This window comes from Misgurnus anguillicaudatus, chromosome 18 (genome assembly GCF_027580225.2).
Source record: "Misgurnus anguillicaudatus chromosome 18, ASM2758022v2, whole genome shotgun sequence".
Taxonomy (NCBI): domain Eukaryota; kingdom Metazoa; phylum Chordata; class Actinopteri; order Cypriniformes; family Cobitidae; genus Misgurnus; species Misgurnus anguillicaudatus.
In genome coordinates, this window is record NC_073354.2 from 27,526,712 (window position 1) to 27,593,918 (window position 67,207).

The following is a 67,207-nucleotide window of genomic DNA, read 5'->3' on the forward strand; positions in this document are numbered from 1 at the left end:
TTTACTAATTTTAAACTCTGTGTATGTTTTGATAATCATTCTAAATCTGATCTCTAACTAAATTTCTTCATAAAAATTTAATTATTTCTGCTTTTTGCTCAATTTTATTTTTAACGAAAAATATGCATATTTAAGAGTTTATAAGCAGAGAAAAATATAGATAGGAGAAATGTTTTTTCCCCATTTTGTTTGTTTGTTTGAAAGCAGAGGGTCTGTTCTTTTATTTAATATATTTGTATATTTATATAATTTTAGCTGAAAATTTTCCTGAAAGGCATTTTGTGAAACTTTGGTGAAAATGACAAAAAAAGCTGGCGGCCAACTTTTCAAAAAATTGTTATATTTAAAAATGGTAAAAATTGTTTAAATGCTGCCAGATCTCAGGTTTTATAACTAAACATGAAAGAAATTTATCATACCTTTACAGGACATGGTTCTCACTGAATTTACTTTTACACCTGTAAAAAATTTGGTTAAACATGGACATAAATTTCATTCAAATAAACCATAAACCATTCATATATTAACGTAATACTTACGTTATTATAAAAGAAGAAACTGCACTTTTACCTGAAGTTGCACCACTGATAATGTATGCTGGCAAGCTTCTGAGGGATATTTTTGTTCTCAATGTCAAATGACCCACCCACAAAACTGAAATATATTTAAACGTAACCGAGCCATCACCTACAGTACTGGACTGTTTGTTTCTCTCAATTATTTCCTTGTTCCTTTTGGGTTAGGTTGTCATGTGAAAATCACATACCATAAGGTATTTCAAGATATAACATACTCTATACTGTACATTTACTCAAGTACTTTACACCTCTGTCAATAAGGCAAAATGTTTAACAACAAAAAAAAGGAAGCTGGTGTATAGCAGGTGTTTCGAATCTGTGGTGCTTTCTTGTGACCAAATATTTCTCATCTCCTCAGCCCAATGTATTTTGAAATACCTTATGGTGGGGCAGAATGTGATTTTTAAAAGATAACCTTACACAAAAGGAACAGGGAAATAATTGGGGGGAACAAACACTCCAGTACTGCAGGTGATGGCTAGGTTATGTTTAAATATATTTCAGTTATGTGGGTGGGTCATTTAACATTGAGAAGAAAAATCTCCCTCAGGAGCTTGCCAGCAAACATTATTAGTGGTGCCACTTCAGGTAAAAGTGCAGTTTCTTCTAAAGCACATTTACTAAACGTAAACTTTGTTACTGTACTTAAGTGTTTTTTGTGCTACTTTGTACTTGTACTGAGTATCAAAAATATAAGCAACTTTTCCTCTCTACTCAACTACATTTTTGATTGAGTATTTGTACTCTTTACTCCACTACATTTGAACTGACACTTACCGTTACTCGCTACATTGTTTATTCGTCAATGAATAAAACAAGACGAAAGTGTCAGAGGGTGATGAATAGAATCTGTGGTCGCGAGGTTAGACGCACACATACAACCTTATGGCATTTAGTTGAATAAAACTAGACTAAAACTAAATCAATTCAGATTACTAAAAAATGACTAAAACTAAATAAAATTTTTGTCAAAAGACAAAGCCCCGCCCACCACGATTTTAAATACGGGGTATATCGGTCTGGGTATTCACCTTTGAGGAGATACTATTAGAATAACAAAACAGGCCGACTAATAAATTTGTGAGGGCGGGATTTATACGATGATTGACAGATACACGACAGTAACGTAATGAACCACGTCACCAAAGAGCGCGTGTGTTGAATGGCTGCCGCTGTAGAGTTCAGATGTGTGGATTCTGACATTGAGTCTGTTCTAAAAGATATCGACAGAGCATTGATTTTAAAAGAGGAACAGAGAAACGCGAGCAGGGCATTTGTTGATGTTTTTGCCGTCCTTCCTATGGGATTCGGCAAAGGTTGGTCGCAACTGAAATGGGTAACCTTATCATGGCGATGCAACTCTGCGTGCACGACGAGATGGATATAATTAGCGGTCGTTGCCAGCTTCTTTTCGGAAGCCCGGAGTCGCGGTTGCTGAATAAGTGGAGGGACATGCTAGGCTCCAATATTTTCAAGCCAACGTAGGGTATCGTCGTGGATGAAGTTCACCTAACGTACAAATGGTAAGAGATAGTCTTACTCTATGACTTAGTAAATACTTCATGTTGTGATATAAACGAAATGTTGTAAACATAGTAGGTGTTGATGTACATTCGCTAACTCAGACTTAGTATAATCACAATGTTAGTGTCATTGTAGCGAAATAACTAGCAGTTCGGTCAGGCTGCAAAGACGTAATTTCAACATACACTCCATTGCTCTGATTGGTCGTAGGTCTATCCAATTGAGTGCAGAGGCATTTTTCGGTTGAGACACGCCTCATACTTATAGCTCAATGGAGCGGTATCAGACTCAAATTCTGACTAGAATTGAGTATGACAACGTCAGGCTAATGACAATGTTTAATCTGTGTTTGTTCTGCCATGTCAAAATTTGTTTGATTTCTTTTCTATATTAGGAAGTAAAACCTCATAAATAAACTTTCTTGTTTTTCACTGACCTATAATATCTCTTTGTGTTGAGGACTAGTGCAAAATCAGCACAAAAGAAAATGTGAAAAATCCTGTTAACAAACAAAACAAGTTATGTTTCAAACAAGTTTCCTGGTAAATCTCATCCAGCGTATCTTTGGCTGTGTGAACACTACAAAGCCTTTTGCACAGAGCTGGTTTTAGCTGGTCTGCCAGCTTGGATTTTGCTGGTTTGCTAGTGTAGCAAGCTGGTCTAGCTGTGTTTTGGTCACTTTTAAGTTGGTCTAGCTGGACTTATCTGGTCATGCCGGAAGACCAGCTGACCCACCAGCTTGACCAGCTTTGCCAGGCTTGGTTGGACCAGCTTAGACCAGCTACTGCCACCTTAAAACAACTAAAACCAGCTACCAGCTTATGCTGGTCTTTGCTGGATTTTTCAGTAGGGAACCCATGCAGAGGCTGCATGCGCGCTGCTGTCAGAATGCGGAACGTGTGTAGTGTTATTTAAGAGACTCACCAGTGTAATAAATGTAAAAAACAAAAACCTCAACCGGCCCAAAAGTGAAGCGGCCCACCTGCAATTCTCCCGGTTCTCCCAATCACCCACCCTGGCCCTGACAATGAAGCTTAGTTTACTTAACTAATCAGTTTCAAGCTGGTGACTAAGGGCCTATCAGGCATACAATTATGTCTATTTTCACATCCTCTGATTGGATGCTCAAAGGGGTATAATATCAAGTCCATTTATGTAAGCTTTAAAACATACACTACCAGCCAAAAGTATATAATGTTATTATAACACTATAAAAATGAATTGTATTTGACACAAGACACCCACAATCACGGACAGGAATCTTAAGTCATAACAAGTAAAGGGTGCACATTCCACAATATTAAATTACTCTTATACAAATGTTAGTATGTTTAACATTTCCGTTATGTATTTGCCACACTTTTTAACTTACAATTACAGTCAGTAAGTTCAGAGTAAAATGTCAAAACTCCGTTGTAATAACTTTATGGGATTTGTCCAATTATCACTAATACAGTGGAACTTTAACGGGCGGTTTCCCGAACAGGCATTAGACTAGTCCTAAACTAAAATAAATGTAAGAGCTGTCCAAACTGAAAACAACTTGCACTGACATATCTTAAAATACATCAGTGCCCTTTGTTTTGCCTCTAAATTTTAGTAAGGCATGTTTGTTAAAAGTAGTTATATTTTCTTAATTGAACTAAGGCCTAGTCCTGATTTAAGCTAATCCCAATATAAAAAACAAGGACATACAATTAAGTTTTTCAGTGGATGATAACCAGAAATGTGTAGTATGGGAAAAAATAAGGCTGCCCTCTACTGCATGGATAGAGCTACTGCAACAATATTAATGTCCATGTACAGTAGGGGAGAGCGGGGTAAGTTGTCACACGGGTAAGTTGTCACACTGTTAATAACTCCAACACTAGAGGCTCTATCTCAAAAATCAAATAGCCACTTTATGTGACTTCTTCTTCTATAGTGAACTTCCTGTTCACATGTGGTCAAGATCACTGTAATCTGAGGTTAGCACAATTTTCTTATTTTTCTGCTTAAAAAGTAAAAAAAAATCACTTTACATTTTATGCAATACAACTTTGTTAGGTGTGAATGTTTAAAATGATTATTTTGCACAAAATAGAGGAGACAGTAAAGTGTCTTTTGATACTTTAGCTAAAGTGATATGATGAGCTAAACTTGAGATTTAGACAACATTAGCACACAAGTAAGTATGGGGCAAGTTGTCTCAATGACTTTGGGGCAAGTCGTCACATCTGACAACTTGCCCCTGTACAAACAAACACATCGAACATGCTCAGAAAACATGATATAGAAAAGAATAAGCCTCAATCTAGCAAAAAGCTGTTTCAAAAGAAAGGGAAGCAGAAATCTGGACCTATGAAAAACAAGGCAGCTAAAAGAAGAAAAATCATGCAAGAGTCATCATCAGATGATGAAGAGTGCTTCTGCCTCGTCTGTGTAGAGCCATTTTCAAAGAGTCGTCCAAAGGAGACCTGGGTAAAATGTGTAAAATGCAACAATTGGGCCCATGATGCTTGCACCTCAGGCCAGGCAATTTATGTGTGTCAGAATTGTGATTCTGGAGATGAGTCCTATTAGTCATACAGGGCATCTGTTTTGTTCAGAGGTTAAACATGTTAAGTTAAGCAAGTTATCTGCAGCGTTCCATTCAGTTATCTGGTTTTATGTGAAAGCCATAGAACATTTGAACCAAAGTTCAAAGTAAAGTGGTCTTGCCACTTAATTGAAATGTGCATTATTTGGATTGAAATAATTGTTTTTCCAGATTCTCCAGGCACGGATGTTTATATTTCCAGTTTGGTTTGAGTTTAAAAATTAAAATCAATATTCACAATTAAGTATTTGTGTTCTTATTTTTAGATAATCTAGTGTGACAACTTACCCGCCCTAGTGTGACAACTTACCCTCCGATGGGGCAAATTGTCACAAGTGCACAGTCACTATTCAACAGTCTACAACTCTGTAATGAGATAAGATATAAAGATGTTATGAATACAACATATGTGCCCAAGACTTCCTTCTTTCATTTGGTATGAGATTTATACCATTTTGATGTATGGTGCTCAGTAAATGTTAGACAGTGTGAAAAGTGTGACAACATACCCCGCTCTCCCCTACTAATAATGTAAAAGCATTACTACACCTAATTTTATTATAATGTATTGTTCCTTAGATTCTCCAGTCTAAGAAATATTTTCCTAAAGTAGCAAACAACATTTTCTAAACCTTAGTTTAAAATTCACAATATTGTACACTTTTTACATTCGACATTGTTCTATTTTATTCACATTTTATCGATTTCTGTATCAATTCTTATCTCTCGCATTAAAGAAAAATAAATTCCATTACTAGTGTAGTAGTACAAATGACTTATAATATTTGTAAATAATTAGAACCAAGTAAATGGGATGATAAATTACAAAATAGCTGGCTGTTTAATGTGATGTCCCAAGCAACTTGCATGAAATAACCCATTCTGATCTTTTCTGGTCTAAAGAAATATCTGATAGTAGGGAAAAATGTATTGCAGTTACCTAAATATCATCTGATTGTTATTTTTACCAGGATATACATGTGATATAAACAAAACTAATAATAATCCTGAATCCTGTGACTGTTAGTTTTGATTCCTATCCATTTTTTTTTATCAATATCCATCATATTTAACTGTCCATGATTAACTTAATATGATGTGTTCATCTTCACCATTCCAAATGGATATGCACCATTATTGGTGAAGCAGGCATATATCTTTATTTATTTATTTTTTTCAATCCAAGCAAAATAAAATAAGAATGCAATTTGTCCAACTGAAAAGCCTCAGGGGCTGTCCACACGGAGACGCGTATCACTGCATACGTATAAATTTGTTATCTTATTGCCGTTTCATCCACACGGATCCGGCGTTTTGGGAGACTGAATCCGCTATTTTTTTAAACCGGGTCCTAAAGTGGATAAATCTGAAACCGACACCCTTGCGGTTTCATCTGTACAGCCAATCCGTATATTTTGTGAAGGGAAAACGTCATCACATCATGTGCCGGAAGCGTCACACGTAACAGCAACAACAATAACGGCGGACTACGTGATTGTGTTCGTGCTACAGAAGCTACTAAAGCCTACTAGCTTTATTACAGCAAAATCTATTGCTTCTATGCAATTGTGGTGAGCAACAAGCGATAATGGACAACACCATACGTTGGTTATGCGCATGCTCAAAGTCTTCTTCTCCGTGTATAGTGTATATCTGTGGCACCGCTTTCAGTCGGTTTCAGTGGTTTCGTGTTTACAGATTATTTTTTTAGAGCAAGGAAAAAAAATGATCGGATAGGGAATGCACCGGCTTCGTGTGGACATAGCCTCAGTCTAGCCTAAAAAATTAGCAGTGTCAATTTGAGTAAATTTTGTAACATTCATTTTAAGAAAATACACAACATTTGATTTAGAATTGGAGATTAAGTTAACAAGGTTATCACAAGGTTCAGTAATGATTTGAGAGTTGAAAGGTCAGTTACATAAATGCGTAAACTTGAAGTGTTTAGCCCATACTCTAAATGTGACCTCTGTAATTAACCAATCCCAGTAAGTAGTGAACACATGCACTGCAAGTCATGAACACACATGCACCCAGAGCAGTGGGCAGCTATCATTGGGGAGCTAAACGGAAAAATGTGCCTTGCACAAGGTTACCTCAGTCACAACCTGCCAGCTGTGAGACTCAAACCTGAGACCTTCGGTTTACAAGCCTGACTCTCTAACCATTAGATCAGAACTGCCCCCCAACATCTATTCCAAAAGCTCTTTTCTGTTCTGTTCATAAAAGTGCACTAGTGGCACTTTCTTGTGTAGCAAAGACTTTAAGTTATGTATAGAAGTTAAGTTTAACAGAAATTACTTAAAGTAGTGAACAAGTAAAGACTGTGACAAGTAGCCCCATTGTCCCCTAGATTTATCTGCTCATAGACATAATGACAACATGATTCAAAGTGCATTATATAATAAAACCAAAAACTACTTCATGTATTTATCTCAGAACATAAACAACAAAATCAATGCCTTTAAATAAAACTAAGTCAATACAGCAGTTGATTGCGCATTCATGTTGGTGTTTGATGCAGTGGCGCTGTCAGAAGATGAATATGATGAGACACTCCTTGCGTCATATATACTGCTCACATCTGTAAATAGTTATTTGTTACTTAAGAACTGTTGCATTGTTTTAAATGTCCAGTCATTTTTTATTTTTTCATACAAATAGGCTTTATGTATATTTGGAGAGAGAGAGAGAGAAAGAGAGAGAGAGAGAGAGAGAGAGAGAGAGAGAGAGAGAGAGAGACTTACTTATCCTTTGCGAGAGTTCACTTTCTGGATTATTGCTCTGTAATAAAGAGTCATGGTAAAGGTAAACCTTATAAATTACTATAAAGAGCATAAATTAAGAATTAAGAGGTCATAGAGATGCAGTCCGCTTTATGCAGTGTGATTTATATAATATAACTTACCCTGGTATGATTGGAAATGAGATTCTGTAATAACAGCTTTGTTGGCAGTGACTCTCGGACCTGCAACCAAACACCATGTGTCACCAAGACTTAAGCATCATTTAACATGAAGTGGAAGATGAAACAGGTATTTAATGTCATACAATGTTGTACTGTATTTAGTGGCATTAGGCAAAAAAAGTAAACTCCAATGTTTTGATTATAATGTTAGATTCAGTATAATGTAGAAGAATCACAGGAATTTGCCAAAACACAAAGCAACAAAATAAAGTCATACCTTTCTGTCTGAAAGTGTTCCAAACACCAAAACAAAAAATCCCTATTGAAAGAAGTGTTACAAATACATAAGATGAAAACAATATTAAACTTAGCTGCTGTATAATTGATTTGTTAAATATGAGTCTCATAATAAATTTAAGAATAGCATTATGGTGAACATGTTATTTAAGGAATAATGTACTGTACTCTGTCAGGGTGATCATAACCCTGATGTAAAACAGATGGATCTTGTATCTTGTACTCAGAAGGAGTTTATTTAGTTTCAATGACTGACTATCATTACTGCTTATTAGACAGCTACTTGTCAAATGACTCACTAAATAGACACAAAGCATTGATTTTAGATTTTAAAACATGCAGGTATCAAAAAACAGGGATAAAACATTTAACCCCTTCTCCCCCCAAAAAAATCAAATAAACAGTCCAGTATAATTTTTTTGGATATGCTGTGGTTAATGACAATTAAAAAAAAAAAAAAAATGAACATCAGAATTACGTATTCAAAAAGAGCCGTGTAATAAATATATAAAGTGCTGTTGTAACACATGTACACAAAACAGACAGCATCTACTGTAAATAAATAAATAACAAATAAAACGGTACCTGCAGTGAATTGAAGATTGCAAAGATCATATGAATGCCAAATTCACGTGACACCATGGTTCCAATACCAAATCCCCATGTTAGACCAAAGATAGGAGTCAGAATGGCCACACATTGGACAATGACCACAAGAGTGTGTTTCTCATGTGCACCAATCCTTCTCATCCGTATCACAACCACAATCAAAACCAGGAGGTTAAAGCCAACAATAGTCAGAGCTGGAATCACAAATGCCAGCAGAGCCTTAGATTCATACCAGTTCAGCCAACATGCATTTTCTTTTGTGACATAGTGTTGAGGACCAGCTGTGGATGCGACAGTAATAGCCGCTATGAGCAAAGGTGCACAATAACCAAAAGTGAAGGCAATGGCCATCATTTTAGCTCTGGACAATTGAAACAAAACTATGACAGTGCGGTTAAGCAGCAAAAGTGCTGAAATGAACATCCAGAAGAAAACAGCCAGGTAAAAAAAGTGCATGAAGAAAACTACTGGACTGCAGCGACCCACTGAGATCGGCTGCTCTTGGTCTGCAATTGCAGCTCCGATGATAAAACAGGTGTCTGCGATCAGCAGTGACACAGCGATGTTGACTATTGAGACGTGACGCATGTACGACGTGTCATTTCTTGTTGCTGATTTCCACACAATTGTTTCAATGATGAGGCACAGAAGTAAGCTGGCTAATGAAATAGCTACACCAATGTATGTTATATAGGCTAAGGCAGGGTTATCGATTGCAAACGGTGACATCAGGACTGAAAAAGAGGTTGTGTGGTTGCATTCGCATGTAACCATGTTATTCTCTGAGTGTTTGACTTTACATCCAGTGGAATCCCAATGGTCCAAATCAAAGTTCCAAAAGACACACTGAGGATTTGTCAATGATGTATTTGTAGTATTGAAAATAAATGAAATGTTGTTAATTGCTTTATTAACCCTAACAACAATCACGTCTCCATTGATGTGGTTTTCTGATGTCTTGTTGTCATTATTAGAAGTATTTCGAGTTGGTAAAACATTGTCAAGTTTTGTGAAGATAATAATGGTTATGAGGGTCGGTTTAAGAACATTTGGTATCACAATCTGAGTAGTTGAGTTTTGCAGTGAAGATGTTTCAGTGAATGAGTTAGTAATTGTTTTTCTATGTAACTGAATGGAGGTTTTATTAATCATATAATCATTGACATTAGAGACCCGATCACTTATAGTCTCAATAGCTTGAAGAAGTTCAGTGCTTTTGTTTTCTGTTTTGTTGCCATTGTTCAATTCTGTCCATGTGTTTTTAGATGCATCTGATACAATGATGTCCACTGTTTTAAGAAAATCCTGGAAAAAAAATCAACAAAACAAATAAACAAACAAATTTCCCCCAAGCCATTATTAAAAAAGTTGGCCGCCAGCATTTTTTGTGATTTTCACTTAAGTTTCACAAAATGCCTTCCAGGAATATTTCATTCTATAAATATATAAACATACAAATATATTAAATAAAAAATAGTCTTTCTGCTTTTAAACAAACAAATTAGTAAACAAACAAAATAAAAAAAAAACATTTCATCCTATCTTCTTTACTTCTCTTTTTATAACCTCTTAAATATGGGTTTGTTTCTTAAAAAATAACAAATGCATTTTTTAAATGATCCCCCAAATATTCTTTCAAAATGAAATAATAAATGATCTGTTTTTACATACACTGCAGATCCCCTTACATGGAAGTTGCCATTATGCGTTGCCATGTTTCTACACTAGCTCTAAACAGACAAATCGCTCTGCAGCGCGTGTTTCTACACTATATGGTCTCAGACGACGACATGCTTGTCCTTTGACGGCTAATGTAGCTTCCATATCATGATTGATGATGAAGACAACAAGCATTAATTTGCATAAATTTAATATAATCAACCGTACATTTCCATACAAAACTACATACACATACCTCCATCACAGGTTGACTGATGGTAATAGTTTGTGAGATACTAGCGATTGTGTTAAGTATGTCAACAATGGTTTGGACAGTGTCAGCAGATTGTGTTATCACAGTATTACTCTGCACTGCAGTGTTACTGAGATCTGTCATAAACACTGGAATATCCTCCACAACTAAAACCTACATTACAAAATAAGAAGACAATGTAAATACTAGAAATATTTATAATAGACATTTTTCCATTTGTGAATCAATGGCCCTGTCCCAAATGGGGCACTTCATGTGGACTTTCGGTCTTGTGGCCTTAAATTGCGCATGCTCGCTTACTGCAGCAGGCTTCATGCACTTTATCAACCCAGAGGTCCTTGCGAAAGAGAAATCAGACTAATTAAATGACAAAAGGGAGGAGTTCACACTGATAGGCAACTTCTCTTTCTATTTCCAGCGTGACGCTTGAGTCTGTCTCATAATACGACTCCAGTGCACCCTAATGGACTCGCGTCACTGGGTCCCTAAGGTCTGCACTACATGATGTCATCAAAGTGTGGACTCTGAGGAAGTTTATAAGTCCAGAGTGTGTCATTTGGGACAGGGCCAATCTGGTCGGTAGATTACCTCAGATCTCCTCTCAAGGTCTTTGATAGCCGGAACAACACAATCTCTCTGTACTTCTACCCAGTTATATTTGAGATCTGTTGTCTGTTTACATTGATAAGTTATGAGGCCTTCCAGGCCTTTTTCACACCATGCTGTTACATTGTCACCTATTTTTCCAACTCCAAGCGTGTCATTTATACAGTTAAAGTCTGGAAATTTGCAAATATTAATGTTCAGAAAAAACGACATTTTGTTTATTTATAACATAAACAGAATAACAAACTTGATACTGAATGTAGAGAAAGAGAGATTTAATGCTCACCACTGACTGTCTGAACTTGGACTGTCCTCCTGCTATAATCAAAAGTTTGTAATTCTGGCAAGTCCTTTAGTCGGCATGTGAAGATTTCTTTTGATCCACAACTTGAGATTTTATGTTGTAATATAATGCAGCCAGATCCTGATAATGGATAAAGCAGGCAAATAAAAGTGAATAAATAAAACATACAGTAAAATAGGGTTCATGGGATTCCACCAGTGAAATTATTTGGTATCTTTTTGGTATTCACACAATACTGAGAAAGAACAGATTTTCATATAAAATTTCATTTAAAACCTAAAACAGGTGATTAATGACTGACGATTAATTTCTTTCATTACAATCTTTTCTCTTTTCCTACAACTACAATCCATAACTTTTTTTGGTAAATCAGTTATTGAGCACATAGTAGTAACTAGTAGTAGTAGTAATAGTAGTGCCATATAAATAATTATACAACAGTTCCTTTTGGTTCTCGAATCTGATTGGCTAAGAGTCCTTCCCAGGCGTGAGATATTCTACTGATAACATCAAAGTAACCGCTTCACTGTTTGTATCATTCTGCCACCTACTGGTCATTTTAGTATTAGTGAGTGGGGCTTTTGAGTCATTTGCTCATCTTTGACTGGAAAAGCTGCACGCACACACAGACACACGCACTATTTTTAAACATTCTCCTTGTGTCTCATTAAGTTCCCTAGCTCGTGAAACAGTCTGTAAATCCCAATCAGAAGTGATTATCCCATTGAAGATCTGCGCTCTTGGATATGCAATGATGTCATATCATGTGGATGGGTAACATACAATTGGAATAAAGCTATGAAAGCAGAGCCATCTCTCTCCTCCCGTTAATAGTATGTGGAACCACCTTGGAACTCCAGGTAAGCACTGCAGCATCTCTCTGACACTTAGTCCAATAATAAAGTGAGTGCTTGTACTGCAAGATTAAATGGAAAAGCAGTAATATATACAAAAAAAAAGGTTTTCTTAACTTTTTCCTTGCCCCAAAACAACAACACAAAAGATACTTAATATGAATAAGAAAACAAGTAGTTTCATGACACCAAATACTGCTGGTTTGATCTTGTTTTTGAGCATCAAACACAGATAGGCCTACATCAGAGCCGGGGAATCCCTGTCAGAGATGTGGCCCAGATAGGGCGGTGGTCAGCGGTGTAAGTGAACACTGACGTCCACTGGTGTAAAGGGCGATTTATAGTCGTGCGTAGGTTCTACGCCGTAGCTCCCGTCAGTTAAAAAAACTGCGTCTTAGGTATTTCCATATGTGACGGTGAAAACAAAGAATGGCCAAGTTGAGGAGTGAATTAACTCAAACTGCAACAAAAGTCACTGTTTATTTACTTCCATCATTGCTGGTCTTCTCAAATCATACACAACAAGTTGCTGTTTCTTCTTTGTTTGTTGGTTACCTTGCCAAGCTTCTTCTTCTTTGACGGTCACGCTGCTACTGTGGTTACAGGCGTGGATACTGCCTACCAGCGGCCTGCGCGTGTGTTTGCACGTCGATGTGGACAACGACGCAAAAGTATCAATGAAAACCAATGCAGAACCTACGCCGTCGCGGCTACGCCGTAGGACCTACGCACAACTATAACGAGCCCTTAAATCTCTGGGTCCGAATCTTTTTAAGCAAATGTTCAAATAGGCACTATCTTTACTAATCGACTGCAGATTTGGATATTATATTCTCAACTGAACTAATCTTAAAACTACACTTTGTGAACAAGAAACGGTAATATTAAGAAATGGCTATTCCATCTATTGAGTTGTTATGAGATTCACAAAAGTAGTTCCCAAACAAAGAGACTTTTAAAATAACTCTGTTGTTGTTTTCTATTTTGACATCATTTGACTTTAACCCATGTGAAGATAAATACATTATTAACCTGCAGTTACTGTATATACAGCTTAAAGATACAAACGGCAGCTTTAAACTTTATTTTAAAATGTAAGCTCGATTTTAAATCCTAGAGTTTCAGTGTAAACTCTCGGAACCGAATGTACTTAAATTGGAACTAATAACAGCATACACATATAACAACATCTTTGTGTCTGGCCAACCTGAATTTATCACTTCATCATCATCAGGAATCCCAGACCACTCAACTGAGTAACCATTTGCACAGCATGTAAGTTCGACAGTCTGGTCTTGACACTGAAGCTGTATATAAGTTTTGTCCACTATAATATTAGGAAGTGGTTCAATAGATACTGTTTGCCACTGAATGTAAGGTAATGCGGACCTTTGTATGATACACGAGTATCTACCTGCAAGTGAACAAAGATAACAATACATGTAAGCCTATTAATTCATAAAGCAAAATCAAATCAATCAATTATTCAATGTGCACCTAGGCAGTTAAACTAATAGTATCGTCATAGTGTTATACTGATAAAAAAAAAACGTTGGTTTTATCTCCTTTTATCAAAAAAGGGGTGTTAATAAGACTTTACTGACAGACAAAGATCATTCTTGTAACTCACCATTGTCACTTTCACTTGCACTTTTTACAATCAAAGTACTACCCATGTTGTCATCTGTAATGGTGTATTTTGCAATGTTTCCTGCAAGATCTTGGTCATTCACTCTCCATTTTATTATTCCCACAACAGAATCAGGTCGTGTACACCTCAGTTCCACATTTTGCAGAGGATAAAACTTATCTTTGGTTGTCAGAATTGTTTCCACTGAAAGTAAAAGCAGTTCAGCTCATCTCACCTTTCTTATTTTTTCATGCAATACTCATAATAATATTAGTTACGTTTTAATAAATTAAAAAATGAATCTTATGCGAGGCAGAAGAATGAGCAATAAACACCAGGAGATAAAAACAAGGAGATCCAGGGAATTTAAAAATACAAATGTTTTAAGATTTTCTACCAGTTTCAGCAAAAGCATCCTTAGTTAAAGGGATTCCTTGAGCTGCTAGAATGTTTGAAACTTGTGTGTTTGCGGCTGTAACATCCAGATTGCTGCTGTTTGCATTAATTGTGTAGTCTGCTATAATGCTACCAGACCTATGGAGCAAAACACGAACCATGGCAGTAAGAAGACATTGGAACAAGAGACAACAATGGCACATTTCCGGTGACATTTGAGTATACATACTTTAGACTTACAGACCTGAAGCCAATGACATTTACTGAACCTTGAATGTAGTTAGGCAGATTCTTGTAACTGTTTTCAATCTGTAAAAAAACACTTAATGTACATTGAGGTATCTAGAGTACTAACAAAAAATAAATAGGCAGTGAAATGTATAAAGACAGCATTTGAGACAACAATTCATTTTGTGGGCTGCTTTAGTCAAATGACTGTAAACAGTATACAACTGTTAATCTGTCATTTTCATGATCTTAATGCAAACATAAAGTAGACAAAAACAGTTAATATATTTGTATATGAAATATGTAATACTCACTGCAGATGTAATGAGATCTTCATAGAATTTGAACTTATAATCATATTTGTTGGTTAGACTGGTTTCAAAAATTTGATTTATTCTCATTGACATTTGCATAACTGCAAATAAAAAAAATGGAAATACAACATGCGCATAGTACACTCTAAAAATGGCTTGGTTATTTTTGACCCATAATGGGTTAATATTGGACAGAAAACTTGCTGGGTTAAAATGACCCCATGCAAGAAACGACCGAATGTTAGGTTGTTGTTTTTTTGCAACCATGAGGTATAATAACCCAGCGATGGGTTCTGTCCAATATTTACCCATTATGGGTCAAAATTAATGGGTCAAGAGCACAAACAAAATGAATTTATAATCGTATTATATTTCTTCTAAAGTTTTTCCTGAAAAGTTTCATTTTGGAAAAGCAGTTTGTTAACATAGCCAAAGGGGACACATGCACTTCTAGTATTATAGCCTAGTTTGCTTTCCCGAGATGAATTAAGTAATTTTTAAATGTTTTGTTTGTGTTATTTCTTTGTAAATTCAACAAATATATTTGTTTTTTTAAAAAGTTAAATTAGTTGATAGAATTTAAAATTTAAATCATTAAGCTTAACATTCATTTACATTGCAGTGGTCTCAAACTCCCGGCCCGCGGGCCATTTGCAGCCCACCCTCCCCCTCTCTGCGGCCCGCGTCACCTTTCAAAAATATAACATAATCTGGCCCGCAGAAAGATTTTCATTCACTTTATTTTATATTCGTTTGATTTTTGATTTAAACGTTCAAGTGTTTGTTCACATGTCGGGTCTAACAACGCGTTAAAACGAGTCAAAGCATTACTTTCCAAAGTGCTCGGGAGCGGAAGTTGCGCCCCGTGGTGTGGGTCGCGTCACCCGTTGCTACGCAGCCATGAACCGCACGCTCCGTATGTCGAGGATAACGGAATGCGTGATCGGATTTTAATTCCTCAACTGAACCTCGCTTCTATCATATCATTGTAACCATGCGATAATTGAGGCCTAGTCCACACAGGCACGAGTATTTTTATAACCGTGAGTTTTTTCACGCGGTTCAGCCGTTCGTCCACACGAAACCGCAGTATCAGGGCACTGAAACCGAGCATATTTGAAAACCCCGGCCAGGGTGAGCTTTTTAAGAAACCCCGGTTACAGTGGTATCGTGTAGAGAGTAAAACCGGGGATTTTGCCTTGCGACGTCAGAGTGTGCACCGTTATCCACTGTGTTTGACGTCAAGATTGTGCGCCGCTGACTGCTTTGTTGATGATTCTGTGCAATGGCGGACGTATCTTGCTAATAATAACTGTGCTAACAGGGCTTCTAACATGTATACAGATAGATGCTCAGTTATCTCACTATATTGCGGAACACAATTTGGGTTATATCCCCGCCTGCTGGTGTGGCATGCTCTTGACAGCGCTTGATAGGGTGCTTTTGCTTTATCGTGTGGATGAATATTTAATTTAAACCGAGCACGTGTGGACGGGATTTTTTTGGGGGGAAAACTCCGGTTATAAATATACCCGTGTCCGTGTGGACTTGGCCTTAATCTGGTCGGGACTTTGTAGTGTTTGTCCAGAGAAGATTTGTTACTTCCGAGTGGATACTCAGCTGTTACTCAGAGAAGATCGAGCTGCGGTGGGGTTAGTTCAACTCAAGTCACAGCATCTAATGGAGACACCGCATGGAGGCAGAGCGGTAGATGTAATGCAACACATTTTAAACTACAGATAAGAAAAGAGCCATCAAAGTGCCCAGGTTAAGAGAAAATATGAGGAGAAATGTACAGAAGAAAAACGTATGTATACTGCTATATATAATGAAGTATAATAGATTATTATGTAGCTTACTAACATTATATAATTACACATAGAGCAGTATTATTTTTTTCCTGTCCAACTAGCTTATATAACATGGACTACCCATTCAAAAGTTATGGGATCACTTTCACTAATATTTTCCCCCATAGGCTATTATAGAAAATTCATTAAAACTGAAATAACAAAGAACATAATGAAGTCAAAACTATGACTGAAAACAATCCAAAAAAAGAGAAACACTTATTGGTGGTAATTTTTTATAATAGTTTATAAATGTATACAGAAATTTAATTTGCTAGTTTAGTGCAAGGTTATAATAGGTCTTAGTTAAGAAGAAAAATATTTTCTTACTTTTATAAAGTAATGTATATTAAAATGATAAAACCACTTCTCATATATTTTCAAGTATTATTATACATTAAATAATAGAAATTAAACATGACATTTACAGAAATATTGTACTTTTTTTTAACGTTAAACAGCACTGCAGCCCCCCGATGAAATGTCTGTCTTAGAAATGGCCCCAAGCAAGTTTGAGTTTGAGACCCCTGCATTAAAACAACTGTGAAATGCACTAAATGATGAATAATCAAATATTGTATCTCAGTATTTTTACAGTACATACCTGTTGATAGTGGTTGTATTGATTGAAGTGTGTAATTTGTTTTTGTTGTCGTTGTCGTTGTAGTAGTTGTTGGTTTTACTGTGATGGTAGTGCTGCATTACTTATTAGTATAACATGTAAAAAATTACTGCTTATATAGTGATGAGTTAAAATATTAAACTGTTTACTTTGTGCAAATTTAAAGCAATACTCCAGCCAAATTACAAACTTACTCTATGATTTACTCACCCTTAAGCAACCCGAGATACAGATGTCCAAACACATTTGGAGCTACTCTAGAATGTCCCCGCTCCTCCAAGCCTACAATGGCAGAAAACAGGGATCAGGGAACAACCTCCGATGTCAAACCCCAAAAACGTGCATCCATCCCTCACAGAAGTAATCCACATGGCTCCAATGGGGTTAATAAAGGTCTGTTGTGGGTAATCAATTAAATTTTGTAACAAAAATATCCATATATTAAGCTATAAACTATAATATCAGGCTTCTGTCAAGACGTCGCCTTGGACTTGATGCGATTCACGAGTCTGCGCAACCTTTGGTAACCAATGTTTATGAAGTTTGAAATATGGACATTTTTTATTACAAAATCACATTGATTACCCACATAAGAACTTTATTAACCCATTGGAGCTGTGTGGATTACTTCTGTGAAGGATGGATGCACTTTTTGTGGTTAAAAGTCAGAAGTTGATTCCTGTTTTCATAAAGCATGAAAGACCAAGAACATTTACTAAAATAACTCCAAATGTGCTTGTCTTTAAGATGATGGACATATGTTTCTCAGATTGCTTGAGGTTGATTTAATCGTTTGGTAAATTTTATATTAGGCTGGATATCCCCTTTAAGCAACACTAAAAACAAAAAATGACCACTTGCTTAATGTTACCAAAAATTTTAAAACATGTTAGAATATGTAAAGATTGAGAATATAACAGTGAATCAGACCTGCGTCTCTTTTTTTTATAGGATGCTGTAGCCAATCTGTGTAGCCAAACTGCAAACAAATTATATTTATTAAATTACTTTCATTTTTATTAAGCATTTATCAAGTGAGCTTACTCCAGTTATTATTCCTAGAGACAAAGTTAAACGTTCCTTTAATAGATAGGGGTGAGTGGGGTACAAACTAACGCAGGGCCGAGTAATCTGTGCTTCCCTTTCAATACGGTTCACTTCGCATTGCGTCAGTTAGCTGACGCTATGGGGGAAACTCCTGTTTACTCGTGACTGAAGCCTATTGGTTAACGTCTGTACAAAGTACAGACCAATGACGTTTGAACCCGCGCGCGGGAAGTACACGTCCTTATATAAGCGCGGTTCAAGCGTCAGGAGCTCATTAATTTCTCCTTCAGCGCGAACCTCTCGCTGCTCCGAAGAAGAAGAAGCCTTACCTCGCCGTCGACAAAAGCCCTGCTGCGGAGTCTAGGCCTAGCGTCTTCCCTGCCCTTTCCGGCTGAGAACCGAAGACAGCAGAATCCAGGTCTAGCGTCTTCCCCTGCCGCTTTCCGGCCGAGAACCGAAGATAGCCTTCGCTTGCCGTGGTACGAGCCCTGTGCAGCGGACACATGCCTGACGAGGTCTCCCCTGCGGCCGCCCGGTAAGATCAATATTTTTAATATAAAAAAAGAGCAGGCGCTGTTGTAATAGCGTCCAGCACAGCGGCTTGAGTGAGCCTCCCTGCTATGAATTTCCCCGAGCGCGTCACCGGTCTGGCACCTCCCACGCCGGGACCGCGCTTATATGCTTCGGTTGTCTTATCCATGTTTCGTGCTCCCCCTGCTGTTCCTCTCTCCCCGGGATGAACACACGGCGAGCCATGAGACTAGATGGATGCATAGACCTGCACACACGGACTAACCCCCCCTGTGTTCTGTCACATCGCAACCGTTCATGCTTACAGAGTCCCTTCGCTCCTCTCACATTCAGTGGCGAGATCTCTGACACATATGAATCCCCCGAGTGCATCGGGTGATACCGTTTATATGACGCATGGCTGTTCTGTCTGTGTTGCTGCTCCCCTCTGCCGTTCCTCTCTTGTTAAGATGAACAAGCGGGGGAACCGTAAAACTAGAAAGATGCATACGACAAGCAAACACGGGCGGATCTGCCCCTGTTTCCTGTCATAGCACAGCCACTCGTGCTCCACGCTCGCGGAGTCCCTCGCTCCTTTCCCCGCAGTGGTGAGGTCTCTTAACAGCGTAGTTAGCACGCAGTCTTACGGCTCGCTGCCTCTAAATGCAGCTGTCTAGTGTTCAACGATTACAGAGCTTCATGCCCCTCCCCTCCTGGAGCGGCGCGATCTCATTCGTCTGCTCGATAGGGCGGATTCGCCGCTATTGGAGCATCAAGAACACTCATTATAAGAGCTAACCGGCTCACTATTCGTCTATACAGAGCTTCATGCCCCTCCCCCCTGGAGCGGCGCAATCTCATTCGTCTGCTCGATAAGGCGGACACGCCTCTATCTGAGCGCTAAAACACTTATTATAGAGCTTAACCGGCCTGAGTCTCTCACTTCGGAAAGCTCACTACTAGTCTGCCCGGTCATTTCTCTCTGGTTTAGACGGAATCAGAGGCAGAACGAATTTGTTTAACATACTGAGGCCCGAATACCTCCCTTTATTCAGTCCCGTCCTATATCAGTGCGCTGAATATTGGTACATTCTTATATACCCGGTTTTTCTGCCCTTTTTAATAAACGGCAAAACCGCGGGCCTCACGGCAGACTTCCTCTCTGCGATGGGTTCAGTCTGACATTAAACCACCTAGACATACTGCTCTGCTCCGTTAGACGTTCGGGTCACCGTCACTACTGAGGCTCGTGCACCTGAACAGCCGAGCTCTGGTCTTCGCAGCATAGCTGCGTCGACATAGAACTGTCTGAAGAGGGGTTAAGTCGCGCCTCGGCTGGACTGCCCTGAAATGTTTTCTGTGTGCTGTTTATCCAAAAACATACTGTGTAATACTGTTGGTTATGCGACCTCACTATAGTGGCGAACGGTATTGAATTCCTCTAAAAAGAGTAATTTCCGTGCTTACTATACTGTGTATTGACACCCCACGGTTGTACGGTGTCTCTAAACACTTTCTCGCCTTACTGACAAGCAATCAGTAATACGCACACACGGCCCGCTGTCCATAATTCTATCGACGCTTGCCGAAAAAAACCCGGTTTGGCCATATACTGTGTATTGACACGCCACGGCTGTACGGTGTCTCTAACACTTTTCTGCCAAATTCGCTCGCAGCCCACCTCAGTTTCTCCGCTACGATGCTGACGGCGCAAACGAGCACGGTCTTACGGCTGTCATTCTCTCTTCCTAGAGAGACGCAGCCTCAGACCTTTGCATGGCTCCAAGCATTTGAATCGCGCCCTCTCCGGACGGCTACTCAAAGGCTTACAGCCAAGCGGTTTATGACGTTTTTCGGCCATACAGCTGATTTATATCAGCGGATCCGAAGACGCTCACACCTCCGCTCTGCTCCAATACTCGGAGATATTAAGGGTAATATCAACCTGAAGTGAGCTTGCTACCCGCCACAATAAGTTTCAAAACTCAAAGCGCGCGCACAGACAGGCGCGTGGCATCTCGTTTAAGACGGGCTCACGTACCCCTCTAACGAGCCTCAGAAAACTGAATATCGTGGCATTCTGTTCATAAGTCCACTTCAGTTTGACTAAGCAAAGGTCCCGCCCCGAGCTGACGGCCGGGAAGCTCATGCTTAAGTTAAAAACAGGTGCATGAAGTGCTACCATTACGAGATCGCCAGCATCTGCTGTGGGTTGAACACGCTTTACGACGGCAATCAGCCTTCGGCGCGTGGAACGCCCGTTTGTCTCATATCAATCACCTTGTACTGTACATACGGTCCATTAAGGGGATGATTTTAGCACTGCAGCACTCTCGACCATGTTATTGTGATAATGCGGTCGGGCAAACTACGGTGGTTTCATTATTTACCGAACCAGACTGAGATCTCGCCCCCTGTACAAGCGGGCGAGTCATCTCCTTTATAAACTCATTGCATCGCTGTATAAGCTATGTTCAATCAGAGTGATACCCATCTCATGCTTAACTACCAAGATGCAGACATATTAACCCGTTACGATGGGCGTGCAGAGATTGCATCCGTGGGACACGACCTACATTACGTGCCTTATAACACGTTGACACGAGCTGCTAGGACCCCTTTCGCGAGGCGTCCTTATGCAAAGTCTGATCTATTCTGTCTAGTGACAGCGAGAGTCTTCCCCCCGCGAATTGTAGGTGGAACAGCTTTCTCCTCACTACAGAGGCTCGTGCACGGCGGCTTTCTCCCCCTGCGTATATATATATGTGGCGGTGATAACAGCGAACCACGCTTTTATGACCGACCATCCACTTTATTCATAAGTCTGTCATTTCTCAGATGCGGACGGTGCCCGAGGCGCAGCGCTCTGGAACTGTCCAAGGTCCTGTATGACAGATACGTCTGACGTACATCAGACGATCAGCTGTTCATCGGCGTCACAGATCACTCACTAGCGCACCTGTCAATACAGGTTATTTATGGATCGTTGACGTTATCACCTCCCGTGACAATGAAGTCTACTCCATGTATGGATTAGATCCTCAGGCATGGTCTTAGAAGTTTCTCATTTGACATTTGTGACACGGCCGGCTGGTCCCCGCCGTCCACATTGTCAGTTTACAGCTTCGACATCCCTGCTTCGCGCACTAGTGAGGTTTGTTCCAATAAAGGGGCGCCGCGTAAGCTCACCTGTATGCACGATATGGGTTTTAATTATATGCGTCCACCGTGCGCTTAGAGAAGCTCACATATGCACGCTATAACATCTCGGTATACACTAAAGATGCGCTCGGAAAAGCTCATCTGTATACACGGCTGTGACACATACATACATTGTTGTTCATCTGTGTACGTTCACGGTGCGTTGAGTGCCCACCGTACTTTCATCAATCATATCTGTACACATTCACGGCGCGTTCTGTGCATTGATTTATCTATACGCATTCACGGTGCACAAAAGGGTTCACCCGTGTGCGCACAACTTATTATCAGAACACATGACGGCGCGCTTGAGAATCTTGCCGGCCTGTGCATTATAACACTCTGATTCATCTATATGCATTCACGATGTATTCAAGTGTTCACCTGTGCCCGTGCAATTTATAGTCAATACACATTTACGGCGCGCTTGGACAGCTCACCGATCTGTGCACTATAATACTACCTATATGCATCCCGATGCGCTCGAGGGCGCACCTGGGTTCACACTATTGTGGTATCTGTATAATCCCACGCTACGAACCGTTCTGCCGCATATTATAGTCAGATCGGCCGTTCGTGAGCTTCGCAGATCACTCACTATGTATGTCTGTTGCTTACAGTGGTTATTTAGATGGATCGTTGAAACCATCGCACTGGCTCACGCCCCTTTATGAGCTATGTCCTATATAGAGCCCACTCTGTGAGAGTTTGGCTTTTTCATGGACTTGGTCTACAGGGGTATCTATTTAATATCTGCTACACGGCCGGCTGGTCTTCGCCGTCTACGTTGTCAGATTGTACAGCTTAGACGTCCCTGCCCTACGAGCGCAGGTTCTCTCTGGTCAATCATGCACGCTCATGCGTTTTATGTGTACACCACGGTGCGCTCAGCGAGCTCACCAACGTGACTCTGAATTTACTTATCTCGCACACCCGCGGCGCGCTCGGTATCTCGCCGTCTTGTGCTATGTTATGTGCCCCCGGTGCGTTTAAAACCCCACCGTGTGCGCGTCAACATTTTATATGGTGCTTACACATTGCTTAAAGCTGTGAATATGCCGGGTATAGGGCCACACGCAGTGTCTCTCCGGTAAGGCACTTCTGTACGTTGTGTATGCACGGCGTGATGGGATTACGTTCCCCCATAGCGTCAGCTAACTGACGCAATGCGAAGTGAACCGTATTGAAAGGGAACGCTTAGGTTACTCACGTAACCCCGGTTCCCTGAAATAACGGGAACGAAGCATTGCGTCACTTGCCGTGCTACAAACGTCTACGCAGCGAGTTTATTCGGCTGCGCGCTTCAGTCGAATAATAATGAGCTCCTGACGCTTGAACCGCGCTTATATAAGGACGTGTACTTCCCGCGCGCGGGTTCAAACGTCATTGGTCTGTACTTTGTACAGACGTTAACCAATAGGCTTCAGTCACGGAGTAAACAGGAGTTTCCCCCATAGCGTCAGCTAACTGACGCAATGCTTCGTTCCCGTTATTTCAGGGAACCGGGGTTACGTGAGTAACCTAAGCGTTTTGGTCGTTTTCTCTTACTGTTAGAAAACTATTTTCTGCTAATTCTTAAAAAAAAGTTTTTTTTAAGGGTTTTCAGTAAGATACTAAATAAAGAGTTTTTTTTTACAAAATAATGAATCTACTTGAATATGTTTTGAATGGCCAAAACCAAAAAGCATTCGTTTGTGCGCCGCTTTCCCCATTTCAATACCATTTAGTCGTTAATAAAGGGTAAATGGGTAATCTTAGATTAAAGAAATTTCATTTTAATTTTAAAGGCTTGCTTATAAATGTTTTACCTGTGAATCGATGCATGTTTTTTGGAAATCAAATGTTTTTACCACACAAACATGCATAAGCAGAATAGCCACAGTCAATCCTATGAGGTACTTCCATGTTTGTCCTGTATCTAAAAATATTTCTCATCATTTAATAAGCAGAGGTTCTTAATCCAGCCATATCAATATATTTAACTTTTACTTGTATAACCAGATCAGATTTTTTTGTTAAGACTACAGTTACTTTAGCTTGAACAGCCACAATGGTGATTATAAATGCAAATTTGCATAGATTCACTGTGCCTGAAACTTTAACAGTGCATGTTTCATTACAGGGCCAAAACTCCAAAATTTAACAATAATTTGTTAACAGATGAATTTCAAAGTGCAAGGGATATAAACAGTGCTTGAGAAAAATCCAAAGAAAGTAGATTTTCGTTTTTTTCAACAAAATGTCATCCATAAAATATGACTTTTTCTTACTATTAAGAACAGAGCTCATGTTATGCCTGAAGTTTTGTATATTTACCCCACAATGAAACCAGATGTCTGTATTCAAACTAAATGCCATGGTGGAAGGGATGTTACAGTTCCACCTCGACCAAAAATACCTAAACCAGCTAAACAAGTTGTTTGGCTTCACTTCAGATTGAATCTGAAGTGTTGGGTAGGGTTAAAGCTAACAAGAATGTTTAAAGGTTTTTCTAATGCTACAAGATTTCTGCCCTATGAAGGCCATTAGGGGGCCTTCTACCCACCTTAAAGTAAATGTCATTTATCATACCTTGAAGGTTCATTTTAATCCCTGAAGTATTTAGGACAAAATAGCATTAATGTTTCTTCAAATGTTACTTTTACACCTGTAAAAATGTACAGTAACATCAGGACAAACACAATCAGGTTCATTCAAGATTCTAGTACTAACCTTAGTAAACACTGACAATTTTAGTGCACAAGTTAGCATGAGACTTTATTATTTTTTAATGTATTATATTATTTTATTCCATTAAACATGTCAAGATTTTATCATTATGATTACCAAAACACTACATACATTACAGTATGTGCCATGTTCCCTGTAATATCTTAATAAACTGTTATGCTAAATAGTTGTTATACTGTAATTTACTACGGTAAAAAAATACTTGGGTAAAGTAACTATCTAAGAAAAATAATAAACATCTTGTGCTTACATAACTGATACAACTTTGCCACATATCCACAGAAATTATGATAAAATAGTGACTTATAATTACCATCACAAAAGAACATTTATTATTATACTTAAAAAATGTTGAGCACTCTTACCTGAAGTGACATCATATGTCTTCTGTGGACTTTTTTGTTTCCTTGTCAAATGATCCACCCATAATACTAAAGTAGAAACAGCGTTTCGTAAAATAAACCTGTCAGGTTTGATTCCTGGCCTTCCAATACAAGCATGGCTGAACTTACCATTGGGCTTGAGCCCAGGGGCCCACCCAGTAGGGGACCTTGTGTCTGCATTCGTTTGATTTGTTCAGTAATATGAACGTTGTTTTAATTTTCTTTTACATCCTATTGGTATAGTGTGGTTAACTAGACCTAAACTTTGTAAGGAATGGTGCATTTAATTTGTCAATATAAATATGTCAGTTATCTTGGTGCTGAATATGACGCGCTGCGTTTACTGCAGTTGAAATAGATGCTATAATAGTGAATATGCGAAATAGGCGTCATGCGTTGCAGATAACGAGAAAGACCAACGCGAAAAGGATGCGCTCAGTGAAATGAAAAATATTACAGTAAGTATGGTTTAACTCTTGTAACCATGTTTTGTTTGTTTTTTCAGTGGTGTAGTCTAACGTGATATACGCCGTATACCCATTAGAAAAGGTCAAGAATTTCCGTGTACCCACGGAAGGCATTACAAGGTTAAAAGAGTGAGGATTTGGGTTTGTGACACACCTTTCATACTTTCATTCATAAATTAACATTTGAATCACTAACAATGCTCCTCTTGCTAGTTTGGCGGGTTGAACTTCATATACAGTTGGCTATATATACAGTATTTGATCTGTTTGACTTTATGCGGCACTGCGTAATCGATCATCATATGAAATTAAATTACCACGGTGCAAAAGTGATTGGAAAGCACACTGGTGTATTCAAGTTCATGTGGCACTATAACAACCGACAAACAAATTAAATTAAAGTACAGCGAGAGCGATTCGAGCAGTCATATGAAGAAGTCGCTCTCGTGTTACTTTGACATCACCAAGCACACACATGACCTTGTAAACAAACAGTCCCTGTGGGGAAGAATACGAGTGGAGCAGAGCTACAGAATATAACAAAAGCTGGAGAGTTAAAAACGCACATGTGACTAAACAACAATTATGTTCATATTAGACCTGAAAATTTATTAATTATCATCTTATCCACTTTGGTTTTTGGTGTCTACACTGTAAAAAATAAATTGTTGGCTCAATAAATTTTTTTTAGTAACTAGTTCCACAGAAATTTTACGTTCACTCAATTTCTGTCTCCAAAGTATTACCTGGATTGTTGTTTTTTAGTTGGCCCAAACTAAAGTTTGCTCCACTAGCTTTATAGTTCATTCAACTAAAATGTTTTAATCAGTTGAATCTTTAAAAACTTACAACAAAGACCCTGTCAATTAAAATGTAAGTTTTTACTCAATGTTTTATGTGTTAGTTTAATTAATATTTATTATTTGGGATTTTTTAATAACATTTTTAAATTATTTATCAATTAATTTATGCTGGTGTTGTTAACAAAATAATTAACTTCAGTCACATAAAAACAAAAGCTTTATATTCACTTATCATACAGACTGAACATACAGAATTAAGTCTTCTCTAAATAGAGGGCATAAAACAGTCCAAAAAGCACTCCAAAGTCAGTCAGAACATCTGCAGGGCCATTAAGGAGAACTTCAGCCCGTTCAAGAGGAGACAGTCTCGCCATGTATTCCCTCTGGTCCAACCAACCCCTATATCCAGGCTTAACTAAAGTAGCTCCACTTTACTTCGGACACATAACATAACACACCTTTAAATATATCTTTACAAAAATATCATTACAAAAACGTTGAGTATTTGCGTCTTTGCCGATATATTTGCCGGGTATATTTAGAAGTTTTATTTAAAATTGTTATGATATTGTGACTATTTCTCCACCCGCTCCTTCAACTCTGAAGTTCAAATTCGCAGGCAGGACGCAGTCCGGTTATAACAAATGTGAAAGATATGAGATATCATTCAGCAGCGATATCAATTAAGTGCAATCCTATGATTTAAAACATAACCCTTTTATTATTAAGTATAAGAAATTAAAATTAATTAACTCATCACATGTTTAAACGCCACAGAGATATCAGAGCCAGCAGTCGATTTCTGATGGGCTTGCCGAGGCGAGGCTGCGCTGGGCGGCGTGTGAGTGGATCTAATGTCAGACGCTCTGGCTTCCGGTATACATTCGACTATGGTGGCTGGTGCCTCTACTTTCACGCTCCTGAGAATAGAATCACTAATAACCAGGGCACTTTTAACAGACGTTTCAGCTGGAATGCTGCTGAGGGGGGAGAATCTGTTAGATAGAAACACAGGAGCAGCTGTGGGTGTCGGATATGATGCTGCCTGACAGTCACCCAGCTATATGTATACATGCAGGCTATATGCTAACACTGGGTGTTTACTGGTAATGAGTCCTTTCACTTAGTAGTTCTATTCAATAATATCAAGAAGGTATTCTAGAGATAAACTAATTAGGTATATTATATCAGTAGGAACAAGATAGTAGTAAAAAAGGATTTAGACTATAAACTCCATGGAGCTCCGAGCTTAGGTCATGCAGCAGCGTTGACGAGAGGAACTGAATTCACTCAACACACACATCTTCACCATTCCAAATGGATATGCACCATTATTGGTGAAGCGATACATTTTTGTTGATTTCAATCCAAGCAAAAAAAAAAAAAACAAAAAAAAGAATACAGGATGAATTTATACAACTGAAAAGATTCAGTCTAGCCTAAAAAAATTAGCACTGTCAATACATTTTGTAAAAATAAATACATTTTAAGAAAATACACAACATTTGATTTAGAATTGGAGATTAAGTTAACAAGGTTATCACAAGGTTCAGTAATGATTTGAGAGTTGAAAGGTCAGTTACATAAATGCATTTTGTTTGTTGGTATCAAAGTGAAAGTAAACTTGACGTGTTTAGCTCATATTCGAAATGTGACCTCTGCATTTAAGTAGTGAACTCAAGCACTGCAAGTCATGAACACACATACACCCGGAGCAGTGTGCAGCTATCATTGGGTACCTCAGTCACAACCTGCCAGCTGTGAGACTCAAACCTGAGGCCGTCGGGTTACAAGCTTGACTCTCTAACCATTAGGTCAGAACTGCCCTCCAACATCTATTCCAAAAGCTCTTTTCTGTTCTGTTCATAAAAGTGCACTAGTGGCACTTTCTTGTGTAGCAAAGACTTTAAGTTATGTGTAGAACTTAAGCTTAAAGGAATAGTCTACTCTTTTGCCATATTAAACTATGTTATTACCTCAACTTAGACAAATTAATACATATCTATTTTTTTTCAATGCGTGCACTGTACAGCGCATCGTCAATGTGTTAGCATTTAGCTTATACCCATTCATTCCTATGGTACCAAACAGGGAAGCCACCAAACACTTCCGTGTTTTCCCTATTTTAAGACTGTTACATGAGGAGTTATACCAGTAAGTATGGTGCCACAAAATAAAACTTTTTTTTGGTACCATAGGAATGAATGGGGCTAGGCTAAATGCTAACACATTCACAAAGCGCTGTACAGTGCACGCATTAAAAATAGATAGGTATGTATTAATTCGTCTAGGTTGAGGTCATAACATAGTTTAATATGGCAAAAGGGTAGACTATTCCTTTAACCGACTTAGAACTTAAAGAAACAGTATGTAGGATTGTGGCCAAAACTGGTATTGCAATCACAAAACTTATGGCCAAAACTGGTACTGCAATCACACAACTGGTGGACAATAAACAAAATGACAACATAAACATCAGTTGAGGGCTGCAACTCCACTTTTTAAATGACAATATCCTGGCCAGACCACTGTTGTCAGTGTTATAAGTATTTGGAAGGAAAATGATTTCTTAATGTCTAGTGACATATCAGTGCCATTTTATGATTAATTGATATACATTTCCTACATACTGTTCCTTTAAGCTTAACTTAGTGAACCAGTAAAGACTGTGACAACTAGCCCATATTGTCCCCTAGATTTATCTGCTCATAGACATACTGTTAATAACATGATTTAAAGTGCATTATATAATAAAACTAAAAACTACTTCATGTATTTATCTCAGAACATAAAAATGTTCTCTCACAGCAGAATCAATCAGTGTTTGATGCAGTGGAGCTGTCAGAAGATGAAGATGATGAGACACTTCTTGCGTCATATATACTGTTCACATCTGGAAATAGTTATCTGTTACTTAAGAACTGTTGTGTTGTTTTTAAATCTCCAGTATTTTTTATTTTTTGCATACAAATGTAAGCTTTATGTATATTTGGAGAGAGAGAGAGAGAGAGAGAGAGAGAGAGATTGTGTACACTTACATAAGACAAAAACTCCACTTTCTGTATTAGTGCTCTGTAATATAGAGTTAGGGTACAGATAAAGATAAACCCTATACATTACTGCAGAGCATAAATTAAGATTCACGTTATTAACTGTAGGAATAATGTTGAGCAAGAGGTCATAGAGATGCAGTCCGCTTTATGCAGTGTGATTTATATAATATAACTTACCCTGGTACTGAGATTCTGTAACAATGTTTGCAGTGACTCTTGGACCTGCAACGAAAAACCATGTGTCACCAAGACTTAAACATCATTTAACATGAAGTGGAAGATGAAACAGGTATTTAATGTAATACAATGTTGTACTGTATTTAGTGACATCAGGCAAAAAAAGTAAAATCCAATATTTTGATTATAATGTTATATTGAGTATATAATGTAGAAGAATCACAAGAATTTTGCAAAACACACAGCAACAAAATAAAGTCCTTTCTAACCTTTCTGTCTGAAAGTGTTCCAAACACCAAAACAAAAAATCCCTGTTGAAAGAAGTGTTACAAATACATAAGATGAAAACATTACACTTAGCTGCTGTAAGTCAGTTGTTAAATATGAGTTTTAATACATTGATTAATATGTTATTTAAGGAATAATGTACTGTACTCAAATAAAATCTGGCAGGGTGAGTTTAATTATTTTTAATGACTAGCAAACATTACTGCTTATTACACAGCTATGTCATATGATACCTAAATAGACACAAAGTATTAATTTTAGATTTTAGAAAGTATAGGTATCAAAAAAAAACAGGGATAACCCCCCCCCCCAAAAAAAGAAAAAATCTAATAAACAGCCCAAGGCTGGGTTTCCGGATAACGATTAAACTTAGCACTTAAGAGCGCTTTCTACGAGCTACTTAACGAACATTCGTTGTTTATGCACGTGAAACGATTGCTCGCAGCTGGGTTTTAAGTGCTACTTACGAGTCGCTATCCGTTTGTCAAGTGTTGAAATGTCACCAATAGAATGACTCGAATTTGTAGCAGAAGCTTGTTTAGGCTAATGATCTTTAGCCGATGTGCACTAATATTTTTTAGAATATTTTTTATTATTGTTCAATGACCTTTTAAATGGTTTAAAATTGTTCATAATGAAATATTCTTTTCCGTATTAGTTAGGACTCGTCCCATTGCTAAATACCTTCTGCATTTTATATTATAGTTTAGATTAATATTGTTATTTGTTGTTTATCTATGTTTATTTATTATTGGGGTGGTTTCCCGGACAGGGATTAGCTTAATCCAGGACTAGGCCTTAGTTTAATTAGGAAATATAACTCGTTTTAACAAATATGCCTTACTGAAAACATTACCTGTGTGCATTTTGAGGCAAAACAAAGGGCCCTGATGTATTTTAAGATATGTCAGTGCAAGTTGTTGTCAGTTTGGACAGCTCTTAAAAATGTTTTAGTCTAGGACTAGTCTAATCCCTGTCCGGGAAACCGCCCCATTATGGATTAATGCATTGTACCGTAAATATTTGTTTGGTTTCTTTAATCAGATGCCATACCCTTCAAAACATTTTTTTTACTTTAGCCTAGATGAATTATAGCAGCAATTGGTAGGAACCATTTTTTAATTTGCTAGTACCAACTTTTACCAAAAATTGTACCAATACATTTTCTTTCTTTATTAATTTATGTTAAGTCATTTAAATTTTATTTCACATTTTAATTTTAAATATATTATATTAAAGTAATTTAAACAAATAAACAAAGAAGAACCCCAATAAATAAATATACATTTAAAACACTACATTGTCGTTATTGCAGGAATGCAATTTGCTGGTTGTCCTGCAGGTGACCTTGTAACTCTGTTGTCTTACGATGCACTTATGAATTAACGATTACTCCAGAGCACTCATAGATCTACGATGATTTTCAAGTGCTACTTAAGCTACGAAGCTTTTGGGAAACGGCCCGTAATTCTAAGATAATTCGTACGATCGTTTTTACGATCTACTTAGCCTTACTATGCTTTTGGGAAACCTGGCCCAGTATCATTGTATTTTGGATATGCTGTGGTTAATGACAATTATCGAACCATGCATAAAGGATGAATATCAGAATTAAGTATTGCAAAGAGCCATGTAATAAATATATAAAGTGCTGTTGGAACAAATACAAACAAAACAGACAGTATCAATTGTAAATAAATATATCAAAAATAAAATGGTACCTGCAGTGAATTGAGGATTGCAAACATCATATGAATGATCAAGCCACGTGACACCATGGTTCCAATCCCTAATCCCCATGTTAGACCAAAGATAGGAGTCAGAATGGCCACACATTGTACAATGACCACAAGAGTGTGTTTCTCATGTGCACCAATCCTTCTCATCCGCATCACAACCACAATCAAAACCAGGAGGTTAAAGCCAACAATAGTCAAAGCTGGAATCACAAATGCCAGCAGGGCCTTAGATTCATACCAGTTCAGCCAACATGCATTTTCTTTTGTGATATAGTGTTGAGGTCCAGCTGTGGATGCGACAGTAATAGCCGCTATGAGCAAAGGTGCACAATAACCAAAAGTGAAGGCAATGACCATCATATTAGTCTTTGACATTTGAGAAAAGACCGTGATGGTGCGGGAAAGAAGCAAAAGTGCTGAAATGAACATCCAGAAGAAAACAGCCAGGTAAAAAAAGTGCATGAAGAAAACTACTGGACTGCAGCGACCCACTGAGATCGGCTGCTCTTGGTCTGCAATTGCAGCTCCGATGATAAAACAGGTGTCTGCGATCAGCAGTGACACAGCGATGTTGACTATTGAGACGTGACGCATGTACGACGTGTCATTTCTTGTTGCTGACTTCCATACGATCGCCTCAATGAAGAGGCACAGAAGTAAGCTGGCTAATGAAATAGCTACACCAATGTATGTTATATAGGCTAAGGCTGGGTTATCAACTGCAAACGGTGACATCAGGATTGAAAAAGACGTTGTGTGGTTGCATTCACATGTAACTGTTTTATTCTCAAAGCGCTTGACTTTACATCCAGTGGAATCCCATCGATCCAGAGAAAAGTTCCAAAAGACACACTGAGGATTTGTCAATGATGGATCTGTAGTATCGAAAGTAAATGAAATGTTGTTAATTGTTTCATTTACTCTAACAACAACCACGTCTCCATTGATGATGTTTTCTGATGTCTTGCTGTCATTATTAGAAGTATTTCGAGTTGGTAAAGCATTGTCAAGGTTTGTGAAGATTATAATGGTTATGAGGGTCGGTTCAAGAACACTTGGTATCACAATCTGAGTAGTTGAGTTTGGCAGTGAAAATGTTTTAGTAAATGAGTTTGTAATTGTTTTTCTATGTAACTGAATGGAGGTTTCCTTAATCATATAATCATCATTAGAGAGACGATCACTCATAGTCTCAATAGCTTGAAGAAGATCAGTGCTTTTGTTTTCTGTTTTGTTGTCACTGTTCAATTCTGTCCATGTGTTTTTAGATTCATCTGATAAAATGATGTCCACTGTTTTAAGAAAATCCTGGAAATTAAATAAAAACTATGATTAGTACAATGAACAAAACAAATAAACAAACATGCCAATGTGTGCAATATCTAAAAGTGCAATAAAAATGTGGCTGTCCAATTAAAACACAATCATTTGAATTAGCCACAATTTAATAGAAACTATCAGATTTTAATATCTTTCCTGGTATCACATTATTTGATGGTTCCCTGTGACATTCTGTTGACTATAAAGAATGTTTCATCGACATGTCAACTAACTTCCATTACAGTATTAGGAGACTAGATTTTGGGCCTAATTTGCACCAACAGCAATTGGTGGACCATGGCCCAATTCAAGGCTTGTGGCAAATAATTTTATAGCCAGTGAGAGCATGCAAGCTTCAACCAGACGCTTCAAATCAAACGCTAATATGCATTTAAAGGTGCAATGGGTACATTTTAGGAGGATCTATTGATAGAAATGCAATATAACATACATAACTACGTTTATATACGTTGTATAAAAACCTTACATAATGAAACGTTATGATTAATTTGCACAAAATGAGACGTTTTTATGTACATCCACCATGGGTCCCCCTACATGGAAGTCACGATTATGGATTGCCATTTTTCTACAGTAGCCCTAAACAGACACACAACTCTACAGAGCCTGTTTCTATGTGGTCTCAGACGATGCCGTTTGTATTTTGACGGCTACCGTAGCTTTCCTTTCATGATGGGTAAAGAGGACAACAGACATAAATTTGCATAAAAGAAATATATAATCCATGGTACATTTACATAAAAACTACATACACATACCTCCATCACAGGTTGACTGATGGTAATAGTTTGTGAGATACTAGCAATTGTGTTAAGTATGTCAACAATGGCTTTGACAGTGTCAGCAGATTGTGTTATCACAGTATTATTTTGCACTACAGTGTTACGGAGATCTGTCATAAACACTGGCATCTCATCCACAAACAAAACCTACATTACAAAATAAGAAGACAAGTAAATACTAGAAATATTTATAATAGACATTTTTCCATTTGTGAAGCAATATGATTAATAGATTACATCATATCTCCTTTCAAGGTCTTTGAATGCTTGAAGAACACAATCTCTCTGTAATTCTGCCCATATTTTTGCGACATTTATCTGTTTACATTCATAAGTTATGTAGCCTTCCAGGCCTTTTTCACACTGGCCCGTAACATTGTCACCTATATTTCCAACTCCAAGCATGTCATTTATACAGTCATACTCTGAAATTTGCAAATATTTAGGTTTAGAACGATATTAAGTCATTTATTTATAATATAAACAGAATAACAAACTAAATACTGAATGTAGAGAAAGAGAGATTTAATGCTCACCATTGACTGTCTGAACTTGGACTGTCCTCCTGCTATAATCAAAAGTTTGTAATTCTGGCATGTTCTTTAGTTGGCATGTAAAGATTTCTTTAGACCCACAATTTGTGCTTAAGATTTTATGTTGTAAAGTGATGCAGCCAGGTCCTAATTGCAAAAGCAAATGAATAAATAACACATACAGTAAAATAGGATTCCACAAGTGAAATTATTTTTTAATTTGTTATTCGCACAATGAGGAAACGCAGATTATCATATAATATCACATTTAACACCTAAAACAGGTGATTAATGACTGATGATTAATTTATTGCATTACAATCTTTTCTATTTTCATAAAGCTGCAATCCATAACTTTTTTGGTACATCAGTCTTAGTCCCTTTCACACATACAGTCTTTACTGGTAATTTACTGGTAATTTACCAGAATTACTGTGTGAAAGAGGCTATTGAGCACATAGTAGTAACTAGTAGTAGTAGTATTAGTATCATCATATCCATAGTAATAAGCTAGTAATAAGTTGGGCTGTTAAGTATGGTTTCACATATAAAATGTCAGTTTGACACCTTTTTTAATTGTCATTTATAAATATTTGGGTGTTTGAATGAGCAATTTCATTTTGATCCATACATAACTAAAAGACAGTAATATTTTAGTAGTGAAATGAGGTTGCACATTTGCACATTTTCTGTTAATCCCATAAACCCTCTTTTCACTACTGAAATATAACTGTGTCCTTCAGTTATTTGACAGATCAAACTGAAATTGCTGATCCAAATGAAAATCATGGAAATTGTCAGGGGTGCCCAAACCGCCTGTACATAAGTAACCTGCAGTTATATACAGCTTAAAGATACAGACTGTAGTTTTAAACTTTACTTGAAATACAAGCTGGATTTTGAATCCTAGAGTTTCAGTGTGAACTCTTGGAACCAAATGTACTCAAATTGGAACTAACATCACACAAATAAAGCAACATCTTTGTGTCTGCTCAACCTGAATGTATCACTACATCACCAGCAGAAATCCCAGACCACTCAATCGTGTAACCATCTGCACAGCATGTCAGCGGGACAGTCTGGTCTTGACACAGAAGCTGCACATCAGTTTTGTCCACTTTAATATTAGGTTGTGGTTCGATAGATACTGATTGCCACTGAATGTAATGTATTGGGAAGCTTTGTATGATACATGAGTATCTACCTGCAAGTGAAAAAAATCAATACATATGTATTATTTATCAGTCAATCAGATTAAATCTACTCAGTTTGGTTCATTGAAGAATTTTTCAATGTGCACTTAGGCAGTTATACTATAGTATTTTACTAAAACATTGGTTTTATCTCCTTTTAGAAAAAGGGAGGCTTTATAAGACTTTACTGACAGACAAAGATCAATCCTGTAACTCACCACTGTCACTTTCACTTGCACCTTTTACAATAAGAGTGCTACTGATCTCATCATTTGTAATGGTGTATTTTGAACTGTTTCCTGCAAGATCTTTGTCATTCACACTCCATTTCATTGTTCCCATAACAGAATTTGGACGCATACACCTCAGTTCCACATCTTGCAGGGGATAATATTTATTTTTGGTTGTCAGGATTTTTTCCTCTAAAAATAAAAGCAGTACAGCTCATCTCACCTTTCTTGTTTTTTAACAATTATTAATGCTCATAATAATATTAGTTAAGTTAAATACATTTTAATGAATCATGAATTGAAAAGTAAATATTATGTGACACTGAAGAATGTGCAATAAACACCATAAAAAACAAACAGCACAGAGTTCCAGAGGAATTTAAAAATACAAATGTTTTAAGATTTTATACCACATTCAGCAAAAGCATCCTGAGCTAAAGGGATTCCTTCTGCTGCTAGGATGTTGAAGACTTGTATGTTTGCGGCTGTAACATCCATATTGCTGTTGGTTGTATTAATCGTGTAGTCTGCTATAATGCTACCAGACCTATGGAGAAAAACACAAACCATGGCAGTAAGAAGACACTGGAACAAGAGTTAAAGACAACAAAGGCACATTTCCAGTGACATTCGAGTATACAGTAGATTCTAGACTTTCATACCTGAAGCCAATGACATTTACTGAACCTTGAATGTAGTTAGGCAGATTCTTGTAACTATTTTCAATCTGTAAAAAACAAAAGCACTTAATGTACACTGAGTTATGTAACAACAACAAAAAAGGCAATGAATTTGTATATGAAATATCCAATACTCACTGCGGATGTAATGAGATCTACATGGAATATGAACTTTGCATCCGCTTTGTTAGTGAGACTGATGTCAAAAATAAGATTTAATCTCATTGACATATGCATAACTGCAAACAAAAATGTTAAAATAAAACATGCACATAGTAGCAACAGGATTAAACAACAATCCTCAATGTCAAAACCAAACATCATCATTAACATTGGAACAAACCCATTTAAATGACATTAAGAACACAAACATAACGAATTTATAATCGTTTTAAATTCCTTCTAAACTTTTTCCTGAAAATGTAATTTTGGAAAAACACTTTAACAGAGCAATTATTATAGCCTAGTTTGCTTTCCCGAGATGAATTAAGTAATTTTTAAATGTTTTGTTTGTGTTATTTCTTTATCAATTCAACAAATACATTTTTTTAAAATTAGTTCATGGAATTTTAAATTAAATCATTAAGCTTGACATTCATTGACATTAAAACAACTGTAAAATGTACTTAATGGTGAATAGTTAAATATTATACATCTCAGTATTTTTACAGTATACCTGTTGATAGTGGTTGTATTGATTTAAGTGTGTCATTTGTTTTTGTCGTCGTCGTCGTTATTGTAGTTGTTGGTTTTACTGAAATTGTTGATGGTAGTGTTGAATTATTTATTTGTATAACATGTAAAAATTACTGCTTATTCAGTAATGAGTTAAAATATTAAACTGTTTACTTTGTGCACATTTAAAGCAATACTTCAGCCAAATAACAAAATTACTCTATGATTTACTCACCCTTAAGCAACCCGAGATACAGATGTCCAAACACATTTGGAGTTATTTTAGAATGTCCCCGCTCCTCCAAGCCTACAACGGTAGAAAACAGGGACCAGGGAACAACCTCCGACGTCAAACCCCAAAAACGTGCATCCATCCTTCACAGAAGCAATCCACACGGCCCCAATGGGGTAAATAAAAGGTCTTTTGCGGGTAATCGATTAGTTTTTGTAACAAAAATATCCATATTTTAAACTATAAACTATGAAATCAAGCTTCTGTCAAGATCCCGCCTTGGACTCATATTGGTAACCAACAGGCACGTGCACACATAGACATCAAAGGGGGCTTGAGCACCTGCCCTTTTAATTCCTGGAGAGAAAGTGCCCTTTTTTCTCGGGTGCTTTTTTAAAAAAATAATATGATCTTTATTCATATAACAACTGATGTCTGTCTGTTTCTTGTGTTTTTAACTTATTACTTATTTAATTTAATATTAATTCATTCAGGAAACATTTAAATGAGATTTAAACTCATAAAAAGAAAAATAGCGCTTTTTGTGGTACACAAACGGTTAACAGATGAGTCCCGCCTCCAAAACTCACATCGCTAATATGATTGGCTTTATCTTTCTTAAGTCCCGCCTCTCTAAGCTACTTCGCTTTATGATTGGTTGGTCTTTACTGGTGTATTGTAGGCTGCATTCGTGCTTGTAAGAAGCGCCAAAACTCTGACAGTCCGAATGAGACGCGATATGCAGGCAGGTTACCGGTAAGTGACTGAGGAAGAAAATATTCTTATATTAACAGTTTTATGCACAAAAATGGGACACGTTGTTACACATAACGATTCAGGGACATTGTTTTCCACGGCAATCCCATATTAACCTGAAGAGTTGCAAACTTGTAACCGTATAATCGTGTATGTAGTTTAACAGACTGCTCATAAAATAATAAAGCACAAACAATAAAATAATTGCAGAATTGCAAAAAAACTGCAGTAGTAAGCTTTTTTGTTTGCGTTTTCTGTAATGGCTGTTAAATAAGTATAATGTGTTATACTGGAGTGATGTAGTAGATTGGGGAGAAATCTGATGGTTCAGTATTTTACTTGCCCAGTCAGAATTTTCACTGATGTTACAAAAAAGTAAAATATAAAATACAAATAAAATAGGCCTAATCTATATTTGTTGTTTCTGACATGTGTAACCCTAATAAATATGAAACCTAAGATTAAAGGTGCCATAGGAGGTGTTGCCATAATATGTTAAATTGTTCTTTGATAATTCCATAGAAGGTATGGGGCTTTATGAAGTGCAAAAATTATCCAGAAACGTTTTTACATGTCCATTTACAACCCTAGAATTTGTCATTTGAATGAAATTGTCTATTTTTGCCCTATTTGAAAGGGTCATGAATAATAATGTTGAGCTCTGCTCTGATTGGCTCTGCTCTGAGGCTCATGCCAGAAGCTCACATTGTAAACAGACCTTATGTTGAGCCCTTATCAGACGAAAATACAGATTTTGAGTAACAACTAATTGTTAACTAATAGAACTTTAGCTAAACGTTAGCATATAGCATTTATTGGCATGTATCGCTAACTCAGAAGTCACAACTTTGTTTTTAGCATTTAAACAAATTTGTAAATTAATGTGTAATTTAATGTTGGGGCGTACACCTCGACTTACATCAAGAGTCTGTCCCCCTAAAATTAGAAATCTAAATTGGTGAATTTAGAAGAAATCTATACAGATGCAAACAGATGGAGGATACACTATAAAAATTTAGTAAATCTGAGTAACTGCATCTGGTAAATAATAAATAAAACTGAGTAGAAATAAGTTAACATGAAACATTCAAAATTATTTTTAAGTTGCTGTATTTTGTTAATCGTTTTTGCAGTGAATTTTTTTCAGTAAAGTTAACAAAATAGCAGCAACAGCCCTCTTCAGTTAAGAGTGCATATTTATGTTGATTTTAAAGTGTTGTGTATTCTGATTACACCAAAATAATTAAAATGATGTAGTTAGTGCCTTGTGCAAAATAAAAAAACAAAATTAGTAAAACAAGCCCCTCTGCTTGATGCAGTTATTTAGGTTATTCTAAATATTTACTTGAAACAAGTAGCATAGAAAATGTTTTCAAAACATGCACATTGTCGTGTAATGGTTTCCTTTGCTGCTCTATAAACCTAGCATACTAAGGAGACCATGTTTTCTGTGTGAACTGATTATTTTGTAGACATCTTTTGAAAATGAAGCAATTGCGTGAGTTTGAGGAAGATAAAATGAATTAACTTTTTAAATAAATTTTTTAAAAAGGAAGTCAGAGTTGCGTTAATATATATACTTTTTTGTTAAAAAAAAGAAAAAAATACATAATTATGAGAAGTGCCCTTTATTTCACTTGAGCCCCTGCCCCTCAAAATGTCTGTGCACGTCCCTGGTAGCCAATGCTCACTATGCTAAAACTGTTTTCACACAAATTCAAGATGATGTCGTTACTGGAAGCTATAGTTATTACACTTTATAAAGTTTAAAATATGGATATTTTTCTTACAAAATCGCATCGATCACTGGCAGAAGACTTTAAACCCATTGGAGCTGTGTGGATTACTTCTGTGGAGGATGAATGCACTTTTTGGGGGTTTAAAGTCAGAAGTTGTTCCCTGATGCCCGTTTTCTATCGTTATAAAGCATGGAAGACCAAGAACATTTACTAAAATAACTCCAAATGTGCTTGTCTTTAAGATGATGGACATATGTTTCTCAGATTGCTGGAGGTTAATTAAATTATTGGGTAAATCAAATTTGATATTAGGTTAAATTTAAAACATGTTAGATTACTATATAAAGATTAAGAATATAACGGTGAATCAAACCTGTGTCTTTTTTTATTATATGATGCTGTAGCCAATCTGTGTAACTAAACTGCAAAGAAATTATATTTCATTAAATTACTTTCATTTTTATTAAGCATTTAAGTAAGCTTACAGTTATTATTGCTATAGACAAAGTTAAACATTTATTTAATATGTAGGGGTGAGCGGGGAACAAACTAATTTAGGGCAGAGTAATCTGTGCTTTTGGTCGTTTTCTCTTACTGTTAAAAAAAACGATTTCCTGCTAATTCTAAAAATGTTTTTTTTTTCAGTAAGATACTAAATAAAACAGTGTTTTGTAAAAACAATAATTAATCTACTTCAATATGTTTTGAATGGTCAAAACCAAAAAGCATTTGGTTGTGCCCCGCTTTCTCCTTTCCAATATCAGCATTTAATCTTTAATAAAGGGTAATCTTAGATTAATGAAATTGCCCAGAATCTGTTCATTTTAATTTTTAAGGCTCGCTTATAAATGTTGCTTTACCTGTGAATCCATGTGTGTTTCTGGGAAATCAAGTGTTTTTACCACACAAACATGCATAAGCAGAATAGCCACAGTCAATCCTATGAGGTACTTCCATGTTTGTCCTGTGTCTAAAAATATTTCTCATCATTTAATAAGCAGAGGTTCTTAATCCAGCCATATCAATACATTTAACTTCTACATACTGTATTGCCAGATCAGATTTTTTGTTCAGACTACACTGAAAAAAAAAATCCTTTCAATTTACGTAATTTTAATGTGTACATCGGTCCCACATGATCCGATTGTTTAAAACCAAAATAATTTTCCTCAAATAATTTTTATGTGTCAGACCAAAACATTTTAATTATTTTAAGTAGTCTAATACAAATATGTTGACTCAAAGTGATATTTCTCTTTCCTATAACACATTTATTTTGTAATGTTTAAGTAATTTAATTATGTAAGGGGACTAGATTTTCATCTGTAATTCCAACATGCTTTTTTAATGCTTATATTATGGGATTATGTAACTCTAAAGCAATTTCATTATGTCTCTGGCACCAGAATAATCACCCATAATTATCCAAATGTTATTTATTTCTTTTTAAATACAAAATACATTTGCATTGGCATAAAAAGTGAAGAGTTTTGTACAAATGTTTAGTGATATTGAGGCAAACCACTGCTTTCAGATCATCAATTCATTTAAATCACTACACATTAATTCAATAACAGTCAATAACTATTACAACAATCAGCACATGCAGTACATACATAAAGGGGCAATTTCCCAAACAGGTTGTAGATTAATTCATGACTAGGCCCTAGTTATATTAGGATGAAACTGACCCAAATGTTTAAAATAGTTACTATCACAGTAGATTTAGAAGTGCTAAAACACAAACACTGCATTCCAAAGAGACATGCAAAACAGTAAGTACTATTATTTTTAAAATGGATTTACAAACTGGAAAATATCAATCCTTCAGAAAGTCAGAGCTACAGCATTTGTATAAACTGTTAATCATAGATTCAACAAAAACAAAATACAACAACCATTTCCAAAATCGACTCTGAGCAGCAAACGGTTAATGTATTAATAAGAGAAAACACTTAAAACAGATAAACAAAGTCAAAAATGAGCAGCACAGTCTTTCTGATCCTTTCACTGAAAGAAACTGTTCGTTAAAGTTACTCTCAATGCAGTTCCATTAAAATCTTTTGGATTTCCTCAAAAATAAAGCGGAGATCAGGATAGCTCAGGTTTAAGGCATACATCAGCTCAAACAACATGGCATGATGTTGCAACACCTTCATGCCTTCCAGGACTATACAAAGATCCTCTTCTTCATCACAAGAAGCATGTTGTTTGAGAGCACAAATCCCAACAGTGGTGTCTTCAAATGACCTCACTGATGCTGACTTCATCCATGCCCTGTACAAAACAAACAAATGTAGTTAAAGAAACAGAAAAAAGGTTACCGTTACAATAAAAGTGTCATTGGAAATTAGTACAATGCAAACAAATATAAATGTAAGTATACAGACCCATGTGCATTGCCACAGCATGTTACAATTGGTTACAAATATATGGGTTACAAAGCAAGGCAGCTGCACTGTCCACTGCTCTGTGTGTGTGTGTGTGTGTGTGTGTGTGTTCACTACACTGGGATGAGTTAAATAAAGAGGCCACATTTCGAGTGTGTGCTACCATACCTGACAATCACAGCAAAAGTGAATTCTCTCATTTTCTCACTCTCATGTTGTTACAAACCTGTATAAATGTCTTTGTTCTGATTAACATGAAGGAAGATATTTATTTTGAGAAATGTTTGCAACCAAACTGTTCATGAGCCCCATTCACTTCAATAGTATTATTTTTCTCCACTATGGAAGTGAATGGGGCTTATGATTGGTTTGGTTACAAACATTCCTCAAAATATCCTCCTTAGTGTTCATCAGAACAAAGACATTTATAAAGGTTTGTAACAACATGATAGGGAGTAAGTGATGAGAATTTTTATTTTTGGATGAACTACCCCTTTAAATCTTCCCAGGTGTTTTAATGACCCGTGTGCCAAAAGATGTTGTAACTAAAACATACTAAATGTTCTGTACTTCCAACAAGGTTTACACATTTTATGTCTATGAATCTATATTACTTACATCTGTCATTTGATCATTGATTGTTTGAAGCCTTTTTGCTAGCTGTCCTCCTTTCTGATAGAAGAGTTTCATCAGGTTTTTGGATTGGAGGTCCAGGTGACACGCAGGAACATAAGACAGTAGTGATTCTTTCAAATTCAGCATTTATCTGAAAACAAATTAACCAACCATTGTATATTTGAGTACTGCGAGTCAAAGAATAATAATTGTATATTAGTTACAAAAATAAGATTTAGCTCCTAACAGCAGTACAAAAGTGAAAGAAATGACTTACCAATGCTGTGTAGCGCATGCAGGATGATGGACCTATAAGATAAGGTGACCAGATTTTTTAAATGAAAACCGGGGACATTTCCTAGTTAAATGGTGAAAATATCATAAAAATCTGATTTGTTGTTATCTATGAATTAAAAAAATGGGGACATGTTTTTTTTTCTTTTTTTTATTGTTGTGGGTTCAATGCAAAAAATGACTTTCTTCTTACTTAATAGAATTTTTGTCTTATTTTCAGTACAAATATCTAAAAAGTCTTAAAACAAGATGCATTTTCTTGATAAGCAAAATCTAGCTTTAAGACAAAAACAAAAATAAATAAGTGAATTTGTGCTTAAAACAAACAATATTTTTCTTGAATTAATTTTTTTGCTTTTTTTGTTTTAAGCACAAGTTTGATATTTTGGTCTAAAAATTAGACTTATATTCTTAGGTCATTTTGCCCATCAAGAAAATGCATCTTGACTTAAGAATTTTTTTGGTATTTGTACTGAAAACAAGAGAAAAATACTAATAAGAAAGTTATTTTTTGCAGTGTTTCTAATTCAATAAATTGAACAATTTCTGTAGTCTAAAAATCTATTTTCTCCTGTTTTTTTACACAAGAGACATACCTCATCAAAAATGACTTCTAAGGTACTACTTCAGCTGATTTCATAACATTGTAAACGTGAAGAACAGAAGGAATCATGCAAAATGTAAACATATTTAGCCTACAGAAAACAAATGCTCCGTAACGTACTGTGATCAGTTCACTTCATTGGTTTATTACCTTAATTTAACATGAGTAGTTATTACCTTAAGCCCCCATAACTTTAATTGTTTACATATCTTATGATAACTTGATTGATGATAATGACGCTCTCTCTCATTGCATGTGTCTCGCACTGATCTATATAAATGACTGGATTGCGCATAGAACGCTTAACGTAACAGCGTGAGGTGAAGCCAGCGCAGAGTTCGACCCGCCATCTTGGTATACCCAACCGGCAGAGGGTGTCATTGACTTCCATTCAAAATCATGTTTTAAATTCACCCGCTTTACAGCGTATCAGTCACGCAAGAATATTTTTAGGATATGCGTACGTAAATTAACTGTTAATTCTGGTGTTATTTGCAATGTTTATATTTTAATCTGGCGGGATAATGGATTTATAAAAAACCGTTAAGGTGAGTGTGTCTGCTGCGTTCTGTTAATGACACGGGTATAAATAAAGTTTTTTTTGACATTCAGCTACACGGTCAGCGTTATTTCTCTAAATAAGTTTAGGTAACTTGTAAGTTTAGATAACATAAAACCAGCAAATTATTGCATGAAAATACGGTACAAAGTATGATTATTTATATAGATTTCAGAATGAGCACGTTTGTCATTAATACTAAATATGCTGTGGTCTGTCCGCTGATCTGATACTGTAATGAAGATGAATGTATAATAACTGATTAAAAACTAAAATGTACAACTTTCAGTAAATAACTATGTACATGCTTAGGACGTTTGTGTTGTAATAATGTACAGGGTTACTTCAGATATAAAAACGAAGACTTGTAAAGTGATGTTTTATCATTAAAATCTGATCGCGTCCATTGATTTTATGGAATGTTTGGGTATACCAACATGGCGGCGTGGTGGCTTCACAGTTGTGACGTCATGCGCAATCCAGTCATTTATATAGATCAGTGGTCTCGTTGTAATTTCTTCATCGCTAAATCAATGGCGTGCGCAAGTAATAAGTAGCTCGCGGCCCCCTCTGCTGGTGAAAATTATCATTACATGATTGCTCCGGTCTGGTACTACAAAGGCTACATGTTGATCGGGTTTTTCTGTGTTTTTGCTGGTTGTTTTGGACATGCCGTAAAACGGGGACATTTCCGGGGACAGCTCCAGTCGGGGACAGAACACCAAAAAACGGGACTGTCCCCGGAAAACGGGGACGTCTGGTCACCTTACTATAAGAGGAAGTATTCAGAGGTGAAATCAACACACAACCTCAAATGATTAAGACCACACATACACAGAGCAATAATGAAATAAGTATTATATCTGTCATAGGACGCAATTTTGGACAAAATGAGATCTTAAAACAACAAGGTTCTCTTCTGAAAACGTCAGCTTTAAGGTGTGGCACTATAAAGCAATTTTTTCAGTTAATATACCAGACGTCACGCGAGACATTTAAAAAAGCTTTTTCTAATAGAATCAAGTGTTGCTCGTGGCTTAGCGAAGTCACGAATAACTGACGCGGGTCTGTTCATCTGATTAAGCAGACCGTTTGTTTCATACGCAATGTCATTATTAATGTAGTTAATTGATATCATCTGGTAAATTACTTACATGGATAACGTTACTCTGGACAGAATAACTTTTGGTTAGCGTTTTATTTGTCCTGACAGGTTTCCATAGAACAACTGAGTAAAAAGTGCCTCAAGTCAACTCAAAGCTGACAGTTTTCAACTCAGATAAAACTACCAAACGTGAAATAACATTAAACAGCTGACGTTTTTAAAACGCTGTGTTTTTCTTTATGAGCTTGACTGACTTACTCCACCAACCTCCTCCAAACTAATATTTACTACAAGTCATTGCAATGGCTACATATTGTAAACAAAAAAATAGTCTATCTAGTGAAGATATATCACGTATGAAGCGAACATAAATAAATAATAGAACTTACTTTAATAACGTGGTGTCCGTCTGAGAGAGTTCTTCTGACTGACTGGCAGTGACTGCTGTGCTTAGTCTTCATTTTGGCGCCCAAAAAAACGATCTTTATTCTTCTTTTATGGCAATCGATGTCCTTCTCAATGAGCTATACTGCCCCTGCTGCTCAGGAGGTGCCGTTTTGTGTCCAAACCCAATTTTATTGTTTTAAGTATTCAATTCAATCAATTTTAATCAATGTGAGAATAATGTGTTCATTTTACATTCAAACAAAACATTTTCATCCTAATCAATTAAATTATGTTTACACAAGGAATATAAATATTTTGTGTTGCATATACATGTTTATTTTATTTAAATTCAAAGACCCACCAAGTCCATTTTTTTCAGTGTACACTGTAAAAAAAGTCCGTAAAAATTTCAATGTTATTGCAGCTGGGTTGCCGGTTATTTACCGTAGATTTACATTTATGTTATTTACTGGCAAGAGTTTGTTCAAAGTTAAATAAATTTTAAATATTAACAAGTCTTTATCTTTACAGAATAAAACTATACAATAACAGCCTCGTGCAAAGCATTCTGGGAACCAGAAATCATCATCAACCTTTTTCTGTTTTTTGCTTCATATTTTGTTTCCCAGAATGTTTTGCTTGATGCTTTTTTAGTTTTACTCTGTAAAGACAAAGACTTGTAAATTTTAAATGTTCATTTAACTTTGAACAAAATGTTGCCAGTAAATAACATAAATTTAAATCTACAGTAAATTACCGGCAACTCAGCTGCAATATCTACGGATTTTTTTTACAGTGTACAGTTACTTTGGCTTGAACAGCCACAATGGTGATTATAGATGCAAATTTCCATAGATTCACTGTGCATGAAACTTTAAAGCTGTAGTCTACGATGTTGAAAATCGGTCTAGAAAGCCTGAGACGGTTAGTAAGTTTTAAAAAACTCATCCCGCCCCTCTGTGCTACCTGATCCCTCCCACTGGGAAACGACCTGAACAACGTCACTCATTCAAGCTGTGATCACCGGTAGTAAACATCAGAACAGAGATTTACCGAGCAGTAAACAAAGGCTTGAAGGAATGAACAATTACAATTATGATTGTAATTGACGTTATTTACTTTCACAACAACGTTTGGCATACGTTTCCCCTCATGAGCTTCAAGAAATGACTTTATAAATATAATTATTTTGACCCGTGATACGCGATGCTAAACGGCCAACATTCCAATGCCGACCGGCAGCATCGGCATGTTGTCAGACTGATAATATCATATTTATGTAACACCTCACACAATCTTTGTAAATATAATTATTTTGACCCGTGATACGCGATGGTAAACGTCTAACATTCCAATGCCGACCGGCAGCATGGGCATGTTGTCAGACTGATAATATCATATTTATGTAACACCTCACACAATCTTTGTAAATATAATTATTTTGACCCGTGATACGCGATGGTAAACGTCTAACATTCCGATGCCGACCGGCAGCATCAGCATGTAGTCAGATTATAATACTATTTATGTAACACCTCACACAATCTTTGTAAATATAATTATTTTGACCCGTGATACGCAATGCTAAACGGCTAACATTCCGATGCCGACCGGCAGCATCAGCATGTAGTCAGATTATAATACTATTTATGTAACACCTCACACAATCTTAGTAAATATAATTACTTTGACCCGTGATACGCGATGCTAAACGGCTAACATTCCGATGCCGAACGACAGCATGTACTCATAAAAAGATATTTATGTAACACCTCACACAATAAAAGTATAAATAAGTGCGTACCTGTTCAACAAAAGTCTGCCGTGTCGGCGTCGGTTTTCAGCCCCAAATCTCCCTGAAGCTTCAACGGTCAATGGCGGACCATATATTGATTCTACTTAGAGTCCGGCGTTTTTCAAATTTTTTTAACCTCTGCTCTTTCTTCAACAGACTTCCTTTTTCTTCCAACCTTTACTGTAGGGACAAGCAGGGGCTGCTTGCTGCTGTCGTTTAGTTTTTTTTCTATTAGTGAGAAGTTGCTGCTTCGCTAGCTACCATACACTGACAAAAATTTCATGTCGCAGGCAGGAGAGGGGCGGGGTGGTGTGTGATGGGGTGGAGACGCGAGCACGAGGTGGATTTTCAAATGTAGCAGACATTGGATGAGAGCAGTTAACCAATGTAAGCTATCCGGCCGGACAGTTTACATTGGTCAACTTATCTGCTACCATACACCCAATAGACTGAATGGATTTTTTTTATTCTTTTTTCTCTTCATATTGTTAGGATGTTACTGTAGAACCATAACCAGCATCTAAACGAGGTTATTAATAATGAACAATCTTTGAAATCGTAGACCATAGCTTTAACAGTGCATTTTTCATTACAGGGCCAAATCTCCAAAATTTAACAATAATTTGTTAAAACTACATGTAATACAAAGTAGTGCAAGGGATATAAACAGTGCTTGTGAAACATTCAAAGAACATAAAGTAGACTTTCATTTTGCAACAAAATGTCATCCATGAAAGTTGCCTGAAGTTTTGTACATGGTGGAAGGAAATTGGTACAGTTCCAGCTCCAACCAAAAATATCTAAACCAGCTAAACAAGTTGAATAAACACAAGTGTGTTGGGTAGGGTTAAAGCTAACAAGAATGTTTAAAGGCTTTTTTAAAGCAACAACATTTCTGCCCTATGAAGGCCATTAGGACCTTGTACAGACTTGTAAGTAAATGTCATTTATCATACCTTGAAGGGTCATTTTTCTCTCTGAAGTATTTAGGACAAAATAGCTTTAACGTTTCTTCAAATTTTACTTTTACACCTGTAAAAATGTACAGTTACATCTGGATAATTCAGAATCAATTTCATTTAAAGATTCTAGTACTAACCTTAGTAAACGCTGACAATTTAAGTGCACATTAGTTACCATGAGACATTATTATTATTAATGTATTATATTACATCATTCCATTAAACATGTCAATTCTTTATCATTGTGATTACAAAACACTACAAACATTACATGTGCCCTGTTCACTGTAAGTAAGCAATAAGGTACGAGAGGCTGTGCTGTATCGTGAATAAGTAACGGCTGAAGGGCGTTGTTAGGCACGACGCGAAGCGGAGTGCCTGCAACCCCTTCAGCCGTTACTTATTCACGATACAGCACTTGCCTCGAGTACCTTATTGCTTTTATAAAACGGTTACCACACAATATTAAAGTAAAAAATATATTACTGCAACTTTCATGAAGTTAAATTAATAAAAGCATTCCTTCCGCTAGAAAAAATAGTCCCTGACTGCGAACAACAACATGAAATTTCAAATAAAAACAACAAACTGTTCTCAGACTTTGTCTCATTATATGTTTATGTGTTGCTAAGGGTGTTGCTAAGGGCGCAGTGATATTAAATAGAACCGTTGGGTGAAGCGGTCATAGCAGTGTTTTATTGTGAATAAAGCACACCTATTGACCAATCAGAATCAAGGATTGGAACTAACCGTTTTATAATATCTCAATAAACTGTTGTTATACTGTAACTTACTACTGTAAAAATAACTCGGGTAGAGTAACCATCTAAGTCACATATCCACAGAAATTATGATAAATTAGTGACTTATAATTACGTCAAAACATTTTTCATTTTAACATCACAAAAGAACATATGAAGAGTTTCATTGCAAAACGAGATAACCACCGTTTTTTAATTGTTCAGAAATCTTGTGTTTTGGTTGTGCATTCCAATGAATTTCAGTTAAACTGCAGTTGGTTTGTTTTGATTTAAACCTTCATAACTTAAAAATACAGCTAAGTAGCACCATAGAACAAAATAATAACATGATAACACAATAATAAACATGTTTTGACAAAAATGTTAAAAAATGGATTTATCTCATTTTGCAACGAAACTCTTCATATATAAAAGGAAACTAATGCCGAGCACTCTTACCTGAAGTGACATCATATGCTGACCTGTCTTCTGTGGACTATTTTTGTTTCCTTGTCAAATGATCCACCCACAATACCACAGTTTCTTAAGAAACCTGTCAGGTTTGATTCCTGGCCTTCCAAATATAATTTATTTTAGGGGCTAAATATCATAACTATGAAACTGCTACAATCACTTTATTTATCATCTCTTACCTGTCTCTGAACCCTTCAGTCTCTCTATCGCTTTCTCCGCCTGTTTTCTAGCATTTAAAAAAACATTATATCCATGTATGAAAGCAAACTAAAAGGTGTTTATAGTCAGAATCTGATTAGTGCACTGGGTTTGTTAAATGTGATGCGAGGTGTGTTTGTTTGTTTGTTTGCATGTGTGTTTCCATGCGTAGGGTATATGTGATGCCTATGTTTACAGAAATTTTGTGGGTAATGAAGTAGAGAAAATGTGCACAGAAACTGTAAGGTGACCACTTATATAAAGTTGCTGATTGCGGAAAGGAACAATATTCATGAACTTCAACCATTAACCTGTAAGTAGGTATGATTCAAGAAACCTCATTTTTACGGTTAGCTTATTAATGTAAGATAAGCTAACCAATTTCCATTGTTAAGTGTTAACTTCTTAATGCAGAACAACTGGTTCTTGTTGATAAACTATTCATATAATTTGAGAAGGCGTTCGAAACGATGACCCTCGATGCTTTCTGCCACCAGTTCACAGAATTGTGTCAATGCTGTTTACAAATACAAAATAGGTTTGTTGTGATATATTATTATATTAGCTAATATTAGGTTATGGAGGATGCTCAGTCAAAGAATGCTGTGATATGCTTACAGGGCTCTGCAGTGCGACTATTTTAGTCCCATTTGTGACTGGATATTAGTCTGTAAAACCCTGAAAAACTATTAAGGGGCACTATGCCACTGACTCGTTCTAATGCATAACCCATTTAAATACAATCAAATAAAAACCTACGACTCCCATATGCGTGTATACATGTTACTGAGCGGCATTCCTACGAGAAAGGAAAATACACGCCTAAACAGACTAAAGGAATCGAGTTAGAAAGGTGACGCTCACTATTGTTGAGTGACGTCCAACAGCTGTACAATCCCATATAGAAATGTAATATATGACAAATATGTCCCTATATCAAAACCGATCTTGGCATATATGCTACATACAGTTGTGTTCAAAATTATTCAACCCCAACTGAAATTGATTGTTTTGGCCGGTTTGACATTGATTTTGATCATTCAGTCATCCTGCTTACAATTACATCAAAGAGGCATGTGTAGGTCAGACAAATATAACATAACATTTATAATGAAATAACCACAAATGTCTTTTCTGTGCTCACATCATTTTCAGTTTTATTCAACCCCCAAGTGACATTCAATCTTAGTACTTAGTACAACATCCTTTTACAGTTAAAACAGCTTTTAAACGTGAAGCATAGCTTGACACAAGTGTCTTGCAGCGATCTACGGGTATCTTCGCCCATTCATCATGGGCAAAAGCCTCCAGTTTAGTCACATTCTTAGGGTTGCGCACTGCAACTGCTTTCTTTAAGTCCCACCAGAGGTTCTCAATCGGATTTAAGTCTGGTGACTGCGATGGCCACTTCAAAATGTTCCAGCCTTTTTTCTGCAACCATGCTCTAGTGGATTTGGAGGTATGCTTGGGATCATTGTCCTGTTGAAAGGTTCTGGCATGGAGGCCTTCAGTACGCAGGGTGCGCCGTATTGTCTGAGCAGAAACTTCAGTACCCACATCTGACAAATCTTTTCTCAGTTCCTCAGCAGTCACACGGGGACTTTTTTCCACTCTACGCTTCAGATAGCGCACAGCAATCGCAGTTAGCATCTGTTTTCTGCCACGACCAAGAAGCGTTTCAACAGTGCCCTTTGCCTTGAATTTGCGAATGATGCTTCCTATGGTGTCTCTTGGTATGTTTAACATCTTTGCAATCTTCTTATAGCCATTGCCCTTCCTGTGAAGATTAATCACCTCTTCTCTTGTCTTCCTGGACCATTCTTTTGACTTCACCATGTTTGTAACCACACCAGTAAATGTTTAGAAGGAGTTGAGTATCACAGTCATTTTAAAGCTGCCTAATTGGTGCTTATTAGGCTTTATTGCTGTTCCCTGACATCCACAGGTGTTTTCAATACCTGATTGAAAACACTTCAATGAACCTCTGTTCTTCAGAGTGGTAGTTCTTTAAGGGGTTGAATAATTGTGTCAATGAAGAATTCACAAAATAAACATTTACTACTATATTACAAAACCAATTGATGTCATTTTAGTTGCATATGGTTCTTTAAGAGGTCATTGTAGGATTTCATTCTGAATACAATTACAAATGTACACTAAATTCCCTAAAACCCTTAACAGCATTGGGGGTTGAATAATTTTGAACACAACTGTATATATGCAATATATTAATATCACATATATAGATCCTCTGGATATATAAATATATATGTTTAAAACATATATGAAATACTCATATTAAAATGTATATAAATAAATTAGTATCACATATGTAGATCCTCTTGATATATGAATGTATAGGTTTAAAACATATATGAAATACTCATTTCAAACGGGTCAAACGGGTTGACACGTATGGTCAGGTTGCGATGTTGGCGTTTTCTCATGGTCTTGTAAATAGTATGCAATATAGACCCGTTTGCCACTGAACCTGCATTAACGACGACAGTGGGGCTTCAGGCCTTAGTCAAACGGGTCGACAGGTTTCATTTTCTGTTAAAGATTGGAAGGTGACCCTTAGTTACCATATATACCTTCGCATTGGGCCCCCAATTTGCAAAATCCTCAACTGTGGATAATATAATTATGCCGCAATAGTTAGTCTGTCTGGAACTAAGCTGATTTAAACCACATCACTGTGTGACACTTGCATTACATGTGAAAGGCCCCTACGCTAAAATGATTTTGTTTTTCTCTCCCTGTCTCGTCCTCGACGCCGAGGACAATGAGACAAACAGACCCAGTTCCGGTAGATGTGAAAGTCGGCACACCTCTGATCTACTGGTCGTCCTGGTCAGTTTTGCTGTGTGCTTTGGGTCATTGTCATGTTGGAAGGTAAATCTTCTTCCCATTGACAACTTTCTGGCAGAGAGCAGCAGATTTTCCTCAAGAATTTGCTGGTATTTTGCCCCATCCATTTTTCCTTCTATCCTGACAAGTTCTCCAGTCCCTGCTGCAGAGAAACAACCACATAACATGATGTTACCACCTCCATGCTTTACTGTAGGGATGGTGAGCTGTATTGGATTTTCGCCAGACATATCGTTTGGCGTTGAGGCCAAATAATTCAATTTTAGTCTCATCTGACCATAACACCTTTTTCCACGTGGCCTTAGAATCTTCAAGGTGCGTTTTGGCAAAGCTCAGTCGTGACTGCATGTGGCCTTTCTTGAGGAGTGGCTTTTTTCTTGCAACCCTCCCATACAAGCCACATTTGTGGAGAATTTGTGATATTGTTGTCACATGCACTCAATGACCAGTCTTTGTCATGAATTCCTGCAACTGCTTCAGAGTTGCTGTAGGCCTCTTGGTAGCCTCTCTGACCAGTTTCCTCCTGGCTCTTTCATCCAGTTTGGAGCGACGTCCTGATCCAGGGAGGGTCTGTGTTGTACCAAATACCTTCCACTTCTTAATAATAGACTTCACTGTGCTTCTAGGCACTCATAAAGCCTTGTAGATGTTTTTGTATCCATCTCCTGACTTGTGCCTCTCCACAACTTTATCCCAGAGATCTTTTGACAATGCCTTGCCACCCATAGTTGATTGTTTTCTTCAGTTGCACTACCAAGGACTGAAATGCTTCAGGAAAAGCTTGTTTCATGCTGAGCTAATAAAAATGACGACAGCTGATCACAGTTGAAAGTCAATTGGCTTTGTGTGCTATTGAGAAGGTGATTAACTACACCTGGTTGGGTTTACAAGTCATTTTTTGGAGGGGGGTGATCCTTTTTCCAATTCAGTGATTCTGTTTTTTATTTTGTAAGTTGGTATTATATCTTTCACTTGGATGTTATAAGTTGTAGGTACAGCTGAATGTAACGGAAATCGCTTTTGTCTGTCTTCGGTTCGGGCTGCGGAGCAACAGGATGTGAGTATTTTAGGGGGGGGGTGATTCTTTTCTATACCCACTGTATATCTCCCAAGGGTTTATTTTATATATATATATATATAAAATGTGTATATTTATGAATTCTTATATGGGTTTGTATGTTACAACCATATAAGATGGATTTTTACATGGTACTGTATGCTCTAACCATATGGTTACACTTTTTATTGAAATCTACATTTACAATAGGCTACACATGTAACCAAATGACCAAGATTCACTAAAGAAACTAGTTGGGTACATGTGTTATAGTTTTGAAATGCTAAAAATCCAACTATATTATGCATGAAAATTGATATTTCACCACCATGTACTTTATGCAACAGTATAGCAACTCTTGTTGAATGTTGCTTTTAAACATATTAAAAATTGTGACATATATTTTTAACCTTTAGGCCTAAAAGTAATTTTTGGCCCTATCAAATCCATAAATATATGACATTTTTCTTATATTTACGTAACATACCAAACACTAACCAAGCTGTGAGCATAAAAAATACTGTACTCTTGGTGTTTTGGATTTATTTTAATTATAAAAACTGCTGATCTGAGCCACCTCCAAAATGTGGTTTTATATGAAATACAAATTCTGATACACTTTTGTTCCTAAAAGGTGCATATTAGTACCCCAAAGGTACACATTTTTTTTTTACATATTATGAGCTTTTTAAAAGTGACAACTTCGGTATCCTTCTTTCTGAGAGTGCACGCAGACATTTGGCCTCTGTGTAATCACACATCCGATTTCACCTTCCATATTAAAATAAGACAAAATTAACTCAGAATATGAGATGTAAAAGACATGTTTACACACAGAGATCACTTGAACGGGCTGTCTTTCCGTACACATACACCCATGTAAGTTTATACACTTGTGCCTCTCCAAAACTTTATCCCGGAGTTCTTTTGACAATGCCTTGCCACCCATAGTTGATTGTTTTCTTCAGTTGCACTACCAAGGACCATGGTCTTGCTTAGACAGAAATTTTGCAACCACATCAAATGTGTGGACTAGTTTTGTTCCACTTCTTGTATTGAGTTTCTGAAGAACATATTGCTGTTTTCTACTCTCTTCAGCTAAACTCTTTGCAGTACCTGTCTCTAGGACTTTTAACACTGCGCTTAACCCTGGGTTTTGCTGATAATACGGTAATCAATACACAAAAAAACATGGTTACTAAAATGATAATGAAAGACACAAGCTCATGTATAAATGAAAAAGCAATTCCAAAATAAAAAAATAAAATTGCACAAAAAATTAAAGTGACATTAAATATATATTTAATAATTTAAGTATTTCAACATTAATTTAGTGGTTTTGCATTTAATTAACAATTTCATTATATTTTTCAAAATGTATTTATTGATTTCATTTTGAGTAATTTGGCTTTCCATACATATTTTACAATTTTATTTTATTATTTATTTAATTAATTAATTTAAAATTGACTGAAAAAACTCCCATATAAAACAACATTTTAATTCATAAAACCTTATATATCTGTGCATGGGTTACTGATGTTTATAGGGAGGTTTGGGTCTGTTACATTATAACCACTCCTACACAAGCAATTGTAACTCCCAACAGTGTTGTTGCAGATTGTGTTTAGACCACAGACCGCAGGAATCTCAACACATTCATCCACATATACATTACAGAAATAAAAAAAATATTAGATGAATGGTTTTCTTTTGGCATCCAGAACATACAGCGCATAAAACAATTTACAAAGAGTTTTCTGTATGCAGTTAATAGAGTAAATGTCCAATGTCTGTGTTTGGTATACTAACAGCTAATAAATCTGCTTCTAGTCAGACAAAGTTAGTCAGACTATCAAGACCGAAATATTAAATAATAAAGCATCTTTATTCTATTAAACATCGTCTCCTGCCTGCTGCTTTTCCCATTCTTCTCTGGATCTGCATTGTTGTGTTAACTTACAACCGACTTGACTATTTTTGAGTCATTTTTCCCTGACACGAGAGACATCTAGTGAGCTAGATCTAAAATTGGATCTGTGCTATAACAATTTTTATATGTAGTCATAGGTGAATCTATCACATGAAAAAGGCAGATATAACAAATCAACAGTTTATGGTCACTTCAGTGAGTAAAAAGCAGGCAATCCTAATCTGAAGTAGCACATTTTATAATTTAATAAATCAAGCATGCCATGTTCTAGAAAAATAAGTCAAATATGAGTTAATGTTGATAGCAAAAACAAACTTTTGAAGTTTGCCAAGATTGGACAAAAACATCTAAAAATGAGACACTATGATCTTATTGCTGTGGTCTAGACTTTATAATTTAAGGCAGGTTATACTACTTGCTGACATGTTGTATATATATGAAGTTAATATATGAAAATAGATTAAAAATAATTAGTAACAGTTATTCTAGGTCTTTGTAGTAACAAACAGAATGAAATAAAAAAAATTATATTACTTGTCATCTCGCTGATTGGTCGACAGAACTGTCCATTATTTGGATAAGCATTGATGCAGCTGCATGTGTTGTTACTGATGATGTTATTACATCTCCCATATTCTGTACATTTGTCACATGGCCAGAAATACTGATTCTCACAATTACAGTGGTAATCAGTGGTACCTGGTAACATGTTGCAAACTAACAAAGGAACAACTAATAAGTTACTTTTTACAAAGCTGTGATGTTAGACTATTGTATTTGTGGTCAAAGGGTAGATGTGATATTTACCTGCGGTGTCATATTGTCAATCAGAATATTATTTTAAATAAGCTCATTAAGAAAAATCTTTAGCTCATTGATCACAGGGATGTCTGATGCATTTATCTCAATTTCAGCCACATAGTCTTACTCTTTAGGGTCTGTGCAATTAAGAGCCAAGTTCAGCTGTTATGAGAGCCAGGATGGCTCCCTCTGCTGGCCTGAAGAGGATTCTGTCACACATCTGACTCTGAACTCCATCACCCATAATCCCTTGCACTAGTCTCATCACTACACCTGTTTCCTTATTATCTGGACTATTTAACACTCATTGCAAAGTCTTGCTAGCATGCCTGCATTTCTGAGCATACTTTTCCTATCACTCTGTTCTGCATCGTGCCTTGTTTTGACCTGTGCCTGTTTATTGTGTTTATGGTTGTTTGCTGCCTGCCTTGACCTACACCTGTATTATTGACTATGTTTTTGGATAATCTTTGATGTTGTTTGCCTTGCTGTTGACCCTTGCCTGTATGTGGATATTCTTTAATAAAACCAGCAATTGGATCTAACCTGTTTAATGTGCATGACAACAGCATTGTAAGGTCAGCATTTTTTATTCATTACTACAGACTCCTTTTCCTATTTTTTTTGTCACTCAGCACACATTTCTATAGCCTGTATTGTTTTCCATGAACACGAATAAATAAATCAAATATTGCTTAATGAAATTTTGTGACCCAGGCAGCATATATTTGACATGCACAAATAATGTGATTTTGTTTTAAAACTTTAACAATTTTTTTAAATTCCACTTAGCTTAATTTAGCTATGCTTAATCTTCTTATCAAAAAGGAGAAATGCATGTAGCCTACTTTTTGTTCTACTTGCTCCTTGTTGTTCTGCATTTGCCAATAAATGAATAAAAGGCTACTTAGACTTTGTATGGCTGTTTAATAGTATGGCGTTGAAGGAACTTTCGACAAATAAATGTTCAATTGCTATTATTATGTAGCATATATTGGTGATTTTTTTATTATGCGGAGGATTCTACTTTTTGTAAAATGTAAAAGAATTAAGTGAAAGTATTTAATCAATCTGTCACAGGTCAGAGCGGACCACCCCTAACCTGAGTCTCGCTCCTCCCTCAATTTCCACCCCGAGGAGGTCCCAAAGCACCCCAATGACAAGACAGACAAGGAGATATACAATTTAACCGGGTGTATTTATTTATTTAAAAAAAAAAGGTTCTAAAAGGGCTGCCGTAGTCAGGTGAGATGTTGGGGAATTGGGCGCAGATGCCCGAACTTGTCCTCCAGGACTCGAGGGGGCAGGAGAGGGGACGTCCTTGCCTAGGCCTTGTGTATACAGGTAAGTGGTCCTGATTTCCTTTCATCCTCATGAATAGAATAACAGGACTGTATCTAGTAGTTAATCAAGTGTTTAAACGTGCATCATAAACAGATCTCTCTTCTAAAAAATTTAATTACTTGAAGGGGAAAAAAGTCTTCTGTATGTGCGGTTCAGAAAATGACAGAGGCACAAGCGTTTGCTGACTAGTGTTGCCTGATCTTGCACTAAAAAAACAGCAAACAAGAAAAATCCAATAATAAACCGAAATAAATCTAAATGCTTTACTTCCAAGATCAAAATACTGGGACCGGCACTTTCACACTTTATTAACACCAAAAACTTGATCGCTTCATGAGCCAAAAGCCATAAACGGTTAAGCGCCAAAAAGGTATTTACGTACAAAAAAGCCGAGGACCTGGCAACACTGCAAGACCGCGCGCTGTGAAGCAGCCTCACAAAAGAAGCGTACAAACACAATGCCAAGACGGAGGTTTATTGCAAAACACAAAGCTGTTAGATTATTTTGGTCAAGATTATTTTAGTCAAAGCTGTGGGCGATAAGCACGCGAGACGGCAGAACGTTGCTATGGTTATTTTTGTGTCAATCATCACATTTTCGGGAGTGAGTCCTGTTCTGTACAGACATGAAACAAACATTTAGGGGATTCACTCCCGCATTTAAATGCGGTTGTCACTCCCGAAAGTTTGCAGTGTGTACGAGACACCGAGACATTAATTAATTTCTCATCTTAAGTTTATGCTGGTTTTATTGTTACACATGACGCGGACTCGACTGTACTCGGGATATTTTCCGAGTCCAAAATGCCCAAGTCTGTGTCAAGTCCGAGTACAAATTCACCTGAGTGCGGGACAAGTCCGAGTTCATTCAAAATTGGACTCGAGTCCGGACTCGAGTCCGAGTCCAAGTTCGAGTACCCCAACTCTAGGAAGTGACAGTTGAATATGCAAAGGTAAGTTCATCCACAGAAAACACTCACTGAAGTTTTGCCCAAGGCTTACGTTTCATCCACTGATCCTTCCGTGTTTGTGACACAACAGGAATCCAAGGGGGGATGCGGATCGCTATCACCACTCCAATATGGGGCCAACCGGTATGCAGGTGAGTGCACGGGCCTTGAACTTCGAAGGTAGGTAAGTGTATATACGAGGCCTTTAACTTTGACAGCAGGCAGGTATACGGGGCCTTTAACTTGGGCAGCAGGTTGGTGTACAAGACCTTTAAAGGCAGGGTAGGCAGGAATTATCTAAAAAACTTTTTTACAAGTTTGTCTAAACTGTCTTTATATACAAATGCATAATTAAAATGTAAGTACTCTAAAAAAGAGAGTATAAAACTCGAGTGTCTGTAGACCTCTCACAACTGTGTTAAACACAGTTAATTATTTCCATCCGGGAGGAAACATACGATTAGCTTGCTCAAATATCACTCTCTCTCGCGACCATGGCTCCACCCGTTGCTATGGGATCTGCCCAGACATGCGCACACCCGATTGATTTGAACGTGCACGAGGCAATAGGAAGAGCAATAGTACAGCAGAGAAATAGCACTAACAACTCACAGAAAGTGCATTCACATCTTACAGTACCTGCATATCCAGTCAGCGAAGGCAAAAAAGGAATAAATGAAGCAATCAAACGAGAGGAAATATCGCGTGGCTTTTCCTCGAGTCGATGATGCGGTAGCGGTATTGTCTGCGGAGTGTAGTCCGTCAGAGTCAACAATGCTTTCATCACAGAAACTCTTCCATGCAAAACACTGGCTGAGTGAGTACTAAAAGCCATCCGTTTATAAAAGCCATCTGTTTATATTCCTAGTGATAAAGTTAGGTGTATTATTACATGTGATTGTGACTTGATGTTATTACATGCACCGCGCTCCTTCCTCTCCGCTTGTCTGAGGTAATTCGCGCGTTCATGTGTTTTGGGGGCGTGGCTTAAGAAGAAACCCAGAAGGGAGGGGGTGGAGTGAATGGAAAAGTTAGCTGTGCTTAAAACAGTGCCGAGAGGTATACAGACACTCGATTTTTATACTCTCTTTTTCAGAGTACTTACATTTTACTTATGTATTGATATAAAAAGTCAGTTTAAACAAATTTGTAAAAAAGTTTTTTTAGATAATTCCTGCCTATTCTGCCTTTAACGTGCGACAGCAAGAGGGTGTATGGGGCCTTTAACATGGGCAGCAGATACGCATGTTTACGGGGCCCTTAACTTCAACAACACACAGTGCATACACTGGACTTTGGCTTTAACAGGCAAGGGGCTTCACGGATAAGTATTCAGGTAAGCTTTACTTCAACAGGCTGGTGACACACTGGGCTTTAGCTTGGGCAGGCAAATGGGATTTACAGGTGAGTATTCAGGTAAGCTTTACTTGAACAGCCAAAGTCCAGTGTGCCACCAGCCTGTTGAACCCACAAACAGGTGGAGGAGACGAGTGTGGATGTCGTCCAATCATAACGTTTCACTTGCAAGCAGACTTACGGAGGGCTCCCAGACACTTTCACTTTCCAACAGTCAGTGAAGACAGTCCCACGTCGTTACGAGCCCTTGGCTCGGGACCTGTGGCTGGTAGCAGAGAACACACTCTTCACTCACGTTAATCAACTCCACTATTTATGCAGCAGAACATACGACACCTCTTTGCACAGGCGTAGGAGGATGAAACCAGTCCTTTGATTGTACACAGGTAAGAAACGGTCGTCTGATGCCACCACTCGACTCCTCATACACAGGGCTCTTTTCTCAGCCTAGAATATGAATACTGACAACATTGAGGACAGCACAACAATTCTCCAAGTGTACTCACTTCAATAAAAAGCACCCATCGCACTCTTCACACTCAGTGACTAAGGTCAGTATCACAGCTTCAGCCTGGGTTCGGAGACCTGGATGAGTAAGCTACAGGGGGCAGGAGGTCAGCACGTGAAGACGTAGGTGTCGCAATCTTAAAACTCCTTTTCCACTATTCCCACACTTCACAGTGACTGAAACAGACTGGGTGATAAATAAGCATTTAATGCTACAACGAACTCAAACAGTGGTTGGACAGAGATAAGGAAAGCAGTACATCACCGAAGGGGTTCTGATAGAATACATGGTGTCTCCCTTTGCACAGTACCTCACAACAGACGTTTTAATCCTCCAACTCCACTTCCTCCCTTTAGATTTACTCGTCACATCCGTTCGACATCTCCCGTTCCTTCAATACACAAGACAGGATTACAATGACACTGCAGCATATATAGTTTCTTACTTATCTCCAAGTCGAGTCCAGCACAATATCTGTGGTTCTTCACCCAGCCTGTAATCCACCTCAAATCGTCTCTTTCTTCACACCAGCATTGCCACCAAACTCCCAGCACACTTCCAAGCGGAATAAACGTCACCCTTCTGAACGTATCATTGCCCTAATTATGGGCCTCCTCTTTTTGTGAAAGCCAATCACCAATCGCTCCATTCATTTCATCCACCTGTGAGATATTAACCTTGATTTGTTTGCCCGGAGTCAGCCGGAACCAGCATGGTCTTTGTGAAAATCGGTCCGAACTATTTCCGCCAACTTTTGTTCCGCCTGTACTTGTCACTCCGTGACAAATACTTGATAAATGGCAGATGTGTCCATCATATTTATTGTAATATAAAAGAAATGCATTAAACAAAGCCCGCTTTTTTATTTTGCAGGTAGCTGATCTGTCCTGACTGGAGCAGTGCACCAGATACATTCCAAATAGACCTACAGGATGGAATGTGATAGACCATGAATGAGGTCCTTAGATCCACAAATGAATCTAATCATTTTATTTATTTATTGCAGTTACAAGTTGGGCAGATGGGTGGCAGAGATTTTTTTATATAGGCATATTCCATGGCAGAGTCCTGCACACGGGCAGGCATATATGCCTGGACAGAGTGTGCGAGTGTTAATATATGTGTGCGTGCATCAAATTTGCATGTATATGCAAGTGTTTATAGGTGTATGTGTGCATCAAGTTTACATGCAAGTGTTTATAGGTGTATGTGTCACGGAGTGACTGTGTTTTTGGAATTCGGTCCGGGCGGAACCTCTTCTCTTACTTTTGGTTCCGCCCGGACCGAATTCCAAAAACACAGTCACTTCCGGGTATCCCTGTATGATTGAAAGGAGCATAAAAGGAGCATTGGAGATACAGGAAGTGTGTTGTTGTGTTTGGTAAGAAACGCTGCGAGTGAAGCGGAGGGCTGGAACACGAGTGTGGGAGAATACAGGCTGAGGCTCTTGTGGATTCGCTATGCAAACGGAAGGATAGGAAACCGAAGATCCTAAACAGGGGTGAGAAAAGCAACATTGGAGAAAATTATACTTACCAAGTGTATGTTCTGTATTGAAGGTCTGGCGGAGGAAACTTGTGCGGGCGAAGTAACAATACTCCTGGGCATCCGGTGAGTCATCTAAGGAGAGAGAAACTGAGAGGAAGGAAGGTTAACGACACGGATACAGTGAGTACAGAGTAAAGTTATCTTTTACGACGGATACAAGTAACAGTATTGGAGTGTTATCTGCTGTTTAGCGGCCCCACCATGTATGTTGAGACGAGTGGGCGAGCTGAAGTCTTGGAGGTCGAGCTGGTGTTGTGTTGCGGAGCTACCACGACAGGGCAGGTCATCGCTTGGTCCAGCAAACTCAAGTCTCCTTCAGGGCGGATCTCGGCCAGGTGAAGAGTACGGACCTTATTAAATCACTAAAGTGTGTGTCGTGCAGTGGGTGAGTCTGTCTTTGACGTGTGTGCACCTGAAGCTTTGCAGTGTTGTGCCGTGTCTCTTGTCGTCTGTACTCGCCCCAGGTCAAGAAGGTCTCTGTGGGAATGAGCGTGAGCTGCTGAGACGGTGAACACCAAATTTCCTAACTGCCCGCTACAACCCCAGCCCAGGGGAAGTGAATTGTGCACGTCGAGTGAGGTACTGTGAGAACATTGTGGGAAAAATCATATCGTCAGAGGGGACGTTTGGAGTGTTGTACGAAAACTTGATTGCTGTGTGTGTACCTTGTGTGTGGCGGTGTGAGCTGAGCTGTCCACCCCACTGTCTAGATCTTTGCCTGTCCACAGGAGGAAGGGGAGAGGACGTGCTAGTCCAGGAGGACGAATGTGCGGTAGCTGCTCTACCTGAATTCAGCCACTGAGGTGCCATTGGCCATACTTGGCCCCACCAGCCACAGCCGGACGCCGGTAAAAACTCCCTCTCTCCTCGCTCTTGAACGAAGCCAAGAGGTGACGTATGGTTTTCGAATGTTATTGATACTTACCCACATGTCGAGCTAAAGCTATACCCACCTTGTGAAACTCGTCAGCCCAGAGTACAGAGCCTGTGAATGTTATTGATACTTACCTACTAGTGATGCGCGGGTCGTCTCGTAACCCGTGGGCCCCGCGGGTAACCCGCGGGTCGGGTTGGGGCGGGTAAAGAAATTGTAACTTTAATGCGGGGCGGGTTGGGGCGGGTCATTAAAAACAAAATTAAAAAACTGATATGTTGCATCTAATTCCCTGTAGCATATATATTAAATATTTGGGAATATATATTTTTACATTTAATTACGTTCTTTGATAAGGTTAAATTACGTAGGCCTATGTGGAAACGTAACTTCCGCAACGTAACTTGCGCAACGTAACTTGATATCCCCAAACCTTTGACGTCACAGAAGCGCCAAGTAGCTCCCGCTGGCTGCCAGCCACAACAACAAAACAAACGGAGAATTAAAAGGTGAAAGACGATCTGCAGGAGAAATTAAGGTAGGGAATTTGTGAATAGATAATACAAATGCTGCTTTTTTGTGTGGTGATCTACTTTTAAAATGATAAAGCCGACAAGTTCTACATATTAAAAACACTTTAAATGCGTGGACTATACTGCATATATCTCTACATTGGATTTAGGGATGTCACCATTACTCTATTTTCTTGAGGAGTTAAAAAAAATCCTGGAGCACATGTCGAATACTGTTTAAAATAGCGGAGATTTAGTGAAACAAACTTGAAAGAAAATTACAATAGTATCAGAAGCATATATCAGCACAACGCTGCCTCTCTCTCTCTCTCTCTCCATCGTTCGCTCGCTCTCGCGTGCTTTAGCTCGTGCATGAAAGCGATGCAATTGTATGCTTGTAAATTTCGGAAGTTTAGACGACTGAGCTGCAGCGGGCAGGCATAAGATTTATAAAAACACATATGAGAAGAAAGGCACAGCAACTCAAAAAGACTTAAGTGTTTCACAATTACTCATAATGCCAATTTTCCCGTGGAGGCATGGAGCAGCATGAGAATACTTATGTGCGATCTACCGGCATTGCCTTTGCGATCGATGTATTGGACACCCCTGGTTTATCATTATCCTATCTCTATATTAATATGACCATGCTGGTTTCTATGGCTCATTGGTGTATGTTGTTGCCAGTTTACAGGGCGATGTAATCTAATGGCTGTTTCCAAGCACTCTTAGGCTGAAATAAAGCCTCTTTTTATTTACATTACAAATGATTAGTATGTCTATTTTAATGGTCGCGGGCGCGGGGCGGTGCGGGTTGTAAAAATAGATACAGTATTGCGGTGCGGGTTGAGGCGGGCCAAATATTTCATAAAAGCGGGACCCGCGGGTTGGAAAAAATGCCGACCCGCGCATCACTATTACCTACACGTCAAGCTAAAGCTATGTCCATCTTGTGAAACTCGTAAGCCAGAGAAAGAGCTTGTGACTGTATTGATACTTACCTACACGTCGAGCTAAAGTTATGTCCATCTTGTGAAACTCGTAAGCCAGAGAAAGAGCCTGTGATTGTATTGATACTTACCTACACGTCGAGCCTAAGTTGTACTTACCTTGTGAGCCTTGTAAACCCGGGGTGAAGAGTCCGTAAGGCCATTTATGATCCACCTACAAAGCTAAGTCCCAGTTAACTTACCTCTGTCACTTACTTGCACTCATAGGAGCCATTGGAGTAGAGGAGCTGGTGTGTTTTGATTGCCTTCAGGAGAAGAGAAGGGCGCCACGGGAACAACAGCAACGCAGGAGGTGTGCACAGAGACGACCCTTAGGAAAATTAACCATGGTTTTATTGTGGTAAAAGTGTAGTAACCATGTTTTTTTGGTGAATTGATTACTATGAGCAAAACCATGGTTTTACTACACTAACCATTAGGGGTGTGACGAGATCTCGTGCGACGAGATCTCGCGAGATTAAATATGTATCGCGAGATTAAGTGTGTCTCGCGAGATTTCTTGTGTATGTGAAATTCTGGCCGTTTCTCAAATAAAAGACTGCATCCTTCGGAGGTCGCATTTTTAAACTGCATTTACTTCATAAAGACTGTCTTATTAGAGACTACTAACAATTATAAAGTTTACTAATAATTTAGTTAATCGAAAATTGTTGTAATATGCTCACGACTTGCGAATGTAATGCTCAGTTAATGATCTGAAATAAACCTTAATGATGTATGCAGCCTGCATATGCAACCTCCGGAGGATGCAGCTTTCTGTTTGACCCTTTTAGGGGCCAGTTACATCAAAAGCGTTTATGGCAGTTGCAGGCGCCTTTTTTAAATGATATTCTATGGGCATGGAGCGTTTGCGCGCTGTTTATGCGCGCTGAGCGCCTTGCGGTTTGCCGGCGGCCGCAGCACGCGCCTTTGTAGGAATACGCACAACCGGCGCAACGTCATAGAATGTCTCTGAACAGGTTCATGCCCACTTTTGGGGGAAATCGCACTAGACGTTCCATTGACTTCCATTTAAAATAGCGGAACAAAGCAACCTTCGTACACAGCCGGCAGGCGTAAATAACTTATGAAATCACTCAGATTAAACATGTTGAGTAATTATCTGTCCACCCTGCCTGCCATAGAGCGCGAAAGATAAATTAACATATTTATTTGGTCAATATAAAAACATGTCTCTTTCATTATCCCAGCATCAAATTTGTGTAACAACGCTCCCTATTGGCCAGAGGTGTCTTACCCGGACATTAAACTCGTACCTCATCGAGTCAACAGGGAAGCAAGTGAATGATTTTACTTCGTATTTGAAAGTTACTTTGTATTTATTTATTATGTCTTTATATTTAGAATGAGTGCACTTTTCCGTCCAGCCATATAACTAACTGGCTTAGCGATATTTCCAGCAATCACTGAATGGCGTTGTTACACAAATTTGACGCTGTGAGAATGAAAGGAACATGTTTTTATATTGACCAAATTAAATGTGTTAATGTATCTTTCGCGCTCTATGGAAGGCAGGATGGACAGATAAATACTCAACATGTTTAATCTGAGTGATTTCATAAGTTATTTACGCCTGCCGGCTGTGTGGGAACGTTGCTTTGTTCCGCTGTTTTGGATGGAAGCCTGTGGAAGCGCTGCTTTTTTATCCCCCGAAAAGGGGCGGTGACAAAATTTACAGTCAAGTTCCCGGATGTGCCGGTATTCCGTATGCTGAGAGCGGAGCGCCCGACGTCATTCGCGTCGTTGCATTGTCCACTCCAATGAGGGGAGATGTGGGCCTTACGTTGTGGTGAGGGAAGTTTACAGTTGCTTTGAAGAACAGGACCTCACTCGCTCACTCTCCTGCGTGTTTGTGCACCTCTCACCCTCAAACAAGGTCAGAGCAAGCGTCATCTTTTTAAAGTTTCTGCTAATATGACACTTAACAGCTAAAGACCGCACGCTTCAATATTTGATTGACAAGACAGCTGACTAGGTGGTTGCCTAGCAATATTAAAAGCCGCGTCGACTCGCACTGCTCTTTTTTAAAAAAGGCAGTGCGTTGCGCCTTGCGTTTCCAAGCGTTTAAAGCGTGGTTGGTGTAATTAGCCTCTTACAGTGCATGCATTATATTCTGTCTTTTACCGCATTTGCTTTTTTGTTTGGGTTTCCAATAATGTTCGTTTGGGAGCTCGTATGAAGTCTGAGACGTGTTGTGTTTGTCTGATGATCAGTGTCAGATGTGAAGTCTCCGCAGATTAAACCATCACAGAGTTTACATGATTTAATGTCTGCATGTTCATTTCTATTGTAAAGAAATGGACGTATATTAAATATTCAAATGGATTTAAACATTGTTTGGCTAAAAAATAAGCGTTTCTCTCCGTCTAAAGTGAAAGTGAAGATAGCGTCCGCGAGACGAGTCAACTATTTCCCCCTACCGGCATTTGTTATAATATATATATATATATATATATATATATATATATATATATATATATATATATATATATATATATATATATATATATATATAATGCTTTTTATTTAT

The 67,207-nt window shown here is 37.6% G+C and overlaps 2 protein-coding genes and 3 long non-coding RNA genes across 6 annotated transcripts; all 5 read right to left on the reverse strand.

The window, feature by feature from the left end:
* Window positions 1-452: 452 nt before the first annotated feature.
* LOC129429877 (adhesion G-protein coupled receptor F1-like) lies at window positions 453-10,742 on the reverse strand. Its single transcript, XM_073855395.1, has 6 exons — window positions 10,728-10,742; window positions 10,410-10,580; window positions 8,471-9,799; window positions 7,866-7,907; window positions 7,589-7,648; window positions 453-458 (listed from the first exon to the last, which is right to left on the reverse strand). Exons 1-6 carry the CDS (start codon window positions 10,740-10,742, stop codon window positions 453-455), a joined length of 1,623 nt encoding a protein of 540 aa, XP_073711496.1.
* Window positions 10,743-14,224: 3,482 nt separating this feature from the next.
* LOC141350600 (uncharacterized) lies at window positions 14,225-14,828 on the reverse strand. Its single transcript, XR_012358701.1, has 3 exons — window positions 14,760-14,828; window positions 14,462-14,526; window positions 14,225-14,355 (listed from the first exon to the last, which is right to left on the reverse strand). It is a non-coding gene; the product is annotated as an uncharacterized lncRNA (long non-coding RNA).
* Window positions 14,829-27,337: 12,509 nt separating this feature from the next.
* LOC129430024 (adhesion G-protein coupled receptor F1-like) lies at window positions 27,338-34,494 on the reverse strand. Its single transcript, XM_073855396.1, has 6 exons — window positions 34,289-34,494; window positions 33,990-34,177; window positions 33,729-33,899; window positions 31,612-32,937; window positions 29,603-29,647; window positions 27,338-27,367 (listed from the first exon to the last, which is right to left on the reverse strand). The coding sequence occupies exons 1-6, from the start codon at window positions 34,347-34,349 to the stop codon at window positions 27,338-27,340; spliced, it is 1,821 nt and encodes a 606-aa protein (XP_073711497.1). The 5' UTR covers window positions 34,350-34,494.
* Window positions 34,495-37,060: 2,566 nt separating this feature from the next.
* Window positions 37,061-48,574, reverse strand: LOC129429460 (uncharacterized). Its single transcript, XR_012358700.1, has 4 exons — window positions 48,496-48,574; window positions 40,651-40,760; window positions 40,164-40,212; window positions 37,061-37,142 (listed from the first exon to the last, which is right to left on the reverse strand). It is a non-coding gene; the product is annotated as an uncharacterized lncRNA (long non-coding RNA).
* On the reverse strand, window positions 41,209-43,104 carry LOC129421841 (uncharacterized). 2 transcript variants are annotated; one of them, XR_012358699.1, is made up of 3 exons: window positions 43,073-43,104; window positions 42,799-42,946; window positions 41,209-42,067 (listed from the first exon to the last, which is right to left on the reverse strand). It is a non-coding gene; the product is annotated as an uncharacterized lncRNA (long non-coding RNA). The 2 variants fall into 2 exon arrangements; XR_012358698.1 differs by lacking the exon at window positions 43,073-43,104 and having other exon boundaries at window positions 42,799-43,062.
* Window positions 48,575-67,207: the final 18,633 nt, after the last annotated feature.

What these genes read in the sequence shown, in the direction of transcription:
- LOC129429877 (XM_073855395.1), bottom strand. An exon ending in CAATCTTCAATTCACTGCAG is followed by an intron (nt 7,908 to 8,470) that starts GTACCGTTTTAT and finishes TTCTTTCAATAG; the next exon opens with GGATTTTTTGTTTTGGTGTT. An exon ending in GAACACTTTCAGACAGAAAG is followed by an intron (nt 7,649 to 7,865) that starts GTATGACTTTAT and finishes GTTTGGTTGCAG; the next exon opens with GTCCGAGAGTCACTGCCAAC.
- LOC129430024 (XM_073855396.1), bottom strand. Translation starts at nt 34,349, where the DNA reads ATGCCAGAATTACAAACTTTTGATTATAGCAGGAGGACAGTCCAAGTT. An exon ending in CCAAGTTCAGACAGTCAATG is followed by an intron (nt 34,178 to 34,288) that starts GTGAGCATTAAA and finishes TGCAAATTTCAG; the next exon opens with AGTATGACTGTATAAATGAC. An exon ending in TCAGTCAACCTGTGATGGAG is followed by an intron (nt 32,938 to 33,728) that starts GTATGTGTATGT and finishes TTTAATTTCCAG; the next exon opens with GATTTTCTTAAAACAGTGGA.